This window comes from Cajanus cajan, chromosome 7 (assembly GCF_000230855.2).
Source record: "Cajanus cajan strain Asha chromosome 7, NIPB_CcT2T_4, whole genome shotgun sequence".
Lineage (NCBI taxonomy): Eukaryota > Viridiplantae > Streptophyta > Magnoliopsida > Fabales > Fabaceae > Cajanus > Cajanus cajan.
The window spans coordinates 37,812,033-37,883,610 of record NC_138523.1 but is presented as its reverse complement, the minus strand read 5'-3'; the positions used below and the strand labels follow the sequence as shown (position 1 = coordinate 37,883,610).

The 71,578-nt window shown below is 34.6% G+C and overlaps 5 protein-coding genes and 1 pseudogene across 10 annotated transcripts; 3 read left to right on the top strand and 3 right to left on the bottom strand.

Moving 5' to 3' along the window:
• The first annotated feature begins 24,456 nt into the window (after positions 1-24,456).
• Positions 24,457-34,746, top strand: LOC109814488 (Acyl-CoA N-acyltransferase with RING/FYVE/PHD-type zinc finger domain-containing protein). Its single transcript, XM_020378935.3, has 20 exons — positions 24,457-24,801; positions 25,031-25,980; positions 26,059-26,127; positions 26,211-26,409; positions 28,278-28,362; positions 29,081-29,191; positions 29,340-29,408; positions 29,528-29,609; positions 29,709-29,768; positions 29,864-29,916; positions 29,992-30,158; positions 30,570-30,735; positions 31,197-31,254; positions 31,335-31,391; positions 31,471-31,719; positions 32,650-32,711; positions 33,221-33,277; positions 33,364-33,457; positions 33,593-33,733; positions 34,308-34,746. The coding sequence occupies exons 2-20, from the start codon at positions 25,162-25,164 to the stop codon at positions 34,392-34,394; spliced, it is 2,685 nt and encodes an 894-aa protein (XP_020234524.1). The 5' UTR covers positions 24,457-24,801; positions 25,031-25,161; the 3' UTR covers positions 34,395-34,746.
• A 2,195-nt stretch (positions 34,747-36,941) lies between these two features.
• LOC109795095 (arginine biosynthesis protein ArgJ family) lies at positions 36,942-46,997 on the top strand. Of its 3 annotated transcripts, none has more exons than XR_002239527.3 (15): positions 36,942-37,294; positions 37,370-37,493; positions 37,575-37,648; positions 37,883-37,927; positions 38,124-38,174; positions 38,282-38,350; positions 38,528-38,586; positions 38,850-38,919; positions 39,383-39,550; positions 40,122-40,244; positions 40,394-40,456; positions 45,612-45,689; positions 45,766-45,911; positions 46,530-46,616; positions 46,728-46,997. XR_002239527.3 is itself a non-coding variant. In XM_020354512.3 (15 exons), the coding sequence occupies exons 1-15, from the start codon at positions 37,094-37,096 to the stop codon at positions 46,808-46,810; spliced, it is 1,425 nt and encodes a 474-aa protein (XP_020210101.1). In that variant the 5' UTR covers positions 36,947-37,093; the 3' UTR covers positions 46,811-46,997. The 3 variants fall into 3 exon arrangements, 2 of the variants coding, with proteins under 2 accessions (XP_020210101.1, XP_029125320.1); XM_020354512.3 differs by having other exon boundaries at positions 36,947-37,294; positions 46,546-46,616; XM_029269487.2 differs by lacking the exons at positions 36,942-37,294; positions 37,370-37,493 and having other exon boundaries at positions 37,611-37,629; positions 46,546-46,616.
• A 1,971-nt stretch (positions 46,998-48,968) lies between these two features.
• LOC109792902 (DNA mismatch repair protein) lies at positions 48,969-50,741 on the top strand. Of its 4 annotated transcripts, none has more exons than XM_020352367.3 (3): positions 48,969-49,106; positions 49,668-49,802; positions 50,304-50,741. In XM_020352367.3, exons 2-3 carry the CDS (start codon positions 49,712-49,714, stop codon positions 50,426-50,428), a joined length of 216 nt encoding a protein of 71 aa, XP_020207956.1. In that variant the 5' UTR covers positions 48,969-49,106; positions 49,668-49,711; the 3' UTR covers positions 50,429-50,741. The 4 variants fall into 4 exon arrangements, with proteins under 4 accessions (XP_020207956.1, XP_020207949.2, XP_082915719.1 ...); XM_020352360.3 differs by having other exon boundaries at positions 48,970-49,106; positions 49,706-49,802; XM_083059593.1 differs by lacking the exon at positions 48,969-49,106 and adding an exon at positions 49,131-49,518 and having other exon boundaries at positions 49,706-49,802.
• Positions 50,742-57,630: 6,889 nt separating this feature from the next.
• LOC109791911 (uncharacterized) lies at positions 57,631-60,503 on the bottom strand. Its single transcript, XM_020351279.3, has 3 exons — positions 60,362-60,503; positions 59,033-59,380; positions 57,631-58,301 (listed from the first exon to the last, which is right to left on the bottom strand). Exons 2-3 carry the CDS (start codon positions 59,363-59,365, stop codon positions 57,909-57,911), a joined length of 726 nt encoding a protein of 241 aa, XP_020206868.1. The 5' UTR covers positions 59,366-59,380; positions 60,362-60,503; the 3' UTR covers positions 57,631-57,908.
• A 1,759-nt stretch (positions 60,504-62,262) lies between these two features.
• LOC109790275 (putative histone H2B.3) lies at positions 62,263-62,900 on the bottom strand. The gene has a single exon (XM_020349396.3). The coding sequence runs from the start codon at positions 62,803-62,805 to the stop codon at positions 62,386-62,388; it is 420 nt and encodes a 139-aa protein (XP_020204985.1). The 5' UTR covers positions 62,806-62,900; the 3' UTR covers positions 62,263-62,385.
• A 7,458-nt stretch (positions 62,901-70,358) lies between these two features.
• LOC145950004 (putative mitochondrial protein AtMg00860 pseudogene) lies at positions 70,359-71,129 on the bottom strand (annotated as a pseudogene).
• Positions 71,130-71,578: the final 449 nt, after the last annotated feature.

Below are 71,578 nucleotides of genomic sequence, written 5' to 3'. Positions count from 1 at the left end.
TTTTTATAAGAAATAATAAAATTGTAGATAATGTTTCTTTTTATACAAGTCTTTTTTTTTTGTATATTGTGCATGTCTTTCTTGATCTTTGAGTCTTCTTACATAGTAGTTTGGAGAAGATAACCGTTGCAACACTTTGAGTCTAACTCACAAGTTTGTTTTGTCTATCTTCTTCCTTTTCTTTGTGATGACAGGTAACCCATTTGACCCATTTAATGTGAGCATTAAATACATTTCACTAAATGGTATCTCTTATCTGATCAAAGAGGTTGCTTATCAACTTTTCATATCGAATGGAGCTTGTAGAAGTAATATCACTACAGTGCAGCAGAAATAGTGACATTATCTACTTTTTTATGTGATTTTGCAAAATCTTTGTCTTTGGTCCAGACAAAATGTATGATCTTGTTCTCTTTAACAAATTTGGGAGTTTCAAGACAATTTCATAGTTTGATCTGTTATGGAATGAAACCTTTAAGAAACTTTTGTCGTTAGTCCCAATAAATAATAAATATTTAATGTATATGAGACAAATTATATACTTTATCTAATTTACATCATCTTATAGATGATCTACGTCTTACACTTTGTCTAATAAGTATTTTCAAAGATATTTTTGAAGACATTTTCTTTTACCAAAATGTTTTGTTTATTAGTATTAAAACTCTAAACTTAAGGGATCCAATATCATATTTTGACTTAACAAACATCTTAAGAAAAACTTTATCCACCCTCCCCTAACTGGTCAACTTGACCTCAACTCAACTTCAACTCAAAATAACTCCTAAATAAAAAAAAATCTTAGTGTTTGGATGAAGAATTTCATAAATTCAAGGTCTTAAAATATGAATTTATTTGATTTCAATTTTCATCATTCTTTAAATGTGTTATAAAAATAAATATAAGACAATTTTAGATATTTAATATTTTTAAAAACAATTATTAGATAATATTTAATAATTAAGAAATATTTTTGAATATTTAATAACTGTTCTTACCGGGGATCCGATGTAGAGGTGGTCCGCTGGGTAAGATCGGTGAGCCTCCTGTACTGGTACGTTTGATGCTCCAAGATGGGGGTGGTACCTACAAAAGAGACTCCGATGCTAAAGTTAGGGTTTGTGGGAGTATGAGTCTCGTATAAGTAATGCACGTACCTTAGTGTGAATTAGGGTTTTGTTGGGCCTTGGGCCCGAGATCAGTTATAATCTATTTGAATACCGAGCTAACGTCGCTCAGCGCGTGTCCGAGGTCAGTTTTGCGCTGAGATGCCAAGTTCGAGCTCGGCATGGCGGTACGGATAGTACACTAGCCCCCCGAGCTCTGAAGACCATGGGTCGAGGAGTTAAGATAGAGCCCGTTGAGGAGCAGTGACCCTTCGCGCACGCTTGCCTGTGAAGGTGCCATGTGTCATAACTGTCGCTTCGTTCTCGAAAACGTGTAGGTGGCGTGTTAATGAGGAGTGACGGTTATGTAATGATGGCCGTGCTTGCCATAATGGGGCTCATTAAATATGTCGCCAGGTGCGCTCTCTCTCTGACATGTGTCGTGGCCGTTTAAATTTCAGGGAGCCCTTTTCTCTTCCTCGCGCCTCTTCTCCTTTTTCACTTTACTCTTTTTCGCTGCTTGGCTTCTTGCGTACGCTGCTTTCCTTATTTCTGTTCGTCCTCTATCCCTGTTTTCTCTGTCTCCGTCACCGTTTCCGGTAACCCAATCGTTATTAGGGTTATTTTCTTGAGAAAGAGTATCAGGTACTTCCTTTCTGTGGTTTCCTTTCTCCTTCTTCTCAAATCTTCCCTCCTCGAGTCTTTTTGTTTCTTAATGGCTGGTGATAGTGGTGCCACCTCTTCTGCGCCTGCCAAGGGCAAGGGCAAGGTGTGCGGCAAGGCGGTGGTCGCCGGGACGGCTGCCGCCGAAAAGAAAAAGGCGGAGAATCCGCCTAAGGATCTTACTCCCGGCGTTCCTAGCTACGATTGGGTCAGGCGTGAGGTTGGGGAGTGTCAGAGTGTGTTTAGGTCATTCATGGAAATCAATGCGATTTTGAAATCGCATAGAATCTGTGACCCTTCCATCTCCAAATTGATCCGGCTTAAACCTTGTCAGGCCGGTGAGCGTGTGTACATAGGGAGTTCTTCTGACTCTCCCCATTTCTATGTATATTAGTGTTTTTTTAGGGATTTAGGTGTCTGTCTTCCTTTCACTCAATTTGAGTGTGACTTTTTAAATTTCATCAACTCGGCTCCTTGCTAGTTGCACCCCAATAGCTGGGGTTTTTTGAGGGCTTTCCAAATCCTGTGTTCGGTCTTGGGGATAGAGGTATCTCTGCCCGTTTTCTTTCATTTTTACCAGTTAAAAATGGGTGTTCCTCCGTATGGCTTGATGTCTCTGAGTGGGAGTAAGGATGGGGGTCTGTTTACCCTTTACTCCCAGTCATATAAAAATTTCAAACAAGAATATTTTCGGGTGGCGCTTGTGGATGTCAACCCATTGGAGGATGGAGCGTTCTACTTCGGCGGGTTGCCGAAGTTCCCCTTCTATTGGCGGCCAGCCCCAGCTAGATTTCACGGGGTGGGGAAGTTGCAATTGACGGCTTTAGAGTCGGCCGCGATTTAAAACCTTGAAGCACTTCCTCGCCTGCTGGATTGCAAGCTCGTCCTGTCGCTTGCCAACTCGGCGTATAAGGAGAGGGGCTGATGGAGCTACTTGGAGGAGATTGATGTTCCTTCAAGCTCTCCATGCAAGGACCGAAGCAACTCTTGAGGTAACCTCGAAATGAGATCCGAAACTCCTTGAAGCAAGCTCCAATGGAGTAGAAGTCATTGAAGAGGTTCGGCCACTTCCTAAAGCTTGTGAAGGAAGCTTGAGGAACCAAGGCAAAGTTGAAGAACTTTGCTAGAAAACCTAAGAGAGAATTTCTCTACGGTTTAGGGACTCTTGAGTGAGAGAGAAAATCAGATTTCATTTCTCAAATTGTTCAAAAGTGAGTACAAGAGAGGTAATTATAAATATATAGGATAGAAGTAGCTTCTAGGAGAAGCTAACCTTAACCATGGTTCACTAGGAACCATGGTAAGGTAGGCTTAACTCCCACGGTTTAGCTAGCTTGTAGGAGAAGCTAACCTTGACCATGGTTCACTTAAGAACCATGGTAAGGTAGGCTTAACCTTCCATGGTTTAGAAGTTTGCAAGGCAAGCTTCAAAAACCAAGAGGTGAAGCTTGAAAAATTCGGCCAAAGAAGGAACACTTGAGCTAGGCGGCCTTGGTCTCAAATGGCTCCATGAATTAATTTGAAAATCCTTGATTTGGTTTAGTTAGGTTCATCATATGATGATGAGACCTAGCTAAATCAAATCTATGAAAAATTAGGAGCAAAATTAGTCCAATATGCAAAATTTTGCCTAGGCTCAACTCAGGCCCAATTTCTAAGCACACCCTCAAGCATTGCTAAATGCCACCCCTTTTTCCCTACTGAAAAATACAAAATGAATGTATCAACTAAGGAGGTTAAATGGAGCTAAACTCTCCAAGTAGCCTACCTTAAAAACAATATACAAACACTAGGAAAAAGCAAGTAAAGTGCCTCACAAATACAAAGGCAAAAATAACCTATACAAGAGACTATGTAAAAACTATACAATATGTACAAGTAGAACTAGGCCTTCTCTTCATGATAGAGCATTCCAAGTGAAGAATACCTTGGGCTTGACAAGTCCACTAGTCTTCACAAGGTCCAACTCTTCTTGGATTCTTCTAGCAATAGCTCTAGTGACTGGGCCCTTGGCCCATGGTTTATCATCCCCTCCTTCTTGAGAAGGATTTGTCCTCAAATCTGTAGGTTTATCTTCCTCATCATAACCTGCAAAGGGAATAAGATCACTTATATTAAAAGTGTTGCTTACTCCATAATCACTAGGAAGATCTAACCTGTAAGCATTATCATTAATTCTTTGGAGGACCTGAAAGGGACCATCTCCTCTTGGGTTGAGTTTAGACTTCCTTTGAGAAGGAAACCTTTCCTTTCTCAAATGAAGCCAAACCCAATCCCCTTCCTCAAAAATGAGGTTTTTCTTACCTTTGCTTCTTTCTAAAGCAGTTCTCTCATTTTGTTGTTGTATATGAGTTTTAACCTTCTCATGTAATTTCTTAACAAATTCAGCCCTAGATACCCCTTCTTTATGAAAGTAATGTGAAGAATTTGGTAGGGATATTAGGTCTAAAGGATTAAGAGGGTTAAAACCATACACAACCTTAAAAGGTGAGATTTTGGTAGTCTTATGGACTACCCTGTTGTAAGCAAATTCAATATGGGGCAAGTACTCATCCCAAGACTTATGGTTACCCTTAAGGACTGCCCTTAATATTGTAGATAGGGATCTATTAACTACTTCTGTTTTCCCATCAGTTTGTGGGTGACAAGTAGTAGAGAAAAGCAATTTAGTTTCTAGCCTACTCCAAAGAGTTTTCCAGAAATGGCTAAGGAACTTAGTATCCCTATCTGAGACAATTGTTTTGGGTAGACCATGAAGTCTAACCACTTCCTTGAAGAAGAGTCTTGCTATGTTGCTTGCATCATCTATTTTGTGGCAGGGTATAAAGTGGGTCATTTTACTAAATCTGTCCACTACCACAAAAATTGAATCCATGCCTCTCTGGGTCTTAGATAAGCCCAAAATAAAATCCATACTAATATCAACCCATGGAGAGTTAGCAACAGGTAAAGGTGTATAGGTGCCATGAGGCATTACTTTAGACTTTGCTTGTAAACAAACTATACATCTAGAGCAAAACCTCTCAACATCCCTTCTCATATGGGGCCAAAAGAATTTTTCTTTTAGAAAACTTAGAGTCTTTTCAACTCCAAAGTGCCCCATGAGACCACCCTCATGACTTTCTCTAACAAGGAGTTTTCTAATAGATCCTTGGGGTATACAAATTCGTCCTTCTTTATATAGGTACCCCTCAGAAATATAAAAACCTCCTTGAGGCTTAACCAAGCATTGGGTATAATTTTCACTAAACTCTGAGTCATTGGAATATAATTCCTTAATGTGATCAAATCCCAAGATTTGAGATCCAAGGGAGATCAACAAAGTGTGTCTCCTAGAAAGGGCATCAGCCACAATATTATTTTTCCTTTTCTTGTACTTGATCACATATGGGAATTGTTCCAAAAACTCTACCCACTTAGCATGCCTTTTCTTTAGTTTGCCTTGACCCCTCAAATGCTTAAGTGACTCATGGTCACTATGAATGACAAACTCTTTGGGAATAAGGTAGTGTTCCTAAGTTTGAAGGGCCCTAACCAAAGCATAAAGCTCTTTGTCATAGGTAGGGTAGTTAAGAGAGGCACCCTTAAGTTTTTCACTAAAATATGCAATAGGGTGCCCACCCTGTAACAAAACTGCCCCTATGCCAACTCCAGAAGTATCACATTCTAACTCAAAAGTTTTTGAAAAATCAGGTAGAGCTAGAAGTGGTGCATGAGTAAGCTTATGCTTTAAGATTAAGAATGCATTTTCTTGTTTTTCTCCCCATATGAACTCCACATTTTTCTTTACTAACTCATTTAATGGGGAGGCTAGTGTGGAGAAATTAGGAACAAACCTTCTATAGAAGCTTGCCAACCCATGGAAGCTCCTAATATCTCCAACACTTTTAGGAGTGGGCCATTCTTGGATGGCCTTGATTTTCTCGGGGTCCACATGAACCCTTTTTTTACTAATGATAAACCCTAGGAAAACAACACTATCTACACAAAAGGTACATTTCTCAAAATTACCAAAAAGTTGGTTTTTCCTAAGAATATTGAAAACTTGCCTTAAGTGTCCTATGTGATCACTTAGGCTCCTACTATATATGAGAATATCATCAAAATAAACTACAACAAATCTACCTATACAATCCCTTAGAACATGATTCATGAGACGCATAAAGGTACTAGGAGCATTGGTGAGCCCAAAAGGCATCACCAACCATTCATACAATCCAAACTTGGTCTTGAAAGCGGTTTTCCATTCATCACCCTCTTTAATTCTTATTTGATTATAACCACTTTAAGATCAACTTTAGAAAATATGATGGCTCCATGAAGCTCATCTAACATGTCATCAAGTCTAGGGATAGGATGTCTATACTTCACAGTGATGTTGTTGATGGCCCTACTATCACAACACATTCTCCACTTGCCATCTTTCTTTGGAACCAACAACACTGGAACAGTACAAGGACTTAAGCTCTTTCGAACCCAGCCCTTCTCCAACAACTCTTGGACCTGAGACTCAATTTCTTTTGTTTCTTGGGGGTTGGTCCTATAGGCAGGCCTATTAGGTAGGCTAGCCCCAGGCACCAAATCAATTTGATGTTCTATTCCTCTAGAAGGAGGAAGGCCCATTGGACCCTCGGGAGGAAATAGATCATCAAACTCTTTTAAAAGTGTTTTTACCCCCTTAGGTAAAGTCTCATGTCCACTAGATGTGGCAGTGCAAGACAGAGTTCCTTTACAGAGAAAGATATAAGAGGGTTGTTGAATCAAGAGAGTTTTTATTTTGAAGAGTTCTTCTCTTGAGCAACAACCTCTAGGGAGGGAACTCCTTTCTCCCTAGATTCCTCTCTATCCTTAGGTTTCACAGACTTTTTTTTTCACTCTTTTCCTCTTTTTTTTTAAATCTTTTCTCACTATCTCTTTTGAGTTTCATTTGTGCTTGATCCTCAGCCACCTGTTGAGGAGAAAGAGGATGAAGCACAAATTTCTTTTCCTTATGTGTAAAGGTAATCTCGTTAGTAAGGCCATTATGCATGGTTTTCTTATCAAATTGTCATGGCCTTCCTAATAAGATATGACAAGCTTCCATTGGTACTACATCACATAGCACTTCATCTTCATAATTCCCAATGGAAAGTTTGACCTTTACTTGTTGGTCAACTGCTAAGTCACCATCCTCATTAATCCAATGGAGTTGATAAGGTTTAGGATGGGAGCTAGTAGTTAAACCCAACTTCTCAACCAGCCTAGTGCTACAACAGTTGCACCATGAGCCACTATCAACAATGAGAGGACATGCACTGTTTAAAACTTTGCATCTAGTATGAAATATGTTCTCCCTTTGTGATAGAGTATCACTAGGTTGGTTGTTGAGGAGTCTCTTAAGCATTAAGAGCTCCCCTTCATAAGGAAAAGTAGACTCTACACCTTCTTCTTGCTCACTTGCTTCTTCCTCACTATTACTAGAGGAAGTAGTAGCCTCATCTTGGCTACTATAAATGTCATGCCCCCTCAAGATCATGACCTTCTTTGTGGGGCATTGAGAGGCAATGTGGCCTCTCCCTAAACATTTAAAGCATTTAATATCACTAGTCCTAGAACTAGTGTGTGTAGTGTCTTTCCCTTTTCCCTTATCTTTTCCTGTTGCTAGATTTTTGGAGGGTTCAAAAGTTTTCTTCTTCTCAAAAGTTTTACCCTCCTTCTTGGAATCTTTCTTTAGAAATGAAGAGTGGGAGCTATCCTTTTTATAAGATTTTCTCATTCTTTGTTGTTCTACCCTTACACAAAGTTGGACCAAGTCATTTAGGTCCCTGTAGGGTAGTAGCTCCACTTGGTCTCTTATTTCTAAATTAAGACCACTTAAGAATCTAGCTACAGTTGTAGCTTCCTCTTCCCTTATGCATGCCCTCATCATTAAAAGCTCCATTTGTTGCCTGTACTGTTCTACAGACAAATCCCTTTGTTGGAGCCTTTGGAGCTTATTCATAAGCTCCCTTCCATAATAGGTGGGAATGTGCCTCCTTCTCATTGCACTTTTAAGATCATTCCAATATTGAATTGGAGGATCATTGTGGAGGCGTCTCTCTCTTTCTAGGGCTGTCCACCAATACATGGCATGCCCTTGGAAGCTAAGGGTAGCCAGAGGGACTTTTCTTTCTTCACTCACCCTATGGCAAGCAAAGAGTTGCTCAACCTTCATTTCCCAATCTAAATATAACTCCACATCATCTTTGCCAAAGAATTGTGGGAGGTCAACTTTGACTTCCCTTGGCCTAGTGGTCCTCCTAGGAGTATGTTGGTAGTGATCCCCTTGATTCATGCTTTCATTAGGGGATGTGTATTGGGAATGTGAGCTCCTACTTTTTTTTCTATGTTTTCTCATATCTTCTTTCAATTTTTCTTCCTCTTGCCTTAAAATCCTCAATTCTTCCTCTAAATAAGCAAGTTGTCCTTCTCTTTCAATCTTTTCCTTCTCTCTTTGAATGGACTCTTGCTTTTTCCATAGTTTAAGTGATTTGAGCTCTTTAGTGATATATGAAAGACTTTTTGGAGAGCCATCACTTTCACTATGGGAGGAATCTTGAGACATTTTAATTCAAGAAAATATTTTCACACAAATATTTTTTATGAAAATAATATTTTTTTAAAGTGCTTTAGACTTGGCACTTGGAGGTCTAAGAGTACAAATTGAACTTTGGAGGGAGGTGAGCTACTAAAGAGCCACTTAATAACCAAGCCTCTTCAAGTAAAAATCTCTAAACCCCCTTGTACTTTGGCCTTGCACAATTCAATTTTCACAAAGATCTTTTCTCAAAGAAAAATAACAATCAAGTGCCTAAGTGTACAATTTATATGATGCTTGAAATCATAAAGAGCAAGAAAACATAAATTGTTTGAAAACTTAAATGACTGAAAACATAAATTGCTTAAAACATAAATGACTTGAAAACTTAAAGACAAGAAAACATAAACTAGGCGTTGAAAGCAATTAAACCTAGGTGAGAGCTTGAAAGGCACCAAAGACCTTCAAGGACCCTCTCACAAGTACTACACGAATTTTACTATGAGAACTCTTAAGGAGAGATGGAGATACACCAAAGGCACTCCAAGACACTCCTTAATAAAGGCCTTGTACAAAAATTTAGAAAACAAAAATTACAAGAAAATTGAAATTCAAATTTTCTTCAAATGAAATGCAAATTCACACTCCAAATGAAATGTAAATTCACTTTCAAATGAAATTAGTGGCTGCAATTAATTTCAAAGAAAACAAATTAGCCACTAATTAGAAACAAATTTTAGAGACAGATTTTGTAAGGAAAAACAAGTTTTAGCAACCAAAAATTCCGTCAATAAATTAGTCTCCAATTTTTTTTCACAAAAATTTTCACAAATGATTTAGCTCCTTCTTGCTCCAATCCAGCCACCAAGTTGCAGCCTCACAAGGTGTTTTCACTCCTCTTTAGAAGCAACTTTGACTTTAGTCACTTCTAGGTGTTTTCAAGAGCCTAGCCACCAAGAGAGAACAAACTCCCTAAGCAACCACCAAAGCCTTCAAGTGGATGTCCTTTGCCTTGACCTCCTACACCTTTTAAGAAGCACTCAACCACCTTCAAGACTGGAATATTAGTTTAAAACTGAAAAGGAACAATTTAGAATAGCTACACCAATTGGTAGAAGAAAAATGAGACAAGACTAGAAAGAATTCCACAAAATTGACAAGCAAAAAATTAAGGCAATTTTAGAAAGCTAGCACACAAAGAATAGCCTAGGAAAGGCACTAGAATGGATTACCAAATCAAAAGCTAAGATTAGAAATAAAAACAAGACTCAAATGATGTGGCTGGTCACAAAATTTATAGGCCAAAATAGTACCAAAACCGAGAGCAACACAAACAAGTTTTCACTCCTTTTTGGCTTTTTCTTTTGCTTTTTCTTTCTTTTCTTTTTAGCAAAATATTTTTCACTTCTTTTTCTTTTGATGTTCAGGAGTTTCAATGCCTTTTAAACACTTATATGTCTCGGTTTTAAGGTAGAAAAACTGCAGCAAAATTTTTACACAAAACAAGAGGTGTTCACATGCATTTTGTAGCTAGTGCTTCACTATTTTGTATTATTTTTAGGCCAAATTTTTAAGCACTCATTCTTTTGTTTTTCTCATGCATTTAGGACACTCACACCTCTGTTTTGTCTCTGTTTTAATGCTTATAAAATTGTATTAGGTTTCAGCCACCACAAGACTCAAGGAAAAACCTAATAGGAAAGTGTTTAACAATTTTATTTGACAAAACTTTTAACAAGACATAATAGAAACCTAACTCTAGGAAATTTGCTAGAACTAATAGCAAATTAGGAACTCAATCATGTAAAACAAAAGTACATATAGTAAGGTACAGATTCAATAAGCAAAAGACACAACAATATCGTACACAACAACACAAAATAAAAATTAGGTCAAACAAGCTAGTCTAGAAAGTTTCAACATACAAAGGACTACACATGACTTTCTAGGACAAAACAAGTGATTCAAAAACAAAATCTATGCTCAATGAATGTTGTCCAATCACGGACACATGTTATAGAATGGAGAGACTCAAATAAACAACAAAAACGCACAAGAACAAGATAACCTAGGCGCACAACAACAATTGATTCAAGAAGAATTAGAAACAAGCAAACATGAATCAATTAACTCATACTTGACATATAGGATCCATCAAACAATGTATTAGAACTAGATCCATACAGAAAACACAAGTTTAAGACATAGAAAAGGAAGATACAAGACGGATTCAATGAACAAAGTTAGAACAAAAACCTCAAGAGCACTAGGCTCTAGATACCAAAAATGATGGAGCTACTTGGAGGAGATTGATGTTCCTTCAAGCTCTCCATGCAAGGACCGAAGCAACTTTTGAGGTAACCTTGAAATGAGATTCGAAACTCCTTGAAGCAAGCTCCAATGGAGTAGAAGTCATTGAAGAGGTTCGGCCACTTCCTAAAGCTTGTGAAGGAAGCTTGAGGAACCAAGGCAAAGTTGAAGAACTTTGCTAGAAAACCTAGGAGAGAATTTCTCTACGGTTTAGGGACTCTTGAGTGAGAGAGAAAATCATATTTCATTTCTCAAATTGTTCAAAAGTGAGTACAAGAGAGGTAATTATAAATATATAGGATAGAGGTAGCTTCTAGGAGAAGCTAACCTTAACCATGGTTCACTAGGAACCATGGTAAGGTAGGCTTAACTCCCACGGTTTAGCTAGCTTGTAGGAGAAGCTAACCTTGACCATGGTTCACTTAAGAACCATGGTAAGGTAGGCTTAACCTTCCATGGTTTAGAAGTTTGCAAGGCAAGCTTCAAAAACCAAGAGGTGAAGCTTGAAAAATTCGACCAAAGAAGGAACACTTGAGCTAGGCGGCCTTGGTCTCAAATGGCTCCATGAATTAATTTGAAAATCCTTGATTTGGTTTAGTTAGGTTCATCATATGATGATGAGACCTAGCTAAATCAAATCTATGAAAAATTAGGAGCAAAATGAGTCCAATATGCAAAATTTTGCCTAGGCCCAACTCAGGCCCAATTTCTAAGCACACCCTCAAGCATTGCTAAATGTCACCCCTTTTTCCCTACTGAAAAATACAAAATGAATGTATCCACTAAGGAGGTTAAATGGAGCTAAACTCTCCAAGTAGCCTACCTTAAAAACAATATACAAACACTAGGAAAAAGTAAGTAAATTGCCTCACAAATACAAAGGCAAAAATAACCTATACAAGAGACTATGTAAAAACTATACAATATGTACAAGTAGAACTAGGCCTTCTCTTTATGATAGAGCATTCCAAGTGAAGAATACCTTGGGCTTGACAAGTCCACTAGTCTTCACAAGGTCCAACTCTTCTTGGATTCTTCTAGCCATAGCTCTAGTGACTGGGCCCTTGGCCCATGGTCTATCAGGGGCTTAGAGAGTGAGTATACCGTCTCTCTTAGATTGTTAGGGTTTGTAAAAGCTTCTGTTGCTGATGTATTTGATGTGTTTTGCATGCATAATGGGTAGGAACAAGTGGCGTGAGCTGAAGCACCGCTACAATGTCGCCGAGATCGAGGTCCCTGAGCCTCAGGAAGAGGAGGTTGCCCCTCTGAAGACAAACAGAAAAAGAAAGAGGGGAGAGAAAGAGGTCGGGGGGACCTCTGCCCCTCTAGATGCCGAGGAGGTGACCTCCAAGGCCGCTGATGCTGATGCGGTTGACCTTACTGGGGGTTCTCCGCCTGAAGGAGCCCCCTAGAAGGTAGTCAAGGAAGGAGCTCAGGTTGCTAAGCAGGCAGCCCAGGCCACCGAGGTGAGTGCCTCTCTTTTTGTCTTTTCTTCTACTTTCTATTTTTCTTGTTCTTCGCCTTAGAAAGAAAGTCTTGTCTTTTGTAGGCAGGGAATGTTGCTGAGGTCCCAGTGCCTCCGAGTTCGGGGGCGCCAGGGGTGGACCCCCCCGTTGCCGAGCAGGAAGCGTCTGCCTCTGCTTCTGTCGAGGCCCGTGGCAAGGGCCCAAGCTCTGGGGCCCCGACTTCTGCACCCGCGACTTTGGCACCGCCGTCCGACCAGTCAAAAGGGCCCCCCAGAAGCCAGTACCTTGCCCAGCGCTTTATGAAGGGTTCCTCCCAAGTGCGGTTGGATCATGTAAGCACTTCGGAGGACATAGATTCTTTATGGAGTGTTGGGGTGACCTCGGAGAAGTTTTTCTCCCGGAGTTCGCTGAGCACGACTGATCAAGCCATGATCGAGTCGGCCAGGCCGGTGACAGGTCTGGATTCTGCTGAAGTTTTCCTGCAGAGGACGATGGCCATCGTGGATCATTGGAAACACAAGTGGGCCAAGCAGCAAAAGGACTTGGCGAAGTTGCAAGGGCGCGTTCATCCCTTGAAGGATGAAAATAGGGCATTGGTGGCTGCTCTCGGCGACGCCAAGATGCAGAATGAGGCCGAGATACAAGCTAACCGAAAGGAGCTGGCGAGGGCCCAGAAGTCCTTGGAGATTGCTCTAAGGTCTAATGAGACTTATGTTGGCTAGGTTTGTGAGTTGTAGGAGCTTGCCAACTCTTCCCGAGCTCGGGTAAGCTCTTTGGAGGATGAGGTCACCGCACAGAAGGTCGAGTTGGTGGCGGCGGCCGAGAAATGTCTTTGTGACGAGGTGCTTCTCGGTGGCCAAGCAGAGGAGAATGCCGCTTTGAAGGTGGACCTCGCGAAGCTGGAGGAGGTGAAGGCGGGGCTGGAGAAGAAGCTCGGGGAAACTGAGTGGGCTGTCGTCTTTGAGCACAAGAGAGGATTCCTCAAGGCAGCTCGCCAGGCGAGGCTTCTCACCCCGGGGTTCGACTTCTCCGCCATGCATGTGGAGAAGGAGGTCCGCTTTGGAAAGCTGGTGAAGGAGGACGACCTCGAGGATAGCTCTTGTGAAAACGCCTCTGCGTAGGCTAATTTTGTAATAGCCTGGTTCCTTTGGTTCTTTGTTTTCCTTTTCGGATTCATGATGTGAACTCATAATTTTTGTTGTGTATATATGCTTTGGTTGTTTGCGTTTTTGATGAGTTTGTTTGGACCTCTGATTTCGCGTTTACGCTTTAGGCTTGATTTTTTCCTGTTTGCGCGATTTGGAAAGCACGTTCAGCGTTTGCTGTGTATTTTTGTACTTTGCTCTTAGACCCGATTTAGGGCAAAGTGATTTGTCCCAAGGTTCAAATCCGACCTTGGGCGAAATTGAGATGTTTCGCAGTGAGGTTCAAACTTGACCTCGAATGGATCATACCGAGGCTCGAACTTGACCTTGAGTTGAGTATACCAAGGTTTGAACTCGACCTTGAGTTGATTATACCAAGGTTTGAACTCGACCTTGAGTGCATTATACCGAGGTTCGAACTCGACCTTGGATTGATTATGCCAAGGTTCGAACTCGGCCTTGAATGGATTATACCGAGGTTTGAACTCGACCTTGGGCTGAAGTAGAGTGAATCGTTGGAGGTTCGAACTCGACCTTGAGTGTGATATGAATAATATCAAGGTTCGGACTCGACCTTGGATTTAAGCGAAACGTATTCAGGGTTCGTACTCGACCTTGACCAATAGCGAGATAAGTCAGACCAAGGTTCGAATTCGACTCCGGCGTAAAGTAAAATATGTTGTTTCAAGGTTCAAACTCGACCTTGGCTTAGCATAAGATATTTCATGGTAAAATGATGTAAAGCTAGGAGAATATGAATGAAAAGAATGAGTTATTTCATTAATTGTGTATATGTGCCTCATTAAAAATCCTCTCAGCCAAAACCCATTTTTCTATTTTTTGGGACAAAAGACTGAGGCGGGAAAAGAGTGCACAGCTCATTCGTACAAATTTAGCTGAAATAAAACTTGAGATGCGTGGCATTCCAAGTCCGTGGGATAGCTTTGCCGCTGAGTTCTTCCAGCCTATAAGCCCCATTTTCTAAGTCTTCCGCAACTCAGAAAGGGCCACCCTAGTTGGGTGCAAGCTTTCCTTCTGATGGATCTTTTCTTGCATCGCCCAATAGACGCCACACTAAGTCACCAACTCGGAAAGAGCGAGGTCGCACTCTCGTGTTATACCTTCTGGAAGCTCGGAGTTTGCAAGCTTCTTCATGGATCCGAGCTTCGTCTCTGAGCTCGTCAATCAAGTCGAGATCAGCCGCTAACTCTTGAGCGTTCTGCTCGCTGTTAAAGACTTGGCGTCGGTGAGATGTCTCACCGATTTCCACTAGGATCATCGCGTCAGCTCCGTATGTCAGCCTGTAAGGCGTTTCTTGTGTTGTTGACTAGGGGGTGCAATGGTATGCCTAGAGGATGTTGGAAAGTCCGTCAGCCCATTGTCCCTTGGCATTCCCAAGGCGCTTTTTGAGCTCTCGGAGTATCACCTTGTTTGCGGCTTCAGCTTGACCATTAGTTTGCGGATGTTCCACCGAGGTCGAGAGGTGTTTTATTCCAAGTTCCCGAAGGAAGTCCTCGAAGCTCTGCGCGATGAATTGTCGATCATTATCGGTGACGAGGGAGTGCGAGATTCCGAACCTGCATATGATGCTCTTCCAGGTGAACTTCCGTATATTCTCTGTGGTGATATTGGCGAGTGGACATGCTTCGATCCACCTGGTGAAGTAGTCGACTACCACTAGGAGGAACTTGAGTTGACCTTTCGTGGGGGGGAATGGCCCGAGAATGTCCATTCCCCACTGGGAAAAAGGCCATGACGACATCATCTGGTGAAGGAAGAGTTTCGGGTGGTTCCGATGTGTGTTGCCGAACTGTTGGCATTCTTTGCACCTTTGTACGTAGTCCTGGCAATCCGATTTCAAAGTGGGCCAGTAGTATCCTGCTCGGAGTACTCTGGTCGCCATTGAGCGTGCCCCGGAATGCATGCCACATATGCCTCGGTGGATCTCTTCGATGATATAGGTTGCCTGAGGTGCAGTTAAGCATTTGAGCAGTGGGGTGGAGATGTCACGCTTGAACAGTTCGTCGCCGACAATCACGAACTTGGCCAACCTCGACCTCATCTTCCGAGCTTCGTCCCTATCTTTGGGCAAAACTCCTGCCTTCAAGTAGCTCCAGATGCCTGTCATCCATCTTCGCTGTTGCTAGTGTTGACGACCTTGTCGTCTAGGCTAGGTGAGTGCAAGGTCTCCTGGATGATGGTCCGATGTTGTCTAGGGCGTTTGGTGCTGGCGAGCTTTGATAGAAGGTCGGCTCTGGTGTTCTGTTCTCGCAGTACATGCTGTATAGTGAACTCGTCGAAGGACGAGATCTATTGTGATGCCATGTGGAAATACTGATGTAGGAGAACGTCCTTGGCCTGGTATGTTTCGCTGAGCTACTCTACCATGAGTTTCGAGTCGCTGTTGCAACTCACTCTCCGAGCCCCGAGGTCATGAGCCAACCTTAGCACTGCGAGAAGCACCTCATACTCTGCCTGGTTGTTGGTCACCTTGAAGCTGAACTTGAGGGATTGCTCCAGAGTGACTTGGTTCGGTCCTTCCAAGATGATACCTGCACCACCACCCTTAGAGTTGGAAGACCCATAAACATGCAAAATCCATACCTGTGGTTCGTCGGCCGAGGTTGGCGTTAATTCGGCTATGAAATCGGCCAAGCATTGAGCTTTTCAAAGCCCCGCGATTTTCATATTAGATGCTGAACTCAGACAACTCGACTGACCACGCTATCATCCGTCCGGAGAGCTCTGGTTTTCTCAGGATTTGCTTGATCGGGTAGTCAGTCTTGACAATCACCTGGTGGCTTTGGAAGTATGGTCGGAGGCGCCGAGCTGCGGTGACGAGCGCCAGTGCGAGCTTTTCAATAGTCTGATACCGTTTCTCCGCATCTTGGAGGACTCGGCTAATGAAATAGATTGGCGTCTGCACTTTCTGGTTCTCTTGCACTATAACTGCGCTGATTGCGCCTTCTGCCACGACTAAGTAAAGGAGGAGGTCGGCTACATGATCCGGCCTCTGGAGGATTGGCGGTGTCGTGAGGAAGACTTTGAAGCTCTGGAAAGCCTCCTTGCACCGATCTGTCCACTCGAAGTTTTTCGACTTTCGCAGTAGGGTGAAGATGGGCCATGCTTTCTCCGCGAGCCTGGGAATAAAACGGGACAGGGAAACCAACCGTCCAGCCAGGCATTGAACTTCCTTCACCGTTTGAGGACTTTGCATCTGGATGATGGCTTTGCACTTTTCCAGGTTGGCCTCAATCCCCCTGTTAGTAATCATAAAATCGAGGAATTTACCTCCCTGGACACCGAAGACACACTTCTCTAGGTTGAGACGCATGTTGTGTCTCCTGATCTGGCTGAAGACCTCGGCAAGGTTGGCAGCATGACCCTCGATCGAGGTGGTTTTGACCACCATGTCTTCAACGTAGACTTCCATGTTTCTCCCGATCTGCTGGTGGAAAACCTTGTCCATCAGCCCCTGGTAAGTAGACCCTGCGTTTTTTAGACCGAATGGCATCACCCGGTAGCAAAAATTGGCGTGGTCGGTGATGAACGATGTGTGCACGTCGTCTGGCGGGTACATCATGATCTGGTTGTACCCTGAATAGGCATCGAGAAAGCTGAGGAGGGCGTGCCCGGATGCTCCGTCGACCAGCCTGTCGATGCTCGGCAAGGGGTACGAGTCCTTGGGGCATGCTTTGTTTAGGTCGGTGTAGTCAATGCACATTCGCCACTTTCCCGAACTCTTCTTAACCAGAACCACGTTAGCCAACCACGTGGTGTATCTGACCTCACAGATGAAACCTGCATTCAATAGCTTTTGTGTCTCGGGGATGATGGCTTCCCGCCTTTCACCACCAACCTTCCGCTTCCTCTGAGCCACCGGCTTCGCCTCCTTGTGAATTGCTAACCTGTGACAGATGAAGTTAGCGTCTATACCTAGCATGTCGGTGCTGGACCATGCAAAGAGGTCGGCGTTCTTGAGGATTTCAGCTTTGAGCTGTTGCCGCAACTTTAGGCTCAACTGCCTGCTGATTTTTGTGCACTACCCCAGGAGTTTCCTGATCTAGAGGTCGTCGAGCTCGTCGATAGGGCTCGGTCGTTCATCATGGGAGCCGGACCTTGGGTCGAGGTCAATGATATCCACGTGGGTGATGTGAGCCACTGTGGGAGTACCACTTCGGCAGCGCTTGTCGGGTGAGGAGACTTTCAGGCTTTCGGCGTAGCATTGCCGAGCTGTCTTCTGATTTGCCTTGACGAAGATGATCTTACTGTCACTCCCTAGGAACTTCATGGTGAGGTGCGGGGTGGACACCACTGCTCCGAGTTGGTTTAACGTCGGCCTCCCAATGATTATATTGTAGGAGGTGTTGGCTTCCACGAGGAGGCATCGGACCATGATTCTCCTTGTGGAGGGAGAGGTTCCGAAGGTCGTCAGCAGGTCCACATATCCCCGAGTGTGTACTCGCTCTCCTGCAAAACCGACTAGGGGCTCTGTGTGAGGTTGGATGAGAGAGTGAGGGATATCTAACCTGAGGAACGTTGGCCAATACAGGACGTCAGCCGAGCTCCCTTGGTCGATTAAAGTCTTGTGGAACTCCCAGTTGGCGACCTCCACGGCGATGACCATGGGGTCGTCCTGATTGGGGCAGACACCCGCGTAGTTGTCGTGAGTGAAGGTGATCGGTGATGAGCTTTGATGTGAGGCCGAGGTGGTGGAGTGGACGCCGTTGATACTGCGCAGGTGTCTTTTCCAGGCTGAGCTGCTGGAGCCTCCCCCTGCGAAGCCACCTGCAATGGTGTTGATTACTCCTCGTAGAGGAGCTGACCCTGTTTCCTGGCTTACCTCGGCTTGCACTGCTCCACCGGTATTTTGCTAAGAGCTAGAGGGTTGGTCCGTGCGGGATCCCGAACCACGACCTCTGCCTCGTCCTCGTCCACCATAGCCCCCTTTGTGACCCTGCTGTCGTTGGACATATTGGCCGAGGTGACCTGCTTGGATGAGTTCCTCAATACGGTCTCGGAGTGTGCGACACTCCTCAGTAGTGTGACCGTGGTTTCTGTGGTATCGACAGTGCTAGGATTTGTCGGCACTGTTGGGAGTGTGACCTGGTGGTGGCAGGGTGAACAGGTTGCTATTACTGGCCTCCTCTAGGATGTGTACTTAGGGCGTGTTCAGGGGAGTGTAGAAGTCGTATCTCCCCCCTTTGTTTGCCCTAGCCGACTTCTTGAACTGATTGTCATTGTTGACTTTGATTTTGTCCTTGTGGCCTTGCTCTAGCTTCATCAGTGACTTGCCACGAACCTGGTCACGAAAATCGGAGTGCTCTTCCATCTGGATGTAGCCAGCAGCACAAGCATGAAGCTCGTCCATGTCGCGAGGGGCTTCTCGGCACAGGCTGTCTACGAACGATCCCGGCTTGAGTGCCATGAGCATGGCGTGTAAGGCGACCTCGGGATTCAAATTGCGAATCTTCACCGAGATGCCAGCAAAGCGTTCCATGAACGTCCGCAGTGGTTCATCATCGCCTTGTTTGAGGCTGGCCAGAGCAGCCGACGTCACGTGGTGTGGTCAACTCGTTGCATACTGCGCTGTGAATCGTCTGACCAGAGTGTCGAAGCTGTCAATTGACTCAGCGGGTAGTTGGGTGTACCAGTTGAGTGCAGCCCCTTTGAGCGAGGTCGGAAAGACCCTACACAGAATAACATCTTCATTAGTGTAAAGGTTTACCTGTGTAGTATAGAGGTCGATGTGCTCGTCCGGATTCGTCGTGCCGTCATAACGGTCGATGTGGAGAGGCTTCCATCCAAAGGGGAGGGGCGTTTCCATAATGCCATCCGCAAAAGGATGACGACAGAAGGTCGCTTGATTCCCCGTGACGTGTGCAGGGGCATTGCTGACCTCATGGGCCGACCTGTTCGTAGGCGCGTGTGACCGATGTGTGGCAGGCTTGGGGGTTTGTGCCCTAGGTGCTGTCGGCGGATGAGAAATCGAGTGCCCCTCTTCCTCGTTTAGGTTACTCGGTTGAGGGGGTTGATCAGAGGTGCGTCGTGGTAGCTGAATGCGGATACGCTCATTCTCGGCGCGCAGGGCCGCTAGGTCAGCTTCGTTAGTGGTTCGCATCGCTGCTAGGTCAGTTTCGTGCTTGGCACACATGCTTTGCAGATCAGCGGTGTGTTGCTGCCGCATCTGCTCGACCTGCTCGATCAGCCTTCTCAATGCTGCTTCGTTGTCCATGCTAGTTGCGTGATCTAGGTCGTCTGTTGCGCGTCTGCTATGGTTTCTGGTGAAAATCATAAGGGTGGCCGATAAGAGCTGTCTTGATCAGCCCCACGGTGGGCGCCAAATGTTATTACCGGGGATCCGATGTAGAGGTGGTCCGCTGGGTAAGATCGGTGAGCCTCCTTTACTGGTACGTTTGATGCTCCAAGATGGGGGTGGTACCTGCAAAAGAGACTCCGATGCTAAAGTTAGGGTTTGTGGGAGTGTGAGTCTCGTATAAGTAATGCACGTACCTTAGTGTGAATTAGGGTTTTGTTGGGCCTTGGGCCCGAGATCAGTTATAACCTATTTGAATACCGAGCTGACGTCGCTCAGCGTGTGTCCGAGGTCACTTTTGCGCTGAGATGCCGAGTTCGAGCTCGGCATGGCGGTACGGATAGTACAATAACTAAAAAATTTATTGATATATTAGAGAAAGAAGAAAGAAAATAATTTAGGAGAGCAAAAAAAAGGAAAGAGGGAGAGTAAGAGAGGAGAGAAGGGAGAGAAAATAATAGAATACGAGAGATGAAAGAGAGAGAGAAACAAAAGGAAATATAAGAGATAAGGGAAAGGTACAAATATATATATATATACAAGCGAGATGAAGAAAAAAATGAAGAATTTCAAATTTTTACTTTTTTAAAAGAATTTAAAATTTTACTATTTTAAGAAATTTTACAAATGATTGGATTTCAAATTGTTTAAAAAATGTTCATCCAAACAAGATATTTCACTCTAAAGCATTTGAAATTCTTAAAAAAAGTTAATTATTCCATTTTTATTTTGTATCCAAACACACTCTTAGAGTTTTACATAATTAAACAACTAATTACAATAACAATTAATCGATCTTATCATCATTTAAGTAACATGATATTTAGTTACTTGACATATAAGGATAAAAATTAAAAAATAATTAAAAAATATTCATTTGTGTCTATTTTTATGAGTGATTGATATTTATTTGATTAATAAAATTCTTATTTACATTTTTTTTAGTTTTTTATTTTTATTTTTACTTCTAATGTCTTGTTATTATATGTTATATCACTTAAATATGAGTAAACATTGAAATTTAAATATTAAAAGGTGTCAATTTAATAGAAAGATCAAAATATCATATTTTTAAAATTAAAGGGACTAAATATCTTAATTTTAAAATAGAAGGACAAAAATTGTGAGTTGGTGAAATAGAGGTATTGAAAGTGCAATTTAAGTGGGAGACGAAGTAATATGCATATGATCTTAAGTTTGAATATTATTGTTGTCTTTGTAATTCCTACAAATAATAAAAATATGAGAAACTAAAATATAATATAATTTTGTTAATAACCATTGATCTAAAATCTAAAATAATAATAAAGAAAAAATTGATATCTACTTTATCCTTAATAATTGATAAAAAAAATAGACAAAAATAATTTTAAAAAACAATGTAGTGCCTTTTTGACTACTAGTTTGAGTTAATGTAATGAAGTTTCAAAAAAAGTTCAAAGTTTGTAAAAATTTGTACATTTATATATTCTTTAAGAACTTTTAATTTAATAGTTAGATCGTTAAAATTTAACGTAAAATACAAAATATTAAGTAAAGTAACTTTACGAAGAATTACTTTTGAAATAAGTAAATTCATTCCTATTAGGGATGAAAATAGACCAAACCTTAAATTAGAATTTGTGATTTGACCCAACTTGTTTAAACTTTTAAAAAAGGCAAAACTTAGATACAATTTCTTAGATGCACTTGGTGTTGTTCTTCAATCAATGTTAAAATTTTATCTCGATATTATGCACTTGTACTTAATGTAGGTCTTATTAATATACATTTATGCATACTACTAAAGTAAAATTCTAATTTTATTTGGAGAATAACACTAACCACAAAAATTGTACCTAAGTTTATCCTTTTAAAAAACATATTTATATTTATTTTAAAAGATTAAACTCAGGTTTATAAAAAAGTTTGTTTGTCAGTATATAATATAATAAGAATTAATACGCATATTACATTATTAAAAATATATTTAAATAAATAATTTATAATAAAAAAATAAATTATATATCTTTTTTTACATTTTTACCATATTTAAATATTTTACATTTTCCGTTTGTACAAAATCAATAAATAGAAACTAAAAATTATAGTCACCACATCTTTACTTGCTTTTTTTCCTTTTATTTTTATGGTTGATTATTTATAATATTTCAAATTGGATACATGGGATATGTAGAAAGTTTTTTTTTGTTGGTAAAATTACTCTCTTTCATTGCAACATGTGTACAAGTCAACAAGAATATGTACAAGTTTTCCATTTGTCATTTTTCAAAATTAAAAATTTAATAATAATAAAATCAACTATTTTTTTATCATGTAGATTAAAAAAAATCATGCATATTTAAAAATAAATTTATTAATTTATTTAAAATTAAATTTACTAGCTTATTAATGTATAATAAGCTAGCTTTTAAACAAGCTAATAAAGCATACTATACTTTTAAGAATTTCAAGCCAAACTTATAAAAAAGTTTATGGTAGATAATAGATTAGACTTTACTTATCTCTTGACCAATCAGATTGACTTAAGATAAAACTTTAAGAACTAATGCGAAAAACAAAAAAGATGATAGGTTAGATTTTGACTCTAATTTTACATAATAGATCCGACTTACATATTCAAAGTTTGGCTTATTTTGACCTATTCTCATCATTACTTCCAATATATGGAGAATACCCATTTACTAATCATGATATTATTTAATCTATATCAAACATAAGATTTAAGTCCTATTCAGTAGAATTTGTGGCTAGCTTATTATAACTCATTTTATTTTATAAATATTTATAAAAATATTTAGACAAACTTATAAAATATCTTATGAATAGTCCATAAAATATTTTGAACTTATTTTGATAAATCATTCGGTATAGCTTATTCTTAGTTTACAAGAATTTTCAAGTAAGTTTTTTATTTTTTTTTCTATGCTCATGTCTTCTCCATTTTTTTCTACTAATAATACTACATTACTGCTCATATATAATAATGTATTACTGTTCCCATTTCATTCCCCTATTTGGTGAAACTCCTATACGTAAATAATAATGTCATTGACTTGCTCTATTTTTCTCTTTGTTATCTTTAATTGACTTACTCTATTTTGTTCTATTTAGTTGAGTTTGCTCCTCAGATATACAACATACAAAACGCTTGAAATTTTAACTTTTAAGTAGTAATTTTTTTATAACACGTGTCAAGAAAAGAGAAAGGTGAAAGCTAAATATCATGGTCTCTATAATTAACTGTAGATCTTCAAGACCTTGTAATCAATTTAGATTTATTAGAATATATATATAAGATGAATTTGAGTTAGAGTTTCTGTGATTAGAATAAGATAAGAATGAATCTTAGTTGGGGAAGAACCCTCCTACCATAAAAACTATGATCTCTCTCCCTCCCTTGAATTTGTTACTATTATCCTTCCCCCTTTTATGACTCAACGATTATTTTATTTCTTTTTTTACTATGAATTTCATTTTTTATTTTTTATGTTGTGAAATTAGGATTTTTTTTTATATTTTAAAAAATAAAATTAACATAAGACATTACAATATCTTAGAATTTAATACTAAAAATATTTCTTCACGGATGAATAATTGAAAGCAATTAAAAAATTTTAAAAATTATTTTGTACCTGTAACAAATTTCAAATAATTTTTTTCTCCTAGTTGATGTTTGTAAATTTCTAAGATATTTTAAATGAATAAAAGTGTATGAAAGACAAACTTTCACTCAAATACCAATATACAATACAGGGACATATTTAGTTATAAGATAGTAACTTGTCACCGACTTATAAACTTAATTTTTTTTCCATCTCTTTCCTCAAAATCCACATTCATTTATTATAAAAAAAATCGTTACTTTTTACTCTCTCTAAAATACAACATATAGAATGATTTTGTTGCGGATATTTATACAATTTTCTTAACCATTATTTTATAAGATATATAGAGTTGATTTTTAATTTATAAAATTTATAACTCTTAATTTTTAATTATGGTTGTATATATAGTTGATTTTTCATATTTTATTATTAATTTTATTTTTTATAAACTAAAATTAGGTGAATGGTGGTTAGTAATTTTTTTTATCATTTTCAATATTATTGTGATGTATAATGTCATTTTTAAAAATTAATTAGTTATTTTTCACATTTTTATTTTACCTTCAATCAAAATTTATTTTAAAAAAAATGAGATAAATCTTATAACTTATAAGTATTTAAATAATAATATATTTAAACCCTTTAAAATAATATAAATACTTATTGAAATATATATCCAAATACAAAAACTTATTAAATTTTAAACATTTATAACATAAATTCTTATTACATAAAAGTTTATTAAATAGAATTTTAAATAAATTATTTATTCACATTTAATAACATATCTATTATCCAACAAATGATATGTTGAGTGCAACTCATATTTTTATCCAATCATTATCCTATCATAGTCAGATATGAGGCTTAAATGAATAATGAATACTTATATGTTTTGTGAACAAGGTAAATACTGATTAAAAATTTAAAATTTCAATGGTAAGAAATTTTAAGAAGACAATTGGGCCGAGTTGGACATTTACAAAGCTTCGGAATGGAAGTTACCCTGTCCACAGTACTTTACCCATTCAAAATAGCCCAACATATTTTACATTTTCTTGGCTTATAAGTCGATGGATGACCCTTCACACGTGTTAACTTGGTCGATACTTGATGAAAAAACGGCTGAGGAGGGCCGCCGATAGATCCCAGCAATGCCACGTAGTGGAACATAACAGGCCCAACTCTCGTGGGTCCCATCACGTTTATCCATTTGTCTTCTCGCTTCTTCTGAAAGATCGTGACGACAATTTTTATTTTTATTTATTTTTATTTTATTTAATTTTGGGGTAGTTTCTTTTTACGAAACTCATCGCCCTCTGCTCTCTCTGCTTTCCATAAAGTTGAAATCTCAACCGCGAACCAACCCTTTCGCTTCAGTTCGTTGCCGCTTTCTCAACTTTCGCTCTCTATCCTCCGTCCAACCAAACCCTAACACTACTGAATCTCACTTCCCTCTTTCGAATCTCGTCAAGTGCACAACTCAGTGCTCTTTACCAATCTCAGATCTGTTACTTGAAAACTCGATTCATAGCGCTTCCAGCGTGTGTTTCGATTTTCTTTTATTTTTAGGGATCCAAGGTTCATTGGATTTGATTTTTGGATTTTTTTTATTGGTGTTGTGGTTTGAGGTAGGTTTGTTACTGTCTGTTATTGTCGTTCTTCTTTTTGTGTATGCAAATTGAAATGAAATGAATTAACCGGTTGCGCTGTTTTATTTGATTCAAACGTCCGTGTCCGAATTTCTTCTGGACGCATAGATTGGATTATTGACTGTTGTTGTTTTTCGTTGCTATTTAAGTGTTTTCCGTTCGCGAATTGATCGAAAACTGTGTCTCGAATCCTCAATTTTGTGCGTAGGCGTTGATTTGAAACGAATCTCGAGTGGAAATTCAAGTCCGGTTCGGTTTCTTCGTGAATGCTGTGCGGTAGTGTTGTTTTTCTGGCTGTTACCACGTTTGAATTTTCACGGGCTCTGTTCTTTGATTTTGATGGGAGAAGAAGCGATTTGTGTGCATGCATTAGAAGAAGGAAGGAAGGAAAACAATGAGGAATCAAGGACCGAACTGAAGCGTGACTACAACCAATGCATTGTTGACACTGAACCTCACCTGTCTCCTAATAAGAAACAAGCAAAAGAAGTTTCAATTGATGAAGTGCGCTCCGAGGTTTCCAACCCGAACGTTTCTGCAGCAGAGCATGCGCTAACTTTCCAAGATATCAGTAGCCAACCAACTGAATCGGCCAATGTTAGTCAACCGACTGAATCCGCCAATGTTAGCCACGCAGAGTGTGGGGAACTAACGTCTACTTGTTTGGAGAATTCAAGTTCTGTTGAGACCTTGAGTGATGAAGCCGGTGATCAGAATAATAACAATACTTCTCAGAGTGATAAGGACACGAGTAGTGCTGCGATGACATCCTGTGTCGTGATGGAAATTCCCAAGCATGCTAGTTCATCTGGGATCAGGAAGATTACTTTTAAGTTCAGTAAAAAGAAGGAGGACTATGGTTACCAGCCACCTGCTCCTGTGCATCGTCCTGCTCTTTATACTGATGGCAATCCCATTGGCTTTCATGGGTATGATGAAGAATATTCGGCAAGGGATGATTGTAGTGGTGGGATGCTAGAAAGCCCGTGTGGAATGGGATATTCTCGGGATGGAGATTTAGATTTGTACACTCGCAATATGGAATTGAAAATGTCCAAGAAAGTAGTTCCCAGCTGCTACCCTACAAATGTTAAAAAACTGTTATCAACCGGCATCCTTGACGGAGCTATAGTGAAGTATATTTACAATCCTGGAAAGGTATAACAGACATTCATTGTCTTTTTCTTTTTCTTTTCTTATACTTGGTTTCTTCTTATTTTTTGAGGTTGTTGTCAGGTTGAGCTGCAGGGGGTTATTGAGGGTGGTGGATATTTGTGTGGCTGTTCAATGTGCAATTACTCTAGAGTAAGACATGCCCTTTATTTCTCATTATGTTCGCAGATTTTTGTTCTGTATTTACAAGATGGCTAATTTTATCATTTTCTCAGGTTCTTAGTGCCTACGAGTTCGAGCAGCATGCTGGAGCCAAGACTAGACATCCAAATAATCATATATTCTTAGAAAATGGAAGACCAATATATAGTATTATACAGGAAATAAAAACTGCTCCACTCAGTATACTAGATGAGGTTATAAAGAATGTGGCTGGTTCATCTGTCAATGAGGAGTCCTTCCAGGTTTGGAAAGGTGAGAATCACATTTCTCTGGCATATAAATTCATTGTTGAAGCCTAGCGAGTTTTGGGTTCATTGCTTCATGTTGATGGAAGAATGACTACACAAAAAGGCTATGTGTATGCATGCTTGTTGAATGTATATATTTTTTTTTTTGGTTTTGAATTATGATTACAAATTATGCCAGTCTCAAATAACTAATATTAAGACTGGCAAGAAGTTTTGATAAGAAACTCATGTCCTTCTGTATCACTCTTTTTACTGCCAGAATATGGGGGCGGGGGCATTTGACAGTGAGGAGAAATACTTAAAGCTTTTAGGTTTTACTGACTAAATTATCCCCAACCTTGATAATGAAGTGTAATTACTTTAGTTATCAACAATAAGGGTATAATAGTATTTTTCCACCTCTCCCCTCTTTTAGAATCCCTGCCTTTCATTCCCCTCTATTAAAAGTTTTAAATCACTCCCTTCCTTTGAACCAAACACTTTGTTAAGTTTCTAACATTTTTTTCTAATTGAAGATTAGAAAGTATAAGTTGGTAATATTTATTTCTGCTACAATCTGGTCTTCTATATTCTTAGTAGCCCACATGTTGCAGGCTTATCCTGGAGTCTTGGAGTTATTTATTTATTTATTTTTCAATCATGAACGTGTCTCTTTTATTCTGTTGGCCTTAACTTGTTTTGGAGAGAACACCCGTATCTACCACCTTTGCTTGAATGATTCATCCTGGATTTGAAGCGTGGAAAAATACTTAAAGCTTCTAGGTTTTGCTGACTAATATCCCCAACTTTATTAATTAAGTGTAATTACATTATTTATCAACAATAAGGTATAATAGTATTTTTTTTCCTCCTCTCCCTTCTTAGAATCCCTGCCTTTCCCTCCCCTCTATTAAAAGTTTTAAATCACCCTTTGATCCGAGCATTTTGTTAAGTACGTAACATTTTTTTTTGGAGATTAGAAAGTATCAGTCGGTAATATTTTTATTTCTGCTACATTCCGGTCTTCTATATTCTTAGTAGCCCACATGTTACAGTTTAAGTATAGTGGGATTTATGAAAATGTTGTAAAGATTTTCCTGCAGTCTTGAAGTTATTTATTTATTTTTTCAATCACAAACATCTCTCTTTTATTCAGTTGGCCTTGACTTGTTTTGGAGAGAACACCTGTACTGTACCTACCACCTTTGCTTGAATGATTCATCCTAGACAGTAGATATTCCCTTTGTTTCAAAATAATTGTAATTTTAGAGGTTTTGGCTGTTTTAGAGTATGCATCAGTTGTCACTTTAGAAAACTAAGAAAACATAATTTTTTTTGTCCAACTTTATCCCTGTCTTTTGGAATCAGCACTAAATGGGAATAAGAAGCATTAATGGTGTGAAAGGGTAACATAGTTAAATATACTTATATTTCCTTGAAATTAGAATATTTAGCAACTTTCTTAATCCTTGTGCAAAACCGTGTACAAAATTTATTTTGAAACAGAGGGATTACAAAAACTGTGGGCATAAAGAATTCTTTTCCTCCTCTGTTCTGTTTAGAGTTAATCACTATATAATCTTATGATCTTATCCTCTAGGAGAATTTTATTACCAATCTCTCCAACTTTTCAAGAAGCTTAAGCTGTTAGGTGAAAGCTTATGAATGGTTTTATAAGTAATGGTTATCATCAAAAAAATCCAGGAACTGGAAGGAATAAAGATATAAAATATAGAGTAACCCATGCATGTTGTTGCTGCAACTTGCATGGGAAGACACGTTAAGCATATGGTGCCAGATTATTCATGGGAAATAGTAATAGGTGTTTCTTTTGCTTTGCTTTAGGTCTTGATTTTTCTTATATATATTTTCTCTTTGCCGTGGGTTCTGCAGAAAGTCTTCTACAAAGCAACGGCAGGGTTCAAGCTTATAAAAATTATGGCACCAAGCTTGTTGGCATGCCTCATACAAAGATAAGGTAAACCAAAAATAAACCCAAAAAGAAAAGAATAAAGCAGTTGGGCATTCTCTATCTCTTGCTTATTCTGCTTGTTTAATTCATTTGGAAACATGCACCCTGTACAATTAAGGAATTTTATACCGAGCAGGACATATCTGATTCCCCCCACCAGAAGTAGTTCTTGCTGTCAACATGTTTACTTAATGCTAAAAGGGAAACATGCTCTCAAATGTCAAGACATCAATAGTTAGCCACATCCTTTGTCCATTTGTTCAATGGACCCCCTTAAGCAAGAATAACATCTCAGGCTTTGTTTCTGTGATCCCCTTATCTTACTTCACATCACTAAAGCATGTGAATGAATGCATATGTTTGTACTTTGACAATAAAACCTTGTTAGTTGTGAACTCAAGAATAGAATAATTTACCTAATTCTTTGTCAGGCAGTTCTTTTGAGATTTGGGAATTGGTGCTTGATGATTGAAACTTAATCAAATTTCATAATTCCATGGGCGTTAAAAGAAAACAATTTGGTTTTCACCGGGGTTTTCATCCATGAATGCTGCCAATTTATTTTTTATTTTGGAATTTTGGACAGCTGTAAATTCAATTTTATTTATATGTCCGTCAAATGTTTAATATTTTCAAATATTTTGTCATTATGCTAATGAAATTTGGCTCAATTTTTAAAGAAAAAAGGACTGACAAAACTTCTACCTTTAAATTGTTGTTTCAGTCAATCTGTAGATGGTACAAGTCACTTGTCATCTTTGCATGTACCAAGTCATTATGAGCAGCAAATGTATATGAATCAGACCACTGACGAGTGGAAACGTGTGGTGAAAAAGTTTGTCCTCTCTCTTGGTTCAATTATTAATACCCATACTTGATTCTTGAGAATGAGATTGAGCGGTCTGCATATAAGGTTATCTGGTCATATTAAATTATAGACCTTTCCTTAATATTCAAATTTTGACGGTACACCTTTTCTGCAGGTCAAGCTCCTACACTTCTAACTCAGGTGTACTGCTGAAGAAAAGTGCTGATGGTTGCACCAAGAGAAGGTACATTTATTGTTTTTGGGGTTGCCTGTTCTGTGCTTCTTTGTCTTTTCTAGCTTCTCCGTGTGAACTGCAATATCTTAGCTACTGTAGTTGGAATTTGATTTTTTTGCTTTTATCAGGGACAACGATTTACACAGGTTACTTTTTATGCCAAATGGACTACCAGATGGTGCTGAATTGGCTTACTATGTCAAAGGACAGGTGTCTTAATATTTTCTTTAAATATTTTGTCATTTTGTGCTTATGGGTTGATTTGCCCACAATTTTTATTCTTTTCAATATTTGATTTGTGCATTTCAGAAATTACTTGGAGGTTACAAACAGGGGAACGGAATAGTCTGTGCTTGTTGTGATATGGAGGTATATGGTCACATAACTGTGCACAAAATGTTTTATTTTTATATAAACATAAATGCTAAGATAAGCTTTTACCATTTGCATTCATGTGCAAACAGATAAGCCCTTCACAGTTTGAAGCTCATGCTGGAATGGCTGCTAGGCGTCAACCGTGAGTAGAATTTATAAGCAGCTAAATAGACTGGTGTATTTTTCGTCATCTTGAAATAATCTTGTCCTTTTGCAGTTACCGACACATATATACTTCCAATGGATTAACACTTCATGATATAGCTCTCTCATTGGCAAATGGTCAAAACCTTACCACTGGAGACAGCGATGATATGTGTGCAGTATGTGGAGATGGAGGAGATTTGATTCTTTGCAATGGATGCCCTAGGGCTTTTCATGCAGGTGGACAAATTGTCTTCAACACTTCTTAATTTGAGTTATTAATTTCTTACAAATATTGTGTAATGTTTTCATGTATTTTCTTCATCCATTATATTAGTTTCATTTCATACAGTTTTCTTCACATTATATGTAAAAAATATATTTACTGTTATCCTGTTCATAATTTGGACAATGAGTGATGTCTATTGTCTGTGTTGTAAGAAATTGTGTTTTATTGTATATATATGTTGCACACCACATGTAGCTTCCATAACATATTGTCTGCCCTGCTTCCTCATTTTGTTCAACACTATAACCATCCCTTGGTTACTGTAGTGGCAGATACTGCAAAATTATGATGGGAAAATAAACTGATTGTGAGGTAAGGTCACAGAATTTATTAATATTTGGCATTTTCTTGTTCAATTGCAGCCTGCTTGGGTTTACAGTGTGTTCCAGACAGTGGTTGGCAATGTCTAAATTGTAGAGATAATGCTGGTAATGGAAGAGAATCTTCTATTGTGAGGCCAATCATGATACGGTTGACACGGGTTGATAAAACACCAGAATTTGAGATGGGTGGATGTGTTGTTTGCAGGTAGGTTTATGGTTTGTTTATCTTAATCTTAAAGCATTTATCAAAACAAATCATTTTCTTACAACTTTATGAGGAAGATGTTTCCAAAGGAAGTGTGCAATTTTATATTCAAATAAGTCTTTGGATTTTGGCTCATGGTATCAAGTAGTTCCGTGGCATACAGTGTTAGCATGCCAAAACAATGCATGTGTATGAAATGTAGTGTGGTGGCAGGATTAATGAAGGCTCGTGATTTTGTGGTAATACACCATTGAATTTTGAAATTTTGGTATTAATGTTTCTTTTCTCTATTTTTTTTAAATGACAATGTATGCAGAATTTAAGCTATTTGTATTGGGTTTTTCTGCTAGAGAATTTAAGCTATTTGTTATACACACAGTCACAAACATTCTCTATCTCTATTACCATTAAGCTTTGTTTTAGTATATACTAATGTGCTAATTGTTTTGATTGGTCATCAGGGAACATGATTTCAGTGTTGCTAAATTTGATGAGCGAACTGTAATAATTTGTGACCAGGTATAATTTATACATGACGAGATTTGTATTGAACTATTTATTTTTAAAAAGCTAAGTATATTGTTTGTTGTTATATCCAGTGTGAGAAGGAGTATCATGTTGGCTGCTTGCGGGACATTGGGCTATGTGAGTTGGAAGTAAGCACTGGGCCTTAAGCAAATATTTTTAGGATACTTGCATTAAGTTTTACTTTTTCATTATCACATCTTACCGCAGGAGCTGCCCAAGGATAAGTGGTTTTGTTGTGATGACTGCAATCGAATATATGTAGCTCTGCAGAATTCAGTTTCTGCTGGAGCAGACATTATTCCAGCTTCGTTGTCAGAAAGGTTAATCAGGAAACATGCCGAGAAGGGATTATGTACCTATGGGGTCATGAATGATATCCAGTGGAGAATTTTAAGTGGAAAAAGTCGTTATCCAGAACATTTACCGCTGCTTTCTCGAGCTGCTGCAATTTTCCGAGTGAGTATTTATGGCTTCCAAGTTTATTAATTGCTATACTTGATTTTTTTTTGGGCATATGCGATTGATATTTCATATTTGTTAATGTTCCATTGGTTATGTCAACTGCTCTTGGCTTACCTTGATGAAATAGTTCAAATTTGTTTAATTATATAAATAACAGGTCAATGATTTAATATTAATGATAACTGTAACTTAGACTTTCTTGATGAGAAAATTTTCTGTCATATAGGATGCTATTGACGTTGTGTTCTCATCTAATGCATTTGTCTTGGCCATGAGAAAAAAGTAACCTCTTCTCTCGAAATCTGATATCTCGAGGTTTACTTGATAAGAAAGAGATCATGGATTCTGTGTGTTTGGAATTAAATATTTTAGGAATTGATTTGTTTTCATTAATGCAGTGCTTTGTTAGGCATGTTATAAAATAGAAATTCTTTTGATTCAGAATTCTTTTTTTAGCTGTGTTCAAATATCAATCCACTAAAAACTGGTCGGATTTGAGTGTATTTGATTTGAATTTAGTTTTAATTATTGAATTAACATTTTGTTCTTATTAGTCAAGTTATTTGACCATTATTAGTAAGGGCAACAAAGTAAAATTATGAATATAAAGTCAAGTCAGTTCATTTTTATTTTGTTCCAAGCATGGAAATTGTTTTGTAAATCAAATCAAATCATTTGCAATTTTTAATCAGTCCAAAAACAACCTATTTGCTGTCAGCTTGGTAAGACAGTGGTGCCTTCCTCTGGATGCAACTACAAGTTTCATGCATTTTGAAAATCCGAAGATGTCCTTCTAGTTCTATCTTTATCTTAATCTACTATTTGATTATTGTGTGTCGGGTATTCAGTGGCTTTGAAATTGACTTGAATTACAATGAATATTCATTTTTCCCCTTCTCATGCTTTGGGAATACGTTTTGGCAGGAGTGTTTTGATCCCATTGTTGCAATATCTGGTCGTGATCTGATTCCTGTTATGGTCTATGGGTAAGCAGATATGAATTATTTTATTGTAGGTTACTGTGGTTGATTCTTGCCTGTGCAGCCTTCTATATTCTTGTGCCTCCTTCCAAATGATGTAATCTACTGTGAATTATCAAGTCTTATGTTAGTATAGGCTACCACCAGGATAAATTGAATCTGACTTGAATATGAATATTCCTCTCTACCTTTCAGTCTCTCCTCCACTATCTCCCTGCATAATTACTGGTTGATGATAAAACTATTTTGTTGGCTCTCTGAGATTTCTTTGCATCAGGACTTGGAACATACTTTAGGGTGAATTAAATTCGTGCCTAGTATATTTGAATTTATATTGATCAAGAGTCTTGGTATAACTTTTTAGTTGACATGAGTCACATGGTGTTGCATTTGTCTACAAGAGGTAGTAAATGATTGTCAATCAGTGTGTGTTGCATCCCAGGATTCTATTTAATATTCATGATATTTTAGTTCATTTTTTTCTGGTAATATATTGTATTTTGAATTTTTTGCAGGAGAAATATTTCAGGTCAAGAGTTTGGGGGGATGTATTGCATTGTTTTAATTGTGAAGTAGGCTGCTGTCTCCACTTTCTTTATTTTCCTGATATTGCTTCTATTTGGTCGTGTATGACATTATGTGTATCATACTTGCACAGTTCTGTTGTAGTATCTGCTGGGCTCCTTAGGATTTTTGGACGTAATGTTGCTGAACTACCTCTGGTCGCAACAAGCAGAGCACATCAAGGAAAAGTAAGAAACTTTGTTATTCATGCATGGCCCAAAATTGAAATAGTTAATTGATAGATGCATTTCGATGACACTTTATCTTTCAAAGATGTTTTTGTAAGGATAATAAGTTTAATTAACTTGTGATGTTTCATTTAGGGTTATTTTCAAGTGTTGTTCTCTTGCATAGAGCGGTTGCTGTATTCTCTAAATGTAGAAAAGCTGGTGCTTCCAGCAGCAGGGGATGCTGAGTCAATTTGGACTAAGAAATTGGGCTTCCGAAAGATGAGCGAAGATCAGGTAGGTCAATCCTAACATTTACTGGTTAACTAGGGGAAGTAGATGTTTCCAATGTACTGAGAACCCAATAAATTCATGGATCGACTGAATTGGTTAAAATAAAAAAGTGTGATTTCTTGTTGAATGTGTTAAACTATAAATTAGTTAGATAATAAATAGTTTCTGGAATTGAGATATTAACTACGCCATAGGTTTCATTCTCTGCAAGACTGCAATGTGTTAGCTGTTAATTGTATGCAATGGCACAAGTTCTTTGAAGGAAGACCTACTTAACTAAAATATGACCTGTTTTATTTGCTAGAGCATGCTAAGAAATCAAAAATGGATTTTTTATTTTTTGAGAAAGTGTAACATTTAAAGTTGCCAATGCCTATTATAATTTTCGATAAATTTTTTTTTTCATTGATTTCTTTACAAGTAGCTCATTAACAGCACATTTATTTTATTTACCGACACAATATAATAATAAGAGCATGGTTGTGATCATGGCGACTTGTATCCGGAATTTGAAGAAATTGTTGTAGACATCAACAATATTTACAATTAAGTTTTCTTTTTTATATTGTTTGGGCAGCTATCCAAATACCTCAGAGAGGTGCAGCTAACCCTCTTCAATAAAACTTCAATGCTGGAGAAGACGGTGCAGCAGGCTATAGAATGAGTTTTATCTGGTGTTGTAACTAATTTTTTGTTATTTATTCATTTTTTAGCACTTTCCTCGCTGTAACATTGCTGCTATGTTCTTGTTCCGTATTGTATTTCTTGTTTTTTCCCACGTAGTATGGATGGTAGTGGCTGGGTCTTAGGTAGCAGCCAGCATGTCTCTTTCTTTTTGTAAAATGTAGGGTTAAAAAGTAAGCGTGAAAAATGGGGAACGGTGGCCTAAAAGGGTAGAAATAGAGGAGTTTGAAAGATCGAGCATGCTGACCATTTTTTATTAGCACGCATGTTCGCTATAAAATCCTACTGTATTATTTTTTTTTTCTCTAAAAAGAATGTTTCTTTGCTGTGAATTGGAGTTCATGAATTGTCTCTCTTTGGAATATACACACCAGTGGCAGAGCTTGATAAAATATATTGGAGGGGCCAAAATATACTCCTTCGGGGAAAGTTTCCACATAGATTAAGATAGCAATAAATGCATGATTTTTTTTATACAATTTTATTAAAATATCTTACTCTTTTAATATGTATTACTTTTTAGTAAAATAATTGACTCTTTTAATATGTATTACTTTTAATTATGATAGGTGAATAATTTATATGAAGAGATAAAATAAATAAAATTTAATTAATATTACATTAAAATGTGAGAACATTATTTATATTTGAACATTTTTCAGATGTAGTTATTATGGAACGGATAAAATAGTACAATATATAAATTAAATGCAATACTTTGATAATATTATTTTTTACTAGTTATTTTAAATATTTATTTTCTTAATCATTTATCTTTTATGATTTAAAAGTATTTTCTACTTTATTAATAGCACTTTTTATATAAGTTATTCTATGATTCTTATGCTTCTATTAAAAATTAGAGAAATTGTCTATAATTTCTTTGTGAAAAAGTTGCAATTTTTCTTTTCCATACAAATTTTTTTTACGAAGAAAAACTTTTTTTTTTCAATGAGTATTTCATGAAACTTAAGGAATTAATCATGTATTTTTCAAAAATTATAGTAAAATTTGTAAAAATAAAATTATAGAAAAATCACAAGAAAATTGCAAAATGAATTTGCTTTATTCACTTTTAATGACTATTTTTTTAAAAAATTTCCATACTCTTTAAATGAATTAAGATCAATAGTAATTAAGAAATAAATAACTTTATATAATAGTAGTATAATTTTTTTACTGGTGTTGAATAAAAATATAAATAAAAATATAAATAATTTTTATATTTAATTATCCTTTTACTCCTGTAATTTTATGAAAATTATTTTTCAATCTTTATAATTTAAAATATTCTATTTTAGTTCTTATGCAAACTATTTTTGTTTTTTTTAATCTCTATAGTTATAAAAAAATATTTTTAAATTTTTATAAAATTAGACTATAATGACTAAATAGGTAAAGTTTATGAAACTATAAGTATCAAAATGTAATTAAATTTAATTTTTAGTATATGTATAATTTGAGTTGAATATTTATGTACTATTAATATATGATTTTAAAATAATTATTGTAAAAATTGATATAATTATCTTACATATGACATATGGATTCAAATCATCAGTCTCATCATTGTGTCTTAATTGGTGTCCCATCAATAAAAAATTGACACATTATTTAAAATATTTACCTATATTTTTATTCTTTTTTACATTATTTTATTTGTCCTTACTTTTATGCTAGACTAGGGAAATTTCTTTTTCATGAAAAACTTCTTTGACTTGATTTCAAGTTATTGTTAATCTTTCTAATACTATTGTCAAGAATAATTTAGGTAGATCGAATCAACTAACTAGAGAAAAAAATATTCTTGTCAATTATTTATATAAAATGTACTATTTCATTTTTTTTGTCTTGATGAAATTTTGACCAGTTACTCTACTCATTTGTGTTGTCAAATTTTTGTACATAAAAACATATTACCTGCCATGGTAGTGGAGTAAGCGGTTGGAATATTTGTAATTAGCTATGAAAAAGATAAATAATAATAATAATAATAACTAAAGTATAACTTGATTTGAGTGAAAAAAATAAATTAAAACTTGGAATCTTGTTGAAGAAAATGTTCTGATGAGTTGCATGAAAAAAAATGAGAATTTTTTCCACGTGATTCCAAGTTATATTAATATAATTATTTTAAATATAATTATTAACATTCATTTTTTCTCTTAATCTAAAGATAAAAATAAGTCAAATAAAGTAATATAAAATAAGATAAAAATATAAATGAATATTTTAAATTATATGTCAATTTTTTTTTATTAACGAGACACCAATTAAGTCACACCATGGTGCGCGTGATTTGAATCTTGTAATATAACTGGACAACATTAAAAAAAAAAAAAAAAAAAATCCTTGTATATCATCAACACAATGCATAGGCTAATTACTCATATAATTTTGTTTGGAAAAATTTGGAGGCGGGAGCACCATTTTATTTTATTTCTTACCTATTTTTATCTTTACTTTTACCCAGGATCCATATCGATGTAGTATACAGTATTACAGTTTACTTAGCCGTAAATAATGTCCTTGAAAAGAATTGTTAACTAGTTTGGTTGGGTGGAAGAATCTGCGCAGCCAAAACTCGACAACATAGCTACACACACACACAGTTAACTCACTCACTTACCTTCCTCGCCTCGCTTCTCATCAAACCCTAAAACATTACATTTCACAGAAATGTACTCGTGTATTCCTCACTTAGCATCTTCCCCAAAACTCACTCCTTCTTCTCATCATCAATGTATGTTCTCTTCCCGGACAAAACACATGTTTGGATTAGCCTCTTCTGCGCCTCATTTCAGGATCCGTGCTGTATCAACCACGCAGAATCACATACCACCTGCTCCTATTTTTCTCCCCCAAGGACCTTGGAACCAGGTCACTTTTCTAACCAATCTTTCTTCTCCACAAATTTTCCTCTTTAAACGCCACATTGTAATCGAGTGTTTTCAGATTCCCGGCGGAGTTACTGCTGCAGAGGGATTCAAAGCTGCGGGAATCTACGGAGGGCTGCGTGCCAAAGGTGAAAAGCCTGATCTCGCGCTTGTCACGTGCGATGTTGATGCCGTGTCTGCAGGTTCGTTTGCTGATTCTGGTGGCTAATACTTGTGTTTCGTGGTTTTTTGCACTTCACCTCATCGAATTCCATTTCTTTCAGGATCGTTTACAACGAACGTCGTTGCGGCTGCGCCCGTCTTATACTGCAAAAAGACGTTAGATATCTCCAACACCGTAAGCTTAGGATCGGTTTTGATAAACCTCTCTGCAAACACAAATGAGCTTCTTTGTAAACTAAAATTAACTTATAAGATAAGAAACATATTTTGAAGAAACTAAGATGATTCAATTATTAATTTTAGCTTTTGAAGAATCTTATTTCATTTTTTTTTCTCTATAAGTGTTTATTGAGAAACTTATCCAAACAGACTCTTAGTTTCTTTTATAAGCAGTCTCATTGTGTTTCAGGCGCGTGCTGTGTTAATTAATGCAGGTCAAGCAAATGCCGCAACGGTAAGCCACAAGCAAACTTATCCAAACAGACACTTAGTTTCTTTTATAAACAGTCTACTGAGGTGTAGTTTCACTCTAGACTCTAGTTACTTCACGGCATTGATGTTTTTCCATTAACTTAGTGTGTTCAACATTAAAAAAAATTTGAGTGAAATTTAACAAATATTTTAGTGGTTGAAGCCTTTCATGTCTCCAGGGCAAAGAAGGTTACCAGGACGTGATAGAATGTGTGGAAAGCCTTGCTAAGGTATGTATACTTAATCCTTTCATTGTGTTAAATTGATTTTGCTTATAGTGCTGAGTGCTCCATGTCAAAATATGATTAGTCTTTGCTGCAAATGTTTGTAATTGCAGCTACAAAAAGTGAAGCCAGAAGAAATATTAGTTGAATCCACCGGTGTAATTGGTCAAAGAATAAAGAAGGTAATGCAGAGACAGCGTTTTGGGTTTTATATTTTGTTCGCTTGTGTCCTTTGTGATATTGCTTTCTGTTATATGGACTAAGTATTTGCAAAATTCAGGACAAGCTACTTGAAAAGTATTTCAACAAACTTATATTCTGTCATTTCCAATATTATATTCTTCTCATTTTATTTGCAGGGGAAACTTTTAAACTCACTCCCTACACTAGTGAGTTCACTTTCATCTTCAGTTGAGGGGTAATTCATGTGTTCTCTGATTTAAATTTATTTAAATTTTATAATTGACATGTTATCATGTTAAGAAACTCGCATTATGTGTGTGTGTGATTATTAAATGGCCTTTGTATACATGTAGATTTCTTTTTTCCTGCCTTCTTTCACCATTTTGGTTTCTTATTCTTTGAAAAATACATAACTCTGAACAGCACATGTTGTGTCTACTTTTCAATCCCTCATTATTCAATCCTTTGTTCATCAAATCTTATTAAGCTTGCATACAGGGCAGATTCTGCAGCAGTGGCCATCACCACGACAGATCTTGTTAGCAAGAGTGTGGCAATTGAGTCTTTGGTATTACTTGTTACTATTTTTGCTCACTTGTTTTAAGTTCATACAACTAGTTCATATTTAACTGTTTTATAAGCACACTTACATATATGGATAACACACATTTGACATTTGTATTTAGTCCTATGTATAAATGATAAGTCATAAAATTGCCTTGTTCAGTTCACCTAGATGAGTTGTTGATACACATGGGGTCAGCACTCAGTGGCCCAAAGGTTGTAGGACTAATGGGAAAACAAACCGACAACTTAGCTGTGAAGGAGATTTCTATATTGACATGGATGATAGTTTTCCATTTTTCTGTGAACCTGTAATTTCTAAGACAAAAACCTTAACTCTTACAGTTTTGGGAATTAACTTCATGAAACATGTTTGGTTCAGTCCCAAATTCTATATTTGTTTGCAAAGTTGAAGTTTGAGAGAAAAGAGAGATAATCTAATTCTTATTATTGTTGGTGTTGGTTAGGTTGGAGGAACTAAGGTCAGAATTGGGGGAATGGCAAAAGGTTCTGGAATGATCCACCCAAATATGGCTACCATGCTTGGGGTAATAACAACTGATGCTCGGGTAACCAGTGATGTTTGGAGAAAGATGGTGCAGGTTGCTGTGAACCGAAGTTTCAACCAGATAACTGTATGTGCTTTTCACACTTTTCTGGATATTACAAATTCAGTTAGTCATATAGTGGTGTTATATTATACTACCTTTGGTCCTAATTAAAAGTAACAAATTAGATTTTTTTTTGGTCCTAATTATAAACAACAATTATTAGTTTTAAAGTTACTCAGTATTAAATTTCTTTTATACCCTTCATTTATTGTTAACTCTATTTTCTATGCATTCACTTATAACTATATAACAACCGCTTAAAGTAAAGGGTATATTTAGAATAAAACTTGAATTTATGGTAGAATTAAATAAAAGTAATAATATTAATTATTTTTTTTGGTCTCAATGATTTGTCTTATGTTTGCTTATAATTAGGACTGGAGCTAGTATTTTTATAAAAAAAATTTCAGTAATTTACCTAAATTAAAATGCAAAAACATGTTGTAATTATTGTATTGTATGTCAAAAGATTATTAGCCAAATTTAATGTAGTTCTCTTGTGCAAGGTGATGCCATGTTATATCTCCAAAGCTTTTGCCCCCATTTTTTGGAACGTAGTTGATTCTTGTGTTGTCTTTGCATTATTTTGCTACAGGTAGATGGAGATACTAGTACTAATGATACTGTTATTGCTTTGGCTAGTGGGTTGTCTGGGATAGGCTGCATATCTTCTCTGGACAATGATGAGGCTATTCAACTTCAGGCATGCCTAGATGCGGTAAAGTTGTCCCTGTACAATTTCATCACTATTTTTTCATCTCATATTTTCATTCTTTAGATCGTGTCCCATGATTTACTTGAGGCATGTAATCTATTCAAAATGCTCAGTCAGCAGATGTGAAGTTTTGGATTGATATTTCTTTCTAGGTAATGCAAGGTCTTGCCAAATCAATAGCTTGGGATGGAGAGGGAGCAACATGCCTCGTTGAGGTATGCTTTTTGTCAAGGATATCTGTGCATCATGGCTATTGATTTATGCTACTCTATCTGCTGTACAATGACTGAATTTTAAAGTTTCTACACAAAAATTAAGGACAATAATAAATGTATCACTATTTGATTTACTAGAATAGCCTAACCTCTCAATAGATGTTTACTCTTAATTGTAGTGGTTGAATAATTTATAAAGAGGGAAATTAGGAAAAAAATAATTAGTGTTACATTGAAAAGTGAAAATATAATTTATTTTGAGACATGTTTCAAATGCTAAAATTGAAGTTATTGTGGGATGTTGGAGTCCTGTGTTTTTTTATACATCCAATATTAATCCTCCACATTCCTTATGCACGAGCCTTGATTGAAAATATTTTTACTCCTTAAGGTTGTGTTTGGATTGAAAGATGGATTTGGGGGAGTGGAAAAGGAAAGATTTGAAGAGAAAGAGAGTAGAAAGTGAGGTTGTTTGGATTAAGGGAAAGATAGTGGAAAGTGAGTGGAAAGTTTGTGAGAATTTGTGTAGAAATTGATTGATGTGATAGATAAAAATTAAAAATTTAATAGATGAATATGTAATTTACACTTTTACCCTTGGATTAAAAATGAGTAGAATATTATTTATTGTAAATAATAATAATAACAATAAAATTATATTAATAAGTATAATTTATTAAAAAATAATAAATAATGATAATAATAATAATAAATATTAAAAAAATAATAAGAATCATAATAAATAATAATGATAGTAATTATAATAAATAATAATAATATTAATAATAATGATAATAATAATAATATTTATAATAATAAATAATAATAACAAAATATATTATGATAATTATATTTTCTATCATTATTTTATTAATGTTTATGAAAGTGTTATTATTTTAATTTTATAAACACGTATTACTTTATTCTTTTTTATATTTCCACTTTTTGATGTCAATATTTAAATAGTAGAATTTTCTTAATATAAAAAAATGTACAATAAATTTTTTGAAAGTTAATTAATAAATTAAAAAAATTGATAAATTATTGACATAAATTAGAATGAAATGAAGATACATTTGTTAATTGTACAAGTTAATTTTTACCAATTAAAAAATTAAGAAATTTTTAACATTACAAAGTAGATGGGTAATAACATATTTGTAAAATGGAACAGAAAATATAATTCAGTCATCAATTTAGTAAACAATAATTAAATATGACATAAAATAATAGAAATGAAAAATGTTGCAACTAAATAAAACATGTTTAAATTACAATAATAAAAAACAAAATAAGATAACATAGTCTATTCAAATGAACGCTGAAAGTCATCAAGTTTTTGTTCGAGGTCATCAAGCTTGTTATGTACTCGATCGAAACCTCTGTTAACATTGATGGTCAAATTATTTAATCTTTCTTGTAACCCTTGAATGCCAGTCCATATTTGCGAAAGCATTTGACCATCATACTGGACTGGGGGTTGTTGTGTGATGTCGGCAGATTGCTCGTCAGCATGGTCCTCAGGCATTGCATGGTCTTCATCTTCAACATTTTGGCCATGATCATGATTATCCCTGCCATGTAACCAAACCCCGTTCACATTGACGACATTTAATTTTTTCAAGGTTTTTTTTATTAAAAAATTGTGGCCACCCTAATTCGACTGCAACATCAATTGATAAGTCTACGCTAGAAATAGCCAAAATGCGTGAAATTAAAATGGGGTATGGAAGAGGCATCCTATTGTCCTTGCATTTGACCATGTGTTGCATGATATAATGGGGCCAGTTGATCAAAATGTTATTCTTTAAGACCCATAACACAAAAATGTCTTCCTGCAAGAGTTGGGAAAAGTTACTTGATCGGGGAGCCAATATATGGACGTAGACATAATGTAGGAGTCTGTCGTTAATGTTAAGACTTCTTACATTTCTGACATTTCGGCCCTGCAGCTCTGGTCTAATCATAGATGTCAGTGTTATGTCACGGTCGAACTGCATCTCCTCTGGGATATCTGGAAATGGTAATTTTTGCCCCTGATACTTCAAACCAGCCAGAGTTAACCAATCAAATGGTTTTATTTTTATCTTTGTTTTGTTCACGTCACTATAGAGGAAACCAGCTTCAGATACTCTCAAGTTCGAATAGAAGACCTTAATAAGATCTTTAAAGAAATCACATTTGAGAGCCACAAAATGCTGCAAACCTTGATATTCTATATGGTGGTGAAAATACAGCCCTGATGTGGCAAAGTAGCTAAAGTCCATAACCTTTGGATGAAGGACTATCCTGTGGTAAAACTCCTTGCCATATTTAATCATCTGATCACGCTGACTGAAAAAACGCGTCTGGTTTAGAACTTGTTCAATTTGTGGTAGTCTGGGACCAACTATTCTGTCCGAGGAGTTTTTCCTTTTGTTTCTTTTGAACTTCTTTTTCTTGAACCGGATGCCATACCTGAAAATTATATATAAAATAACCAATAACAAAAGGAAAAGAAGTTCAAAAGAAACAAAAGGAAAAACTCATGCCACCTCGGACAAAGCAGCTGGTCCTAGACTACCACAAATTGAACAAGTTTTAAATCAGACACGTTTTTTCAGTCAGCGTGATCAGATGATTAAATATGGCAAGGACTTTTACACAGGATTGTCCTTCATCCAAAGATTATGGACTTTAGCTACTTTGTCACATCAGGACTGTATTTTCACCACCATATAGAATATCAAGGTTTGCAGCATTTTGTGGCTCTCAAATGTGATTTCTTTAAAGATCTTATTAAGGTCTTCTATCGAACTTGAGAGTATCTGAAGCTGGTTTCCTCTATAGTGACGTGAACAAAACAAAGATAAAAATAAAACCATCTGACTGGTTAACTCTGGCTGGTTTGAAGTATCAGGGGCAAAAATTATCATTTCCAGACATCCCAGAGGAGATGTAGTTCGACCGTGACATAGCACTGACATCTATGATTAGACCAGAGCTGCAGGGCCGAAATGTCAGAAATGTACGAAGTATTAACATTAACGACAGACTCCTACATTATGTCTACATCCATATATTGGCTCTCCGATCAAGTAACTTTTCCCAACTCTTGCAAGAAGACATTTTTGTGTTATGGGCCTTAAAGAATAACATTTTGATCAACTGGCCCCATTATATCATGCAACACATGGTCAAATGCAAGGACAATGGGATGCCTCTTCCATACCCCATTTTAAATTCACGCATTTTGGTTGTTTCTGGCGTAGACTTATCAATTGATGTTGCAGTCGAATTAGGGTGGCCACAATTTTTTAATAAAAAAAACCTTGAAAAAATTAAATGTCGTCAATGTGGACGGGGTTTGGTTACATGGCAGGGATAATCATGATCATGGACAAAATGTTGAAGATGAAGACCATGCAATGCCTGAGGACCATGCTGACGAGCAGCCTGCCGACATCACACAACAACCCCCAGTCCAGTATGATGGTCAAATACTTTCCCAAATATGGACTGACATTCAAGGGTTACAAGAAGGATTAAATAATTTGACCATCAATGTTAACGGAGGTTTCGATCGAGTACATAACAGGCTTGATAACCTCGAACAAAAATTTGATGACTTTCAGCATTCATTTGAATAAACTACGTTATCTTATTTTCTTTTTTATTATTGTAATTTAAATGTTTTATTTAGTTGCAACATTTTTCATTTCTATTATTTTATGTCATATTTAATTATTGATGACTGAATTATATTTTCTGTTCCATTTTACAAATATGTTATTACCCATCTATTTTGTAATGTTAAAAATTTCTTAATTTTTTAATTGGTAAAAATTAACTTGTACCATTAACAAATGTATCTTCATTTCATTCTAATTTATGTCAATGATTTATCAATTTTTTTAATTTATTAATTAACTTTCAAAAAATTTATTGTACATTTTTTTATATTAAGAAAATTCTATTATTTAATTATTGACATCAAAAAGTGGAAATATAAAAAAAATAAATAAAGTAATGCATGTTTATAAAATTAAAATAATAACACTTTCATAAAACATTAATAAAATAATGTTAGAAAATATAATTATCATAATATATTTTGTTATTATTATTATAAATATTATTATTATTATTATTTATTATAATTACTATCATTATTATTTATTATGATTCTTATTATTTTTTTAATATTTATTATTATTATTATCATTATTTATTATTTTTTTAATAAATTATACTTATTAATATAATTTTATTGTTGTAATTATTATTATTTACAATAAATAATATTCTACTCATTTTTAATCCAAGGGTAAAAGTGTAAATTACATATTCATCTATTAAATTTTTAATTTTTATCTATCACATCAATCAATTTCTACACAAATTCTCACAAACTTTCCACTCACTTTCCACTATCTTTCTCTTAATCCAAACAACCTCACTTTCCACTCTCTTTCTCTTCAAATCTTTCCTTTTCCACTCCCCAAAATCCATCCTTCAATCCAAACACAACCTTAATGTTCACTTTGAACTAACCAACGATATATAGCTCTGCTACTTGATGACTAGGCATTTTTCACATCGTAGACAACATGGAAAGTGTTGCAACTTGAAGGTTAATCACCACTTCTACCAATGTGGATACACAAGACCGTTTGGGTACCAGCGATCATAAAATGGTGCTATCTACATGACCATTAGGAAGGTTATGATAGAGCGAATGACCAAAGATGCCCTAAAATGGGAACTCCCTACACCCCCCCAACCCAGGTTGAGACAACTGAGATATAGGATGTATTGCTGAGAGAAGCAAATCCGAACTAAGCCCAAGATTTGACAGATTTATTGGGGAAAAATGCAAAAACAAAGAGGAGACGGTAGCAGCCCTCCTCTTGAACTCTTGCAGAAGGGAGGCTAATAACAGAGAGGCCTCTTTCTCATGCGTGCATGTGCATATGCATGATAAATAAGCCATTGCTGATGTCTTACATGGGCACTTACTTATTCCATCCAACTCTTATTTTCTATTTGTGTGTGATTTAGTAGCTGTTAAGCTGTGTCTGGATTTTGAAGTTCTGTTGATGTTGCGTGGTGAAAATGTGGACTCAGTCTTGCTTGATAATGTTGTTTATCATCAAATTTGATCTTCACTTTGCAGGTCAGTGTGACTGGTGCAAATAGTGAGGCTGAAGCTGCAAAAGTTGCACGTTCAGTTGCATCATCTTCACTTGTAAAGGCATGATAATTGAACTAAAAATTCTTTTACTTTTTCAATTTGGCTAAGCCTATTTTCTAACATAATGTTTCATCAGGCTGCTATATATGGTAGAGACCCCAACTGGGGACGCATTGCTGCTGCAGCTGGTTACTCGGGGGTTTCATTCCACCAAGATTCACTTAGGGTGGAGCTGGGGGATATTTTACTAATGGATGGTGGGGAACCACAATTATTTGACCGGTAGGACTTCTTTTTTTGGTGATTTACTTGCGTTTGGAAAATTAGTAAAAAAAAAATTACTTTCTCTAACACTTTATCTACATTTAGTTATGCCTAGCAAATCCTTAACAAGCCTTTACCCCAAGCAGTTACCTTTTTTTTTCCAATACCAGTTGATAAATGTACAATATCTGATGCTGTAGAAGGGTATCACTTTCTATTTCTATTGCTTGAAGCAAACAGTTTACTTAAACATCAATCTTTGAGTCAAATTTTAAATATGTCCAAATAATAAAAAGCTCAAGAATGAAATCAAAGTAGAATTACATTGTACCCTTGATTAGGTTGTTTTTCCATGACACATAGCATTTAGGATTTTGTAGCAAGAGATTGTTATTACGAATCGAGTTGTACTTTTCGTGTCAAAATAATAATTGTAATTTAATATTCAATTTTAATTGCGGAGATGATGCTTATAGCTAACAAATGTCTGATCATGTAGTTTATTGATCCATTATCCATCTAATTATCTTGTACGTTTTTATAAATTTTTATTTTTATATACGAGCCCTTTTTTATCCATGCAATTTATAATCTATCCATGATCCATGTTGTGCTTTATTATACAATCTTTTACAGCTTGAAATCGTGGCAGGAACGCGGCTAGTAGTTATCTTAGAAAGGCTGGGGAGACTCACGACACAGTTAGAATTCAGATATCAGTTGGTAAGTTATAATTATAGCCCAAACACTGCACTGTTTTCTTTTTTAAGCAGTCTGGAATTAATATTAATTATATTATCATATTTACGATTGATATTCATTTCTAATTAACAGGCAATGGACCAGGACGTGGACAAGCATGGGGCTGTGATTTAAGCTATGATTATGTTAAAATAAATGCCGAGTACACAACATAAACAAATGTAAATTCTCACACTATATTGGCACAGTGATGGGGTTGATTATGATCTAATTAGATATTGTGGAGGATTTTAATTTTGATTTCATATTTAGAGATTATTTTGAACTTATGGTAACTACGCATTATCTTTTATATTTATTTGTATTTGGTAATCTTTATCTCAAGATGAGGAATTTTATCTTTTTGTTGGTTCATAAATAAACTCTCAAAGTAAACTTTGGGCACTTTTGACCACTGAATATTAATAATTATAGAGAATATTCTAACACTAAAAATCATTACCTTTCTTAAAAGTGACCAAAGTTCAAGGAATATACAACCCATTATTAGATATTATGTTCACCAAAAAATTTGATATCTATAAATAAAAACAAATCATATTTGTCAATTGAAACATCACTTTACAAATTTGATGATCATGTTACTAATATCTAATTTTTATTTAATTTTATAATATCTAATAGTGTTATGTCATATATATGTTTGTTGAACTTTGATCATTTTTAAAAATTATATAGAAGATAATGATTTTTAGTATAGGTCAACAATTTGTATACTTGTAAGTTGAAGTATTTTTTATAGTTACTTGGCTTAAATGTTTTTAGTCCCTCAAATTTAAAATTGTTGTTTTTAGTTCTTGTAATTTCAAAAAATCTTATTTTAGTCTTTATATTCAAATTTTGTTAAAAAATTTATCAAATATTATTGCATAAAATTTACCTATTAGTGTCTCTATTAGTGAAAATATTACATTAAATCAGTTTGATATTGTATAACTGTCTTAATTAGTCACTTTCAAATATGTTATTTGTGACCTAAGGAATTAAAACAAGATTTTTGAAAATTACAGGGACTAAAAACAATAGTTTTAAATTTGAAGGACCAAAAACAAATTTGTCTTAAATTTGAGGGACTAAAAATATATTTAAGCCTAGTTACTTTTTATGTTGGGTACACAATTTTTTTTATTTATAAATTTTTTGATAACCATGATATTAGTACAAAATACCTATCGATAAAAATAGTGACTAATGTTTACCAGAGATTGTGAGTAAATACAAGATGAATATTATCCTCCTAATATAATCTTAGCTCTAATAACTTTTGCACTTTAATGTTAATTTTTAATATTTAGTTTATTATTTTAAAACCAACAATTCTAAGAATATTGTTTCTTTGAAAATTATCTTATGTTTTCCACAAGATTGTGCTCTCAAGAGGATCGAGTTGGAAAAAACGTAACTACAATAAAAATATCGTATGATTCTCATTAATTCAATTGTTGAGATAAATAATAAGATATTTTGGTCAAATTATACTAAATGAAGACAAATACTTGATTCTTAGCAAACATGTATAAATATTCTCAATGATGAATCAAATATAATTTAGTCAATCAAACATTTTGGTCTAATGGTTAGAGTTTGTCTAATGATTTGTGTTAACCTTTAACATCGATTTTGAAGATAGTTTGAAAGAGTGGTCATCCTAAACTCATCATTAAAAGGGACTCAATTTTTTTTTTAAAATTATATAAATTTGAGATTACTTTTAAAAACAAATTTATCTCATATATATATATATATATACATATATATATATATATAAATATAAATTTGTGATATGATTTTAAAGTTCTTTTATTTTTTTATATTATATTCTTTAAAGATAAAAATATTTTTAATCTTTAAAATTTTTCAAGTTTGATTTTAATCCTTCAAAATTTTGTTCTATTTTGATTTTTCTAATTTGGAGATGAATTACTTTTGATCTTTAAATTTATTTATTTTTGTATATTACTTTATAATAAATGAATATAAAAATAAATTAAAATAAAAATATAATGTATTTTTTTAATATTTATAAATATTGTGCTATATATTTAATATAATAAAATATGTTTAAGGTTTAGGATTTAAGTTTTTAATTAAATCTGTATTTTTAATGTTGACTTTTTTCTTCCATTTGTCAAGTGCCATCATTAAGCTTGGTAGTGAACGAGGGAGATTAGAAAATACGAAGGAGATTGGAAAGTTATGGAAATATTAGAATGGAAATGAAGGACGTATGATTTTGTGATATGAGAATTAATCCATAGATTTGGGTAATCTAGCTATGTAGGAAAGAAATGGAAGAAAGAGAAGTTACATTTATAATTGGTGGTTGGAGGGAATGGGAAAGGTTCTTGTTGAAACTTGTTGGGCTTTGGCCCATTTACGCCCTACAGAAGATGGAAAAAACATTTCCTGGAGGAAAAGACTTATGCTGCTCCCGCAAACTCCGAATTTCTGGTATCTACTCTGCTCTTTGTAATTGCTATCTCTTCTCCCTTCTTCTTCTTCCCATCTCTAATCCTTTTATTTTGCATTTCTTCTTTTCCCCCTTTTCCGTTTTCGTCCCATTCATCAAGATTTTGACTCTGCGTGTAGCTTTTTTTTTTTTTTTTTTTGGGAGCTATTGAACTTCATGTTATTTTGGTTTCATTCCTTTCATGCCCAACTCTCACCTTCACACACACAAAAAATACATTCTTTTATCTCCCCCCACCCCATCAGTGCCATGATTACTTTCCCTCTCTGTTCGCTTGTCTTTTGGTGACAGATCTCATTTTTATATGAATTTCAGTGTTTAATCTGGAATCACTTAGTGGTATTGCAATTAGCTTCTGCGTTTTTTGTTTCATTTTTCTGGAATCACATTACAGTATGACTTCTGCTTCCTTCAAGTTGCTCCTTTTCTGGCTCTAGTTATTTCAAATGTTTCTCGATAATGAAAATTGAAATTCAATTGTGCATTTGTTGTGATTATCATTTTTATTTAATAAGTTTAACTAGTTCCATTTCTGTATTCAGATTTTAACTCCAATAATCATTGATTACGGTTCATTCAGTTGATAATGAAGTTTCTTGACTGGTACTTGAAGATTGGGGTCGTGTCGGCTTTGGTTGGGGCTTCTATGGAGATGTTCATGATCAAAACTGGCTTCTGTGTGAGAACTTTCCTTATTCTTTAATCACTGGTGCTCTGCCCTTCCATTTGCTGCTCGTATTGAAACTGGCTTTTAGAATTTATAGTAATTTTACATTCTCGTTTAATATGAATGACCTTTTGAGTTGTCTAGTAGCAAGTTATTGATTTTGGTTACTAGATTAGTATCTTGAGACTTGAGTATTGTATTGCTTCCAGTACTATTGGATAGTGGATACACGATTTCATGATGTAGTGAATATTGATTTTTGGAAGGGTCATGGTCATCCAATGAGAAAGATGCTAGGGAAATATTATGTACTCTGTCATACATGTCTTTTATTGTTATTTCTTTTGCTCAAATTGTCCAATCAACATAACATTATGCGTATGAAGAGAATTTCATAATTGTTTTCTTAGGGATTGTAGCAACTCCCATGATTTATTTTTTTCATAAAAGGATTTAGACTATATAAAAATTTGAATTTGTTTTAATTTCTCCTCGCATTGTATTTGTACAGATGACAAAGTAACTGTTTTGGAGTCAGAAAAGCGTGCCTGGGAGAATTCCCCAGATGCTCAGGCAATTAGAGAAGCTCTCAACCCCTGGAGACATATTGATGCAGAAGAAACAAAAAAGTCCTGACTGAAGTGTGAATTATTTTCTTAAAATCCATGAGTAATTTTTCAAGAACTTAAGATGTTATACGAGGATATGCTGGAATAAACCAACAACATTTTGATTGCTACATCTTGTCGGCTGGGCACCAAATCATGAACAACTCTGGGATGACTCACATCTTTCAATTTTCTATCTGACTTTGAATGTTGGATTTATTTATTTGACTCTTGAATAACTGTTCAGTGTTTTCTTTGTAATATGATACACTTATAACAGTGAGACAAGTGCAAGTATGTAACATTATTCTCAATAAAAGAAACTGCTAATGTTTCTTAAATTGTTTCACTGTCAAACATTTACCTCATACAAGTCTTCTAACATAGATACTCTTCTACAATTTCAATTGACCTTTACTTTAGTCAATCTTTACTTCATCTTCCATAGACAGAGGAGAAAAACATGTTAGCGCTGCTTCCTATGGCCATATCATAGAGCTTGCACAATGTTGCCAATGACTGTCATTTTCTAACATTATTCATATCATGGTTGTCAGTCTCGAGTGATAACTTATAATAACTACCGAGTTTATTAGATTGGTCAGTCTCATATACAACTTGAAAGCAAACTCATTTTTGAGCAATCTCGTATAATGTCGAGCAATCTCATATCCCTTTGTTGCTAAAAGTAAAAATTAGTCTTTTCTTAATTTTTTATTTGTTATTTTAAGAATTTCTATCATGCATGAAATTTTGCATGATTTACTACTAAATATTGCTACTTTAATATTGTAATTTGTTATTTTAGTTTAATATGGAGTTGAAATATTGAGTTATTATGTTATTTATAAGTATTATAACATTTTTTTTTATATTAAGAAAACTCTAACGAGTTTATGATTCGAGTTTACAATTCGAATTTATAAAACTTCAACAAGATTACGTAAACTCTCAATGTTAACAACTTTCGTTCATATATCATAGGTTCGTTTGTTGACTGTGACAGCTAGTACTTGTGTTTGGAGGTTTGCACTTCACGTCATCAAATTTAATTTCTTTCAGGATCCTTTACAACAAATAATGTTGCCGCTGCGTCTTATATTGCAAAAAGACGTTAGATATCTTCAACACCATAAGAGACTTAATTCGTGTCGCTTCTGATTGGTTTTGATAAACCATTATGCAAAGAAAGAATGAAATAAGCTCCTTTGTAAACTAAAATTAACTTATATATAAGTTAAGAAACATTTTTTTTTTAAATGTTAAGATAATTGAATTACTAATTTCAGCTTTTAAAGAATCTTATTTCATTTCTTTTTCTTATTTTATTCTCTACAAGTGTTTACTAATAAACTTATCCAAACAAATTCTTAGTTTCTTTTATAAGCAGTCTCATTGTCTATTACCTTGTTTGGACTTAATTCTCTGTAAGTATTATATGAGAAGAAAATAAGAATGTAAAACAAATTGAGTTTTTACCATAAGATAAAATTTATGTACATCAGTTTTTTGCGTAAGTTACATGAAAGAGCTTCTACAAAAATTAAAGTACAAATAAAAGTATGCTGATTTCTTTGATTCTCTCTTTCTGTTTGTTTGAATGGGCTTTTGTGTTGGGGGAAAGGGTGTTTGGTCATCTTTCAGCTATGATTTCAATGGCATAACATGTTTGCACTTTTGAAAGTCAATATTTCTTGCTTGATTGCCCGCCGATAAATAAGTTTGACAATTTTTCAGGTGCGTGTTGTGTTAATTGATGTAGGTCAAGCAAATGCAGCAACCGTAAGCCACAAGTTTTTTCTGTTTTGTTTGCCCCTGGGTTATATTCAATGAATAGTTTACTGAATTGTAGTTTCACTCTAGACTCTAGTTACTTCACGGCAATGATGAATGTTTTTCCATGAACTTAGTTTGTTCAACTTAAAAAAAACATAAAAAAGAGTAAAATTTAACAAATATTGTAGTGGTTGAAGCCTTTCATGTCTCCAGGGCAAAGAAGATTACCAGGACGTGATAGAATGTGTGGAAAGCCTTGCTAAAATTGTGTTAAACTGATTTTGCTTATAGTGCTGAGTGCTCCATGTCAAAATATGATTAGTCTTTGCTGCAAATGTTAGTAATTGCAGCTACAAAAAGTGAAGGCAGAAGATATATTAGTTGAATCCACTGGTGTAATTGGTCAAAGAATGAAGAAGGGAATGCAGAGGCTGCGTTTTGGGTTTTATATCTTGTCTGCTTGTGTCCTTTGTGAAGTTGCTATCTGTTATATGGACCAAGTATTCACAAAATTCAGGACAAGCTACTTGAAAAGTATTTCAACAAACTTATATTCTGTCATTTCCAATGTTATATTATTCTCATTTTATTAGCAGGGGGAACTTTTAAACTCACTCCCTACACTAGTGAGTTCACTGTCATCTTCAGTTGAGGGGTAATTTCTGTGGATACACAAGACCGTTTGGACACCAGCTATCATAAAATGGTGCTATCTACATGACCATTAGGACGGTTATGATAGAGCGAATGACAAAACATGCCCTAAAATGGGAACTCCCCCCAGGTAGAGACAATTTAGATATAAGATCTATTGCTGAGAGAGGCAAATCTGAACTAAGCTCAAGATTTGACAGATTTATTGGGGAAAAAATGCAAAGACAAAGACAGAGGCCTCTTTCTCATGCGTGCATGTGCATATGCATGATAAATAAGCCATTTCTGATGTCTTACATGGGCACTTAGTTATTCCATCCAACTCTTATTTTCTATTTCTGTGTGATTTAGTAGTTGACTAGTTGTGTCTGGATTTTGAAGTTCTGTTGATGTTGCGTGGTGAAAATGTGGACTCAGTCTTGCTTGATAATGTTATTTATCATCAAATTCGATCTTCACTTTGCAGGTCAGTGTGACTGGTGCAAATAGTGAGGCTGAAGCTGCAAAAGTTGCACGTTCAGTTGCATCATCTTCACTTGTCAAGGCATGATAATTGAACTAAGAACTCTTTTACTTTTTCAATTTGGCTAAGCCTATTTTCTAACATAATGTTTCATCAGGCTGCTATATATGGTAGAGACCCCAACTGGGGACGCATTGCTGCTGCAGCTGGTTACTCGGGGGTTTCATTCCACCAAGATTCACTTAGGGTGGAGCTGGGGGATATTTTACTAATGGATGGTGGGGAACCACAATTATTTGACCGGTAGGACTTCTTTTTTTGGTGATTTACTTGCGTTTGGAAAATTAGTAAAAAAGATTTACTTTCTCTGACACTTATCTACATTTAATTATTCCTATTAAATCCTTAACAAGCCTTGACCCCAACCAATTAACTTTTTTTTTTACAATACCAGTTGGTAAATGTACAATATCTGATGCTGTGGAAGGGTGTCACTTTCTATTTCTATTGCATGAAGGAAACAATTTACTTAAACGTCAATCTCTGAGTCAAATTTTAAATATGTCCAAATAATAAAAGGCTCAAGAATGAAATCAAAGTAGAATTACATTGTTCCCTTGATTAGGTTGTTTTTCCATGAAACATAGCATTTAGGACTTTGTAGCCAGATTGTTATTACGAATCGAGTTGTACTTTTCGTGTCAAAATAATAATTGTAATTTAATATTCAATTTTAATTGCGAAGATGATGCTTATAGCTAACAAATGTCTGATCATGTAATTTATTGATCATTATCCATCTAATTATCTTGTTCGTTTTTATAAAACTTTTTTTATATACGAGCTCTTCTTTGTCCATGCAATTTATAATTTACCCATGTTTTTTTTTTGTTCGTTCTTGGAGTATTCACCGCCGATAACAGTGACTAATCTCCTCGACGTTGAAGGCACCTCAAAAGGTGGGATAGCTGGCCCCAAAATTTAACGCGACTGCATACACAAGGCAGGATTTGAATCCCTGACCTTGCTTAAGCGTGAATCAACCCCTATCGAATCTACCCATGTTTGCATACATGTTGTGCTTTATTATACAATCTTTTAAAGCTTGAAATCGTGGCAGGAACGCGGCTAGTAATGGTAAGTTAGAATTCAGATATCAGTTGGTAAGTTATAGTTATAGCCCAAACACTGCACTCTTTTCTTTTTTAAGCAGTCTGGAATTAATATTAATTATATTATCATATTTATGATTGATATTCATTTCTTATTAACAGGCAATGGAAGCATGGGGCTTTAATTTAAGTTACTATTATGTTAAAATAAATGCCGAGTACACAACATAAATAAATGTAAATTCTCACACTATATTGGCACTGGGATGGGGTTATTATGATCTAATTAGATATTGTTGAGGATTTTAATTTTGATTTCATATTTAGATTATTTTGAACTTATGGTTACTAGGCATTATCTTTTATATTTATTTGTATATGGTAATCTTTATCTTATGATGAGGAATTTTATCTTTTTTGTTGGTTCATAAACAAACACTCATAGTAAACCATGAGCACTTTTGACCATTGAATAATAATTTTAGAGAATACTTTAATACTAAAATCCATTACCTTATATGTACTTTTTAAAAGTAATTAAAATTAAATGAATATATACATTATAGGATATTCATAAAAAAAATATCGGTAATTAGCAACAAATTATCATATTTGTCAAGTGAAAAAAATGAGGTTTCACTTTACAAATTTGGTGATCACATTATCAATATCTTTTTTTTATTTATAATATCTAATAGTGTAATGTATATATTTTTTGAACTTGGTTAATTTTGAAAAACACATAGAAGGTTATGATTTTTAGTATAGGTTGTCAATTTGTATATCTTTGAATTGGAGTATTCTATACTTTATAGTTACTTTCCATGTTTGGTACACATTTTTATTTTTATTTTTAGATAATCATAATATTGATACAAAATATTCACATCACAAGTCTTGATTAATTTTTGTTAGAAATTATGATCGTAAATAAAGTGAATATTTTCCTTCAAATAAGGTATATTCCATCTTAACTCTAAAAACTTTGCACTTTAATGTTAATTTTAATATTTGATTTATTATTTTAAAAGAAACATTCCTAAGAATATTGTTTCTTTGGAACTTTATACTTATGTTTTTCACAAGATTGTGTTCACAAGAGAATTTGGATCCTCTCCTGCAATATTCTTTCTCTAGTCTCTCTCCAGTCTCTCTCCTGCAACATTAATAGTCATTGGATATATTTAATGGCTCAAATTTAATCTTATAATTAATGTAACTTCTTAAATGATTAAATTCGAGCCATTAGATATATCCAATGACTATTAATGTTGCAGGAGAGAAAATATTGCAGGAGAGGATTCAAATTGTTCACGAGATGATCCAGTCAAAGAAAAATGTAATTGCAATTAAAATATCATTCTCATCAATTCATTTATTGAGATAAATAATAAGATATTTTGGTCAAATTATACTAAAAGAAGACAAAAATATTTGATTCTTAAGAAACATATAAATATTTTCGATGACTAATTAAATATAATTTAATTTCTTGAGTACGAATTAGGGAATCTCCAATGGAAGCAACTCATTTGAGTTGCTTCGTACATTGAAAAATGAAAAAAGTGGTCCCTATTATGTCATGTCAGCATTGAACAACTCAAACACAAATTTACTCTAATGGTAAGAAATTTTAAAAAATTTAACTTTTAGAATTTTTTTCTAATCATTTATGAACCAAATTTAAATTTTTATTAAAAAAGATAATTGCACTACAATGAAAGAAAATAAATTACGAGAAAAAAATACACAATAAGTAGATATTAAAAATAAAATAAAGTAATGATAAATACATAAACATTATACGAAATTAATTTTTATCATTATTATTTCTCAAACATTCCCAAATATGTTTAATAAGATCTGCTTGAAATCTGATAAGGAACGGTTGCTTAAAGAAGCAATGCAACTCATGTTGCCACGTCAGAGTCCTCCAATAGAAAGAAACCAGGACTTGAATTACTTCATGGGACAAGTAATTCCCATTAGAATTACTCTTAGTTTTTAGTTATTAGTTTTATGACACTGTGTAAGCTATGTTTATAGTCAATTAAACTTTTTGATATAATAATTATAAAACCTTCTCTAAAACATGTCTCGAGGGCTCTTAATTTCAATTCCTATCAATATTAAAATTAAAATGATATTTAATTAACAAAAGTTACATTCTTTGATTACAAAATAAATTTTAATATTCAATTTTGAGACATTGTTTAAACTATGCTCATTAAAATATATATATATATATATATATATATATATATATATATGTTCATTGACCTCAACTTATAAATAATCTTATATGATGGTTTTGTATTAATTCTGACTTAGATTCTACTATAACTTCTTATGAACCCAAGTGAGGGTAATGATACTGGATATTATTAAACCGGCTGCCTCCAGTTGAGAGTCTTATTGATAACAGGATTAACCTGAAGAACAGATTTACTACTGGGCTCAGTATCTTCCGAATCAGAACCTATAGAGGAAGTTCCTAATTTGTTAATTCTAAGAGATTGATCTTTATGGGAGGTACTCCTAATAATCGGTCCTGTCTTAACAGATCCAACCTGAGAAGAACTAGGGGTATCAGGGATAATGATGGAGCTATCTTTAACCTTATTGGAGTCTTCTAAGGTCTTTGTCCAGTTTTGGTGGATGGCTCTAAACTTGTTTCTAGTCTGGCTAGTTAAACTAAAAGACTTAAATAAAGGTTTGGTAACCGATTGAGCTTCATCTTCCTTAGAGGATGAAGTTTTTCCTACTAGGCTCTCTCCTAAAACTTGGAGATACTTATTGGTATAGTTGTTTTGTTCCATAAGGGAGACTAGGCAAACCACCAGTAGGCCTCCTGCAACTAAGACTACTCCTCAGGACCCTAATCTTGTTAACAATTCTAGGGAAACTAGAACTATATATATATATATATATATATATATATATATATATATATATATATATATATATATATATATATATATATATATAATTTAGTTATTCTTAATAATCATGATTTTTCCTTCAATTAAATGCACCCATAATGTTTAACAGGATTTTTAGCATTCATCATCAAGACTGATAAAATGTAAGTCCTACTTGATTAGTTGTCTTTCAGGTGTTCATTCTGTATCTTCAGTGTTTGACTTTTTTCTTCCATTTGTCAAGTGTAATCATTATGGTTTGTTCGAATAAGTTTCCTTACTAATTACTAGTATAAAAAGGAAATAAGAAAATTAAAATAATTATTTCCAATAAACTATAATTTGGTTGACACATAATCAGTTTTTGAGAGAAGTTAAAATCATTAAGCTTATTTTACATTGTGTACATGCTCAGCATGGTATCCCCGTAATTCCTTATTGATATATAACCCACATTAGGCTGGCTGCTTTGCGAGGTACATTGTGTGTTCTAAAACAGCCTTGGTCAAGCTATTCATATGATACAACATAACAGGAAATTATCAACTTGTGCAGTCTCGATACGTGATACAATCAAGAATGTTACAGCGCTTCTCCAATAGGATAGTGAACCTTTGTAACTGATGTTTTTAAGTAGCTAGTTCCACAGTGGGAATCATGGTTAGCAACATCAAGATTATCTAATTCAGTGGAAGCTTCAAACATTTCACCACGAGAATGAAGCCACCTATTTAGATACTGTTTATCTTTGCTGCTGCCTCTTTTAGAGTAGTTCACCTTCTGACTCTTCTTTCCATTTTTCTTTTCATTCTTCCTGCTCCTGGATTTCGGCTGTTTCTTGATTTTGACAGTATGTGATGACAATGTAGGTATAGGATCATACACATCAGGGGCCCATTTAACTGTCAATGTCATTTGTGATCTTCCCTCTTTCTCACGGCTACCTTTCATGGCGGAAACAAGCTTTGAAGGTGCCTGTGGTGTAAAGCACAGAGAAAATGGTAATCAATAAGCAAATGATGAAACGTGCATAAAAATAGCTGTCAATAGCTCAAGACCAATATGCATTCAGTGTCCGGTTCTACCAAAATCATTTAAATTTATATCTGCTAAAGTGCTAATTATACTAAATTATAATCCAACAATTTTCCACTCCTCTTGAAGGCTTAAACCTCGCTTCTATCTGTTGAAGCGGAGAACGGGTAAACTACGAGACACTGTTGCAATATACCAAGTTTTCCAATAGATATATCTATGCTTTATCAACAGAGGAAACCCAAATCCTAGTAAAAATAATAAGCACCGAGAACATTGTTCAACTACCCTGCTGCTTCTATGGTAGGAACATGAATTTGTCCGGCAACATACAAAGCAGCCATAACGTTCTAGCCTACTATTCAAAGAGAAGTATTCGTTGTTCAAATATGAAAAATAAAAATAAAAAAATCGATACACAACATATAGTAGATACGTCAAAAAACTAATGCCCTGGGCTGGAACAAGCAAGCAATAATTCAACTTAAACATCAATATCCCTTAGATGAAGACAAGACAAACAATCCATTCCGCTAATAAATTTTATGCGTTTCTTCATAAAAATAAAAGCACGCATTGTTGACAATCTTTACATTAGATATTGAAACTATCCCACGATATTTTTTTCATTGAACAGAATTACATGCAGAAAGTCAAAATTAAGAACTTACTGACAAAGATACCGAGCTTGAGTAGCTTTGTTTTGGAGATTGCTTAGAGGGTGACGTATCATTCTCCTCCTCAGAAGAACTTGAAGGCAACAACACATCGGGATAAGGGAAGTTTGGACACTTTTTCAAGCAATTTATGTCTAATTTGGTTTCTTGCAGTTCAAAACCTCCACGTAAGTTCCGCTCCCCCACATCACAATTACCAATATGATGCTCCTCAGATGCATGTTCTGACTTCTGAGCATCTTGTATATGTAATGACTCACTAAAAATGCCTTCAAGCTTACTTATGATGTTGTCATGCACAGCATTAACGGGAGAGGGCGTGTCCATCAATTGTATTAGGCACTACAAGCAAAAAAATAGACAAAGCAAATTATTTAATGAATAATTATAAAAAAAAAATTACTAACAATATTCATACGCAAGCATCGACAAGTAAGTAAACCATTCCACACATTTCCGCATTAGATTCGATATATTGTGCAAATGATTCGGAAGAAATCAAGGGGGTACAAAATAAAATTAATCAATATAACGGTCATGAAGTAGCAATAGCAGTAGTAATGAAATAAAATAGAAACAATGAGTAAAAAAGAATTATTAGATGGTCAAAAATTATCAAATATTTAAGATCCTAACTAATCACTATATGAATATATAACATATATTTAAAATTTTCAATCCGTAAAAAATTTTAATGATACTTAATTACATATTATATAAAAATTAGTTAAAGATCATGTGACCTAAATCCACCTAATAATTTTTCATCTCGAAGGCCACTGACAATGGGATCAAATCGCCATACAAAGATTTCCAGATTAAACTAAATGTTCCACAGGTAATGTTTTCAGCTTAGGATGGTACCATGACTGAGTTTATATACCAGCAATCTTCGCAAATAATTGTGAAATTAGAATCAAAATACCAAATACGTTAGCCCTAAGAAGATTCAATGTTACCCAAAAAAAGCAACGGTACCCAATTCATTTTGTCTGCTATAAGCAATATCAATAACCCACCTATTTTAATTTTAATTTCAAATAAAGCTACTAATTTAATGACCTTGTCTTTATTTCTAACACAATCAAATAAAGCTAGCTTTTAAATATTACATCCTTTTTTTGGGTATCGAAATGGATAAATGGTTTTTTTAATATATTCTATATATATATGTGCGAAATTTTGAATATACATGACATACTCTGAATACATGAAGCAGAAAATAAGACAACCATTATTCCATTAATTACAAACGCAGCATATCACGTGCACATCACTACGGACTTGGCTCGTGTAAGATAAAATATTAGACAAGAACTATACCTTTAAACGACGGCGTTTTCAGCGGCAAAATTTTAGAGGTCTATGAAGTGAACGCAAAACACAGAGAGATGAGAGGAAACCAAAAGAGGTGTTCTGGAAAGATGAGAAGCAGAAGAAGGAAACGATGTTAACTAAGACTACAACGCCGATCACTTTTTTCGAGATGTTTGAGACGATGAGAGGAGGATCCACCGTGGAATATGGCCAAGGAAGGGACCAGATGGCGTAGAAGGAGAGCAAAGGAAACCGAAGGCATCGTCGAAACCCTAATTCTTACACCAGAATCCCAAGGCCTCTCTGCGATTTCAAACGCAACAGCATTCGAGGAGATTGGAATGGAAAGAAACGACTGATATGAGATTGCAATTAATCCATAGATCTGGGAAGGAACGTAATTGAATTTCGAACAGAAACAGAAATTATATTTATAGTTGGCGCTTGGAGGGAATCCGATCAAATATGAACGAACACGTTTCACTATTTCCCTCGGCTCATATTCTTCACGTCTCAACCCCTCCACTAATTCCGCCAAGGCCCAATATTGTTGCATTTTCGGCCCATCTATGCCTCTTATTCTTAAATTCCTATCTATTTTTAGTTTCTTTAATACAAAAATATTTTTTTTTATTGTGTATACTAATATAACAATTTCCGCTATGTATCGTAAATTCACAGTTTTTTTTAATACAAAAAATAATTTTTCCCTCGTGAGTCATGACATTTTTATTAAAAAAGAAATGAAAATAAAATAAAATTTCAACTTTAAAAAAAAATGAAAATAAAATAGGCCAAATTCAATTTTCTTATATCACTAAGACTCTGAATTGACAAGTAGAATCTAAGGGTATTTTTGGTTTAAGAAAAAATGAGTAAGTTAAATAAATTTATAAGCTTTTTTGTTAAAAAAAGAAATTAAAAAAATATTTTCCTCCTATATATACATATTAAAATATAATATTGACATTTTTATCTAGGTATATGATGGTATTTTTTATCTTCATAAACTTCACTTTGTGTCCAAAATAGTACTGATCATGATTATAGCTGGGCTCATCCTTGAAACATTGTGAATTGCTAAGTTTTTCATCTTCAAAATCCAAACAAAGCATAATCTTTCACACAACCAAAATCCTCCTGATTCACTTTCTCCTCTAAATGATATGAGAAAGAATTAGTTTGATACTGTAAAACTTATTTGTAGCAAAGCACTTGTTTTTTCAAAATATCGGAAAAGGCATTCCATTCTCTCAAAGAACTGGGATGGGAGTTTGAAAAATGGAAATGTAAAAAAATGGCAAGGGAAGGAACTATAATCAATCATATAATCAGTGTTTTTCTATTGTTAAGGGAACTGACATCTAAAAATGAAAGTACACAGAATTCTACATCATTCGCACAAAACATACATACATCTCTCAAAGAGCGTTTTTTAATTTTGAATTAGCAAATCATCTCACAAATTCGTCCGCATCAGGCAAATTCCATTTCCCAAGCTAATTTTTGAATGGGGATAAATTATGGATCATGTTCCGTTTGTTTAACGATTTTTGAGAACACATCAGAGTATCTTCAGGTATTGATGTATAAATTTTAGCATTTTATAAAAATAATTATTGAACAAGTCACTATACAAAAGTAGCAAAGCATACTCAAGTCACCGCTAATATTCTGAAACAATGTGAATCCACATGTATCAAATCAACATTCAGTTCCAGAATCAGAAGAAATATTCAAAAACAAAAGCTAGTTTAACCAATGTTCATCAAATTGCGCAAAACAATAGAAGAGTTTAAAAATTGATTTAGGCAAAATTCCACCCCTCATCTAGTCACACATTTACAGAGTCAAACTAACAACCCTAACCACATGGCAATAGCACAATTGATAAACACGACATATAATTATTGAAACGAAACATTCTTCCATTACCAACAACTATCCATCCGATTACATCTACAATCTATTTAAAAAGAAAAAAGAAAATAAAATGCACATGAAACCCTAGATCCGATTAAAATCCAAATTCAAGAGCTAGTGAATTTGGTGACAGCCTTGGTGCCTTCGGAGACGGCGTGTTTGGCAAGCTCCCCAGGCAGCACCAAACGCACAGCGGTCTGAATCTCCCGAGAAGTAATAGTTGGCTTCTTGTTGTAGCGAGCCAAACGCGAGGCTTCCTGTGCGAGCTTCTCGAAGATGTCGTTAATGAAGCTGTTCATGATCCCCATGGCCTTGCTGGAAATGCCGATGTCAGGATGCACCTGCTTGAGGACCTTGAAGATGTAGATCTTGTAGGTCTCCACGCTCTTCTTCGTGCGCTTCTTCTTCTTGTCGCTGCCTCCTTCCTTCGGGATCTTCTTCTCTGCCTTCGGCTTCTTCTCCGCTGGAGACTTCTCCGCCCCCGGCTTCTTCTCTGCGGGCTTCTTGTCGGCCCTTGCGGGAGCCATGGAAACTAAAATTTGAGAAGAGGAGTGTTGGATGAGATTGCGTGTGCGGGATGAGACTATGTGCTGGGAAATGCGGTGAGTGAAGGAACCGAAAGAGGGGGAGTATATATAGAGATGAGAGATGGGTTCTTATTGGAGGATAGGGTGTCGCCCCGATCGCTGACGTGGAGGGTTTGGCTTTCGTTGGTTTGGTTTAGTTAATCGACGGATGAGATTTCACCGCATGTTTTCAGCTTCCCGAGATGACTTGGGTCGGCTTCCCAAGTCCCCATGGTTACGTTGCACGTTTTCAAGTTTTTGTTTTTAGAAATTTAGTTATTTTCTCACGTTTTATAATCAAATTAATATTACAATATATATTTAATTTATTAAGATATTTAGTTTTAAAAGAATCAATGTTTATAATTAAGTTATACAAAATTGCAATGTGTATTAGGCATATATATTTTTAAAAGAAGCTAACAATAAGATAAAAAAAGTTTAGGAGCAAACACCATAAATTTACATGTTAGAAAATTACATGATAACATGCAAGATAGTAGTAATAGATAGATTCTAAATTTAGTATATTACAAATAACAATAAAAAGATAAAGCGATTATATATATATATAATATGATGTGATTTAGTCATTATAATCAAAATTGATGCTAGTAGATGAAGAAGTTTTTTTTTGTGATACAGTCTCTTATTATATATCAAACTTGTTTTTCTATCTAAATGAAACATTCATCCAATTTGAAGGATAAAATAGAAATAAAGAAAACATATTAATATAAACTAGTCTTATTATTGATAAAAATGAAATTAATTAATATAAATTACTTTAGATATATATCTAATTTGTAATGAAATAAATTGATTGATATTTAAATTGAATTTAATATTAGTTATTTGTGAGAGAGTTTAAACAACAATGCTACCTAAAAATAATGTGATTAAACAAAATATACATAATTATAACCCACTAAATAGTAAAGGATATAACGTGCTTATTTTACGAATTAAATGACTACGACGAGAACAAAGACATCATAATTAATTAAATAATTAATTATAATGTTCATATGTTAATTATGCAATAGATATTTTATTTTATTTTTTAAATTTTAAATATGTTAATCGATAAAAGACAATTTTAGAACTTAGAAGCATGTTTATAAGATGACTTGCAAAAAAAATTCATATGTGTGATCAAATATTTCTCTGTTTTTTTCCTCATTTTCACATTTGATATATTTGCAGTCAGTACCTTGAGGACATCTAAATACATGGATAAATAAAACAAATTAAGCTCAGTTACGAAAAAAAATTAATATATAACTAGAAGAAGAAAAAAACCTATTAAATAATTTGCATACCAACTCAAATTGGAAACATGACAAAGCTCTCTAGAGGTTAAGCCAATTTCTGAATGGTTCTCTCGGTTAATAACGTAAGCAAGGTGTTAGTCAAAACTATACTTTAATTGTTGTTTGTAATTTTATATTCACTAATGTTGTTAATAACATTTCAATCTCATAATAAAAATGACTTTTTATAGATAATTCAAGATTATTCAAGATTTATCTCCTATTTTAGAAAAATAAAAACATGTTATATTTAATTTTTATGTATTTTAATCACACTAGAGAAAAGTTTAAAATAAAATATAAAAAAAAAAAAAAACATATGTACATGCACATGAACGCACATATACATTATAAGTCAAGAATAATAAATAAGTTTAAAAAATACCATGTTAATATAAGAAAATTCATTTCTCTTATGAAATTTATAGTCTACATTTGAATAACTTGTCCCTCGACAGTCTATGAATCTAAAAATGAATATTTCTTTTACCTTGATTTATCTTACACATAAGAAATGCATTGTTATTTTATGTAGGATACTCAAGTAGTAAAGTAATAGACAAGAAGAATGACGTTTTGAACTCAAAATAAGTGGAGCTGAGGAACAAAATGTAAGTTTACAATGGTTTGGTCACATAAAAATGAATAATATGTAAGCTGGAGTCCCCCTTCACATATAATAATAATAATAAAAGAAAAATCTAAACACCTAATGAAACTATCATATTACATGAAATGCCTCAAATATTATAGTATCACAATAAGGTAAACAAGTAGTTCTGTTATGTGAGTTTTATAAATGATGCAAGTCTTTTTAATTATATTTTTTTTAATATTGTCACTCATAATTTGTAGATCTGATTTTTTAAAAATAAATAAATAAATAAATTTAGACTTTTATAAGCATAAAGTAATTATATAATATGATGTGATATATTTTACTGGAGTCGGTATCTATAGTTATATTCTAATATAAAACAATGAATGCCTACTCAATAATTAATACTATATGTTATTATTCTTTTAGCAAAATATATAAAGTGGCATGATGAACTGTTTTAAGGTTTCTAAAAGACTAAATTTCACACTCTTCCTATTCTGGAATCTGGACCACTACCTTTTCTTATAATTAATTACTTACTTAATTTTGTGTTAAATCGTTTTTTCATAAGCAAAAATACATGATCAATAGAGTTCGACCAACTAAAATAGCCCATAACTACATGAATGTTGGACAAGAAACACTGAATATTATTGTTATCGCTACAGAAAATTAAAGTAATGGACAATTATATGTTTTTGAGAGTGTGATGTTACCGACTTGTCAAACCAAATCTCCTATAGAGATTTCTTAGTCTGTCATCCAAACTATTCCACATCCAAAAGTCTCCCAACCACAACTTTCCAACTCAAACAACCCGCTGCTTAAGAACACAATACCCCATTGCTATTTCACTAACAATAATTGATCAACTAAAAATTGGAAGGGAAAAAGATACACCAAAAACACAATTGAGTTTGAACTTCAAGTTAACTCACAATATATTCATATCTATTGTTCCAATTTCCAACTATAACAACTGAGCATAATATAAGATAGGACCTTATCTCATCAATGAGTCATGATGGAAAACCACTTTAAAATCATCCATACAAATCCCCTAAGGGTGCCAAATATATGAATACAATACAACAAATTATAAGAATGTAGCTATCAAAATTATTCACATAAAACTCAATTACTGAATAAAGCAGCGATACACATGCATTACGAGTACGTAACATTATTATATGTATGTAACACAAATTTGTATTGTATTATGATACACATACAACTGAAATTGTTGGATACAAATAAGTCTCATATCGATAAAATAAAAAAAGAAATAACAACTTATAAACCAATAAACTCACAACCCAAAACACTAAAAAAATAAAATATTATTTGCTAAATTTTTTATTTTCTCTCTTTTTCTCTTTTTGTTTCTCGTAATTGGAATGTTAAGAAAGAAATGAAAACTAATATTTATCAATGAATGGAAAGTTTTTTTTTTTCTTATCTATTTTTCTATTTTTAAGTAACTACTTCTACTATAAGTTTTCCTTATTTTTCTCTCAACAAAGGAACAAACGTTTTCTTGAATTTTTCTTTGCATGACCAAGTCCAACAATCTTCCACTTGAAGACTGATTTCAATTTGTTCACATCTCAATCAATGCAACAGCCTTATCATGTCTATTATTTTAGTAAATCAACTAAAGTTGAACATAACTTTAATTTGTCAATGGTTACTACCTTTGTTAACATGTCTATTAAGTTCTTACTTCCTGGAATCTTTTTCAAAGTTAACACCTCATCCTCAAGCTAAGATCTAATGAATTGATAAAGGAGACCAGTGTGTTTTACTCTAAAATGAAATGCTAAATTCGTTACCAGATGTATCGTACTCTAACTATCACAGTGCAAACACTCTTCTCCCGAATGAATATCGGCTCTATTAATAATTCTTGAAACCATATCAATTCTTTATTGGCTTTTGTTACTGCTACATACTCGGCCTTTGTAGTGGATAAAGCAATAATATTTTGTATTTGTGACATTCAACTAACAATTGTAGTGCCAATAAGGAAAATGTAACCAATGGTACTACTTCATCAAATTTGATTCCAATTGAAATCAATTGAGTTGTAATTATATTGAGTTCACTAAGATGTTGTGTTGCCAATGTGCTTTCTATCATTTGTAAATTAAATAACTGCCTCAACTAATGAACTTTGTTTAAGGTTGACGACTTTTCATACATACTAGAAAGAGTCGTCATAAGACTCGATGTGGTCTTTTATTTTGAAATGTTGAATATATCGTTGTGGGATAACATTAATCGGATAACTCCACATGCTTGTTTGTCTAGAAGAGTCGAATCCTCATCCTTCATGCCCTTTGATTTGTTTCTTGAGAAAAGAGTGATACAACTTTTTTTAATGCAAATAATCTTCGATCTACATCTTCCAAAAGTCAAAGTATGCACCATTGAACTTCTCAATTTTCACCTTTCATTCATCTGCAACCATTTCTCCCACTCAAATTTGACTCCTCTAGATCATTTATAATTTTTTTTAGGATTAATAGAAATCACCATCAAAGCTCTTGATACCAATTGTTGGAAAATTACACAGAATTTCTTATAATCAAATTTGTGAGAAATAAAATAAATGCGGAATAATAACACAAAATTAATAACAAAGTTCAACTAATTATGTCTACGTCTCTAGGCTGTTGCATATATATTATTGGAAATATATATATATATATATATATATATATATATATAAATAGTATTTTAAACACTTAATTCATAACCCAAAGCATTCAGAAAATAAAATATTAATTTTTAATTTTTTTATTTTCTCACTCTTTCTTTCTTTCTCATAGTTAGAATGCTAAGAAAGAAATGAAAACCAATATTTATAAGTGAAGATAAAAAAAAATTCACTCATCTCTTTTTCCATTTTTATGTAACTATTTCTACTCTTAATTTTTCTTATTTTTCTCTCAACAAAGGAATAAGTGTTTCTTTGAATTATTATTTATTTATTTATTTTTTGCATAACCAAGTCCCAACAATTCCTTAGTAACATAATTGGGTGTTATGACTTTCTGTTCCTTATTTGAGTTTGAATTGCAAATGTCCCCCCTTTATGAAAAAGATCATCATTTGTTTTTGTTAATCTTTCTCGAGGTTGAGAGTTGCGGTTTACTTTATCTATGTTTAAATATTGTTTTCTTTTCACGAGAGTTTGTTTATGGGTTCTCTATAAAGAAGAAATCTTCTTTCCTTTTTCAGTTTAATTGCTTTTTGTTGAAGGTCTTCTCAAGTAATTTGTGGTAATCTATATTGTGTTTTATGGTATATATACGAGTCTAAACTAATGTCATTTTGAAATTAAAATCCTGAAAACACTAAATTTAAGTGATGTCAGGTTTCACACTCGCTGTCTCATTAAATTATAAAAGTTATATAAATTTTATGGTTAAAACATATAATAAGTTTAATGGACAAAATTAATGCAATAAGTTAAAAAGATGCAGAGGATATGGGCTCCCAACCATTATCAAATGTGAGGTCTCCAGAAGCACTTGCCGAGTTGCATGCCTAGCCACCATCTAGCCTCTACTTGATGTCTCACTAAACTGTGATTGATTTATTCCTCATTAGCTATGTGCCATTTATTATGCTTCCTTTTTTTGTAATTTTGTTGAGCGCTGTCACATGATAACTACATTGATGCATGTGATGTAGATGGAACTAGGAATAGCAGAGTTATTCGAAGAACCAAGAATGAACAAGGAATTCAAAATAGAGAATGAACTCCGATATGAGTTTTCAATATTATTAAAGAAAAGAGAATTTTACAAGAAGGAACCGGTACAATTCTGAATGAATGACAATTTCCCAAACCTTCCTATTTATAACAAACTCAACAACTCAACAGAATTTACAACATAATCTAATTAATCCAATCACAATATACAATTGTTTTAATTTCCCTTATACTACTAATCAATAGATGGAAACTCCTGTATCAATCCCTTCTACTCGAAAGAATCCTTATCTTCAAGGATTAAAATTGGGAAATTTCTTCTTCAAATCATACAAGAATTCCCAAGTGGCCTCCTCAATAAGCTAATGTTTCCATTTCACTAAAACCTTAGTGGCTGCACGATTGCCTCTTTTCACTGTCATCCTATCAATAATAGCTTCAAGCTCCTTTACAATTGTTTTAGTGTTTGTCTTAGGACACTGACTCGTGACAGTAGCTTCTCCCATAAACTGCTTTAATTGGGAAACATGGAATACATCATGGATTTGAGAACCTATAGGTAACTTGATCTTGTAAGATATTGAACCAATTTGGTCCACAATTGGGTAAGGACCATAGAACTTGGGAGACAATTTGGCATTGTTTCAAAATGCAACTAATATCTGCCTATACGGGTGGAATTTTACATAAACCAATTATCCAATCTGAAATCTTCTGTCTTATCTATGTTTATCTACAAGTTGCTTCATTCTCTCTTGGGCTCTCTTCATATGGAACTTGATTAATTTCAACATCTTTTCTCTTTCTGCAAGCTTCTGTCTACTAACTCAATCTTAGATTCTCTAGGCAAATAAGGTAGATGAATAGGAGGAACTTGACCATACACTATCTCATAAGGATTAGCTTTAATTGTACTATGATAAGTAGTATTGTACCACCATTCAACCAATGATAACCACTAAGACCACTGCTCTAGAGTATTAGGGTGTTTCAAGACATTATCTAGGAAACTTTGAGCCACATCAGAAGTAGAATAAAGGTGTTTCAAGGCCATAAAATGAGCTATTTTGCTTAATCTATCAACAACAACAAAGATGACTTTCTTACCCAAGGATTTAAGCAATCCCTTAATGAAGTCCATGGTGATGTGCTTCCATACATGCTTAGGAATAGGTAAGGGTTGTAATAGTCTAGGGGAAGCTATATTGTCTTATTTATTTCTCTGACAAGTAACACATTGGTGCACAAATAATTTCACATCCCTAGACATTCCCTTCCAATGAACAACTGATTTAATTCTCTGCAAGGTAGCATCTCTTCCAGAATGACCTCTACAAGCAGAAGCATGAATCCATAACAGTATATCTTTCCTCAACTGCATATCATTCCCAACCACTAACCTCTTTTTCCTTCTCAGTTATTCTTTTTGCCATGAATAATGCTTATGAGAGGAGCTATGTGATTGCAATTCTGCAATGATTCTTTGAGTTGTTAGATCAATTTGCCATGACTGTTGAATCCTTTGAAGCATATCAAAATCAGGTTGGTGTAGATGGCTATTGCATTACATTGGACATTTTCAAGCCTTGACAGTCAAAGTATCTACTGCCACATTCTCTTGTCCTTGTTTATATTTAATTTGGAAATCAAACTCCATCAACTTGACTATCCATTTTTGTTGGAAGGCAGTTGTAAGCCTTTGATCTAGGATATATTTCAAACTTTTATGATCAGTCTTGATGATGAATTTTCTATTGAGTAGATAATGTCTCCATTTTTGGACTACAAACACTACAGCCAAAAGTTCTTTTTCATAAGTGGACAAAGACTATTGTTGCTTATTTAAACTTCGACTAATAAATGCAATTGGATGGTGATCCTACATGAGGACAACTCCAATCCCTTGTCCAGAAGCATCAACCTCTACTACAAATTCTTTAGAAAATTTAGGTAAGGCTAAGATTGGTGCTTGAATGAGCTGTTGTTTCAACTGAAGAAAAGCTTCCTTAGCTTGAGCAATCCAACAGAAGTTATCCTTTTTCAACATGTTTGTCAAGGGCTTAACAACGGAACCATATTTACTAACAAATCTTCTATAATAACCAGCCAATCCTAAAAAACTTCTCGGTTGCTTTAATGTTTGAGGTAATGGATATTGTTTTACAACTTCTATCTTTGTAGGATCAGTAAAGACACCATCTTTATAGATGAAATGTCCTAGATATTCAACTTTAGTAACAACAAAATAACATTTAGATTTCTTAGCATATAAGGAATTAGCCCTCATTGTCTGCAAAACCTTGAGTAGGTGAACAAGGTGATCTGTCATGCTTTTACAGTATATAGTAAGATATCATCAAAAAAATACTAGCAAAAACTTCCTCAAATATTCCTGAAAAACAACATTCATCAAACCTTGAAAGGTTGCAAGTGCATTTGTAAGACCAAATGGCATTACCAAGTATTCAAAGTTCCCACCATGAGTCTTAAATGCAGTTTTATGAATGTCTTCTACATTCATTATCACCTGATTGTATCCAAACTTGAGGTCAATATTGAAGAATAGTACTAAACCATGTAACTCATCCAATAGATCATCCACCAGAGGAATTGAGAATTTGTTTTTAATAGTGCCTTTATTAAGTTCCATGTAGTTAACACAAAGTCTTCATCCTCCATCTTTCTTCCCTACCAGAATGATTGGAATTGCATAAGGGCTATCATTATTCTGAATAATGCCAGTTTTGAGGTATTCCTAAACTAACCCATCAATGACATCTTTTTGCTATTTGGCATACTTATAAGGTCTCTTATTGATAGGGTTGAATCCTTGTGCTAATGAAATTTTATGATCATGACCTGGTCTCATAGGGGGAAGTTTAGTAAACACCTGAAAAACATCATCAAAATTGAGCAAAAAAGTTTGAATGTCAACAAGAAGTTTTGGTTGAGTGTCATGAGTTATCAAAGATTGCAGGAGAGAGAGTCCACTATCATCACCAATATTTAGCATTGATAAATATACCCCAGAAGAAAGTGTCTTATGCACCTGTTGTCTTCTTATTATTTTGACTCCATTGGCTGAAGCTCCTCTTAAAA

Bases quoted from the DNA above. Each gene is read 5' to 3' on its own strand.
- LOC109814488 (XM_020378935.3), top strand. From the start codon at position 25,162: ATGGGAGAAGAAGCGATTTGTGTGCATGCATTAGAAGAAGGAAGGAAG. The intron at 29,610-29,708 runs GTGTCTTAATAT...TGTGCATTTCAG, and splicing joins CTTACTATGTCAAAGGACAG to AAATTACTTGGAGGTTACAA. The intron at 29,917-29,991 runs GTGAGTAGAATT...GTCCTTTTGCAG, and splicing joins ATGGCTGCTAGGCGTCAACC to TTACCGACACATATATACTT.
- LOC109795095 (XM_020354512.3), top strand. From the start codon at position 37,094: ATGTACTCGTGTATTCCTCACTTAGCATCTTCCCCAAAACTCACTCCT. The intron at 37,649-37,882 runs GTAAGCTTAGGA...ATTGTGTTTCAG, and splicing joins CGTTAGATATCTCCAACACC to GCGCGTGCTGTGTTAATTAA. The intron at 46,617-46,727 runs GTAAGTTATAAT...TCTAATTAACAG, and splicing joins TAGAATTCAGATATCAGTTG to GCAATGGACCAGGACGTGGA.
- LOC109792902 (XM_020352367.3), top strand. From the start codon at position 49,712: ATGAAGTTTCTTGACTGGTACTTGAAGATTGGGGTCGTGTCGGCTTTG. The intron at 49,803-50,303 runs GTGTGAGAACTT...GTATTTGTACAG, and splicing joins CATGATCAAAACTGGCTTCT to ATGACAAAGTAACTGTTTTG.
- LOC109791911 (XM_020351279.3), bottom strand. From the start codon at position 59,365: ATGGACACGCCCTCTCCCGTTAATGCTGTGCATGACAACATCATAAGT. The intron at 58,302-59,032 runs GTAAGTTCTTAA...TTTACACCACAG, and splicing joins CAAGCTCGGTATCTTTGTCA to GCACCTTCAAAGCTTGTTTC.
- LOC109790275 (XM_020349396.3), bottom strand. From the start codon at position 62,805: ATGGCTCCCGCAAGGGCCGACAAGAAGCCCGCAGAGAAGAAGCCGGGG.